The following is a 72,089-nucleotide window of genomic DNA, read 5'->3' as shown; positions in this document are numbered from 1 at the left end:
GTCAAAGAAGAAATTGCTAGAGAAATTAGCAAATACCTCGAGGTGAATGAAAATGAAAACACAACATATCAAAACTTATGGGACGCAGCAAAGGCAGTGCTAAGAGGGAAATTTATTGCTCTAAATGCCTATATCAGAAAAGAAGAAAAGGCAAAAATTCAGGAATTAACTATCCATTTGGAAGAACTGGAGAAAGAACAGCAAGCTAACCCCAAAGCAAGCAAAAGGAAAGAAATAACAAAGATTAGAGCAGAAATAAATGAAATTGAAAACATGAAAACAACAGAGAAAATCAATAAGGCCAGAAGTTGGTTCTATGAGAAAATCAATAAGATTAATGGGCCCTTAGCAAGATTGACAAAAAGAAGAAGAGAGAGGATGCAAATAAATAAGATCAGAAATGGAAGAGGAGACATAACTACTGACCTCACAGAAATAAAGGAGGTAATAACAGGATACTATGAACAACTTTACACTAATAAATACAACAATTTAGAGGAAATGGACGGGTTCCTGGAAAGACATGAACAACCAGCTTTGACTCAAGAAGACATAGATAACCTCAACAAACCAATCACAAGTAAAGAAATTGAATCAGTCATTCAAAAGCTTCGTAAAAAGAAAAGTCCAGGACCAGACGGCTTCACATGTGATTTCTACCAAACATTCCAGAAAGAATTAGTACCAACTCTCCTCAAACTCTTCAAAAAAATTGAAGTGGAGGGAAAACTACCTAATTCATTCTATGAAGCCAACATTACCCTAATACCAAAACCAGGCAAAGATATTACAAGAAAAGAAAACTACAGGCCAATCTCTCTAATGAATATAGATGCAAAAATCCTCAATAAAATTCTAGCAAATCGTATCCAACAACACATTAAAAGAATTATACATCATGACCAAGTAGGATTCATCCCAGGTATGCGAGGATGGTTCAACATAAGAAAATCAATTAATGTAATACACCATATCAACAAATCAAAGCAGAAAAATCACATGATCAGCTCAATTGATGCAGAGAAGGCATTTGACAAGATTCAACATCCTTTCCTGTTGAAAACACTTCAAAGGATAGGAATACAAGGGAACTTCCTTAAAATGATAGAGGGAATATATGAAAAACCCACAGTTAATATCATCCTCAATGGGGAAAAATTGAAAACTTTCCCCCTAAGATCAGGAACAAGACAAGGATGTCCATTATCACCACTATTATTCAACATCCTGTTGGAGGTTCTAGCCAGAGCAATTAGACAAGAAAAAGAAATACAAGGCATCAAAATTGGAAAGGAAGAAGTAAAACTATCACTGTTTGCAGACGATATGATACTATACGTCGAAAACCTGGAAAAATCCACAACAAAACTACTAGAGCTAATAAATGAGTACAGCAAAGTAGCAGGTTACAAGGTCAACATTCAAAAATCTGTAGCATTTCTATACACTAGCAATGAACAAGCGGAGGGGGAAATCAAGAAACGAATCCCATTTACAATTGGAACTAAAAGAATAAAATACCTAGGAATAAATTTAACTAAAGAGACAAAAAACCTATATAAAGAAAACTACAAAAAACTGCTAAAAGAAATCACAGAAGACCTAAACAGATGGAAGGGCATACCGTGTTCATGGATTGGAAGACTAAATATAGTTAAGATGTCAATCCTACCTAAATTGATTTACAGAGTCAATGCAATACCAATCAAAATCCCAACAACTTATTTTTCAGAAACAGAAAAACCAGTAAGCAAATTTATCTGGAAGGGCAGGGTGCCCCGAATAGCTAAAAACATCTTGAGGAAAAAAAACGAAGCTGGAGGTCTTGCACTGCCTGACTTTAAGGCATATTATGAAGCCACAGTGGTCAAAACAGCATGGTATTGGCATAAAGATAGATATATCGACCAATGGAATCGAATAGAGTGCTCAAATATAGACCCTTTCATCTATGGACATTTGATCTTTGATAAGGCAGTCAAGCCAACTCACCTGGGGCAGAACAGTCTCTTCAATAAATGGTGCCTAGAGAACTGGATATCCATATGCAAAAGAATGAAAGAAGACCCATATCTCACACCCTACACAAAAGTTAACTCAAAATAGATCAAAGATCTAAACATTAGGTCTAAGACCATAGAACAGTTAGAGGAAAATGTAGGGAGATATCTTATGAATCTTACAATTGGAGGCAGTTTTATGGACCTTAAACCTAAAGCAAGAGCACTGAAGAAATAAATAAATCAATGGGAGCTCCTCAAAATTAAACACTTTTGTGCATCAAAGAACTTCATCAAGAAACTAGAAAGACAGCCTACACAATGGGAATCAATATTTGGAAACGACATATCAGATAAAGGTCTAGTATCCAGAATTTATAATGAGATTGTTCAACTCAACAACAAAAAGATAGCCAACCCAATTACAAAATGGGAAAAAGACTTGAATAGACACCTCTCAGAGGAGGAAATACAAATGGCCAAAAGACACATTAAGAGATGCTCAATGTCCCTGGCCATTAGAGAAATGCAAATCCAAACCACAATGAGATATCATCTCACACCCACCAGAATGGCCATTATCAACAAAACAGAAAATGACAAGTGCTGGAGAGGATGCGGTGAAAGAGGCACACTTATCCACTGCTGGTGGGAATGTCAAATGGTGCAACCACTGTGGAAGGCAGTTTGGCGGTTCCTCAAAAAACTGAATATAGAATTGCCATACGACCCAGGAATACCATTGCTGGGAATCTACTCAAAGGAATTAAGGGCAAAAACTCAAACGGACATTTGCACACCAATGTTTATAGCAGCGTTGTTTACAATTGCAAAGAGATGGAAACAGCAAAAATGTCCATCAACAGACGAGTGGCTAAACAAACTGTGGTATATACATACGATGGAATATTATGCAGCTTTAAGGCAGGATAAACTTATGAAGCATGTAATAACATGGATGGACCTAGAGAACATTATGCTGAGTGAGTCTAGCCAAAAACTAAAAGACAAATACTGTATGGTCCCAATGATGTGAATCGACACTCGAGAATAAACTTGGAATATGTCATTGGTAACAGAGTTCAGCAGGAGTTAGAAACAGGGTAAGATAATGGGTAATTGGAGCTGATGAGATACAGACTGTGCAATAGGACTAGATGCAAAAGCTCAAAAATGGACAGCACAATAATTCCTAATTGTAAAGTAATCATGTTAAAACACTGAATGAAGCTGCATCCGAGCTATAGGTTTTTGTTTTGTTTTGTTTTGTTTTTTTTTGTTTTGTTCTTACTATTATTACTTTTATTTTTTTCTCTATATTAACATTCTATATCTTTTTCGGTTGTATTGCTAGTTCTTCTAAACCGATGCAAATGTACTAAGAAACGATGATCATGCATCTATGTGATGATGTTAAGAATTACTGATTGCGTATGTAGAATGGTATGATTTCTAAAAAAAAAAATGGACAGCACAATACTACCTAATTGTAATGTAATTATGTTAAAACACTGAATGAAGCTGCATCTGAGCTATAGTTTTTTTTTCTTATATATTTTTGTATTTTTTATTTTTATTTTTTCTCTATATTATCATTTTATTTCTTTTTCTGTTGTCTTGCTATTTCTTTTTCTAAATTGATGCATATGTACTTAGAAATGATGATCATACATCTATGTGATGATATTAAGAATTACTGATTGCATATGTAGAATGGAATGATTTCTAAATGTTGTGCTAGTTAATTTTTTTAATTAATTAAAAAATTAAAACAAAGAATTATATGGGGCAAATGCAATTTACTTTAGAAAACATGCTTTGTGTCAGACAATTAAGTGTATTCCGCATGAGGAATCAGAGCTATAAGTCATACCACAGAAAGGAATTATGCATGTATTTAAATCTGTTCTGCTCATTCAGCTGATGAAATTGTGAAATGCTATTTTGCTTCATGGTTATAGGCAGATCCGGGGTCAAGGGCTGTCTGGAAAGCTCTGTATAAAATTACTTATTCTTCCTATTCAATTTTCATATTACAGATACACATTTTAAAAGACATTGTACCTAAGCAAAAATGGTTAAAAGAGTAGGACTTGGAAAATAAGCTTGCTTCCCCTAACCAGGCAATACTGGAATGCGTATATGAATAGAATGAAATAATTATTTCACATCTCTGAAATAATTATACATTCACATCTTCATCGAGAGTCAATTCATATGAACTTTTAGTTCAACACCTGGTATTTAGGATGGCTGAATAATCTTTACTGTCACAAGTGGGCTTTCCAGTTACAGTTTTAGGATTTACTTTTCCATAATAGAGACCATCTTGTTTTCTAGTATTAATCCCCTTATTTCTTAAAGTTGAATCCTGGGCAGAATTAACAGGCAGGATACATTTCCAATAGTAAATATCTTTCATCTGTAAAAGACTATGAAAATAAAGTAACTGGACATTGCATTTTCAGTTTAGTTTTGCTACACCTTTCTCAACTTCTCGGGTTGAAAAGAAAGCAAGTATTATTTTATGACTGGGAGTCATAATTTCCAACTCTTTCTTTTCCCCCCGTTTAGAGCAACTGAGGAAGCACTATTGAAATCTTTAGCAGTGCTGTGAGTGCCTGTTTCACAGTGACTAATAACAGCCTTGTGGCAGAGCCTGATGGGAGATCCAGGAGAATGCAGAGTGCACAGTGGACCCATACCTGGTGGCAACTGCAGCTTCCTTTTCTGACCAGCTGTGAGCAGTGTGACTTTTTATATTTTTCATTGCTAAACAAAACTGGTTTCAAATTTCAGACTTTAAACTTGATGCTTTGAATAGTCATCTGAATTATGTGATTTTATCAACCAATATTTGTGTGAAGAATATATATGTAAGGGCAAGTCTACTGGTGTATGCACAACCTGAGACAAAGGCCATATCATATTTTGAGTGTGTAGTTTGCACAAGAGTGAACTTCCTGCATCATACGGTCCAAGCTTCTAATGTCAAGATATAAACTATAAATACTCGATGTATAGGAATGAAGACTTCCTTTGTAACATATACAAGCAATAAGGAGGGTGAAGAGGTCCTTTTAACTGTTTGAAGGTGAACATTGCTGGCACTTGTCCACAAAAGTTTATATCTGGAAAACAAAGAGGAAAATGGGACCATGTAAATATGTGGCTGGTGTTTCCTTTCATTCTCTACCTGAAAGGAGCAGTGGGCAGTAAATATGAGTGTGGCCTGAGGAGGCTGCCCTGCTCCTGCCTTGGAGGCTGAAGGTGAATGGATGGGAGTGTTTGAATAAAAGTAGGGCAGTTCTGGCCAGTGTCCTGCCATCTGCCAAGTTAAGGATTTTTGGGAAACACACCATGTGGCTTTTAATTTTACTGAACTGAGGTTACCTGGGGTAGTGACAGAGAAGGCATCCTGAGAAGAGCTTTTGGAAATGAACATCCAGTTAGCAGAAATGATTTTGTCCTCCACTGTACTGTCTGGCTCCAAGCTGGCCATGAAGAGAGCACAGAGTAAACTTTCACTCATCAATTGGTCCCTTGACTAGAAATGATTTGGGAATTTAGGAGACCCAAGTTCAGGTCCTTTAATCTAGAATAGGAGAAAGTGGTGTGCTAGTGAGCTCATCAGTGGCTTGGAAAGCACAACGTGAGTAAGGGTTTTTTCAAGAAGTCTTAAAAAAACATGCAGAAAGAAGTAATGATGGTTAAGCATCTCATAGGGAGAGGTGTGAGCAAATGAATGCAACTCTGCCCAATGCAAGCAAAAAGAAATTTTATTGGCAGGTGATGGAGGGGTTTGTGGCATCCAGAGGGCAGGCTGTTTTGTAGCTTGACTGTCTTCACTGTCACAAGCTGACTGTGGCAGTCTCTAGAACTTAGGTGTGAGATACCATTGTACAGAACTGGGAAATCTCAGTTATAGGGGAGCGTGACATCAATGTCCACTTCCTGCTGGTGACAGACTACTTGAGTTAGGCCAGATTCTGTGCTGAGGGACCCTGGATGAAGGGTGTGCAGATCACACTGCAATGTACTTTGCAACTGCATATGGATGTGTAATTATTCAGAATAGGACCTTCCTTTTCAGAACACGAGGTGGAAACAGTCTAGCATCTGAGCAGCTCTGAGAGGCCCTGGTTTCAAGAACTATGTTCAGACATTTCCATGGTTTCCCACCTCTCCTTATAAATGAAGTAAAAATGCTGAATGTGGCCCTTCAGGCTCACTGTGAGTGAGCTTTGCCTCTCATTCTGTTTTCATTTTAGTCTACTGAGGCAGTTACGCACAGATGGCCCAGCTTCAAATCCCAGCCCTTTTTCTTACTAACCATGTGATTTTGGTGATGTTAACCTTTCTGACTCTCAGAATCCAACTCTATTCAATAAGAATAATAGCAATATCTACTTCAAATGGTTGTCACAAGACGGAATAAAATAGATATTAAGTAGTAATCCATTAAGTTCTTATTGCACTTCATCATCGTATCCACTGTCTTTCTGCTTGTCTAGCCATGTGGACTTCCTTCAACTCTTCTAATCCACCACATTCAATTAAAGTTCCTCTTTATGCTCTCCAGAATCCTCATATCCTGCCTCATTTACTGTCTCATGATGCATTTCTACATGTATCATGTAGAAATAGAGAGATGAGTACACCCAATATCTGTTTTCAACAATCATCATCTAACTGGCCAATTTTCATTGGCATTTTAAAGGATCTCATAATTAGCACATACTTTACTTGGAAACAGTACCAGCAGCACTGGAAATTGAGACAAGTCGGCTCAATCCAACTTGCCCTATACATGTTGGTTACCTACCTAAAGAGGAAGGACATGCGTTTGGGACCTTCCACAAGTGTTAATACAAGTAACAAAGTTGTGCCTGAGGCCAACACAATCCAAATCAGATAGAATGAAAACATTGGTGTCTATAAGCAGATCCTGCATGTGGCACATTGAGCTATTAGGAAGGAACATTCTCTGCATACTGGATTGTCTAGATGGGCTTTACCAAGGAGGCAGGGCCACATCATCCCCCAAAACTGTTGCTTTACACTGAATTCTAAAAAGTTGTAAAACAAGTACATGACTACTTAGTAGCACAGGACCTGAGTATACTCCTTAGGTTCATAGAAGCTTTAGCATTAGTTTCATGGCCCCACCTTTCCCCAAACTGATCCAGCCACATGGTCCCCCCTGTTCATGCAATAAGTAAGCTATAAATGGAAAATCCAACAAAATGGACATGGGAAATGATCCCGTATTCAAGGGGAACAGGGGAGAAGATTTCCCTCATGCTCAAAGTGGCAACTTCCTATGAGTATCATTTCAAGTTAACTGATAAATGGTTTTAAGGAAGTATCCTTACAGTGTAAAATGGGCTTCACTAGCAGTGACACCATGGATCAAAGCCAAAAGCTCCATTACTCATAATGATGCTTGAAAAGCACAGATGTTTCCAGATAAAAGAAAATTCTAAAGTGAACAGAGATGAACAAAGTGAATTGTAACTGGGTGACTCATGGGATTAAGATTATAAATATGTACATACGAAGATGTATCTATCTGTATGCATCCTATATTTATTGAGGGGACAGGAAGATCCATAGTTTGAAGCAAGAATATAATAAGAATGGGGAACCTGAACCCCAAATGATTTTCTGCATTCTTTGATTCCATGCATAATAACTGGCTGGAAACAGCTTTCCTGATATTGATTCTAGATATTGATCCATACCAAGTGGTCCTGCAATGCACAAAGACTTGACCTTCTCTCTCTGATCAAGGCAGATCACTCAATCAACCTTTCTATTTACTTGTTGCAACAGATAATTCTTAAGCCAGTTTCAAAGCTCAAAGTCTAACAGATCAAATGCAAAGTTTGACAATAAAATTCCTACACAATGTTCTAGTGTCTGGAGCACTTTCTGGGTTATACTACTGTACATTATGGGGTAATGCATTCAAACCATCCTTTAGAAAGAATCACACCTACTGTCAGCAGAGGGAAACTGTTGTCAAGGGCACAACAGAACAGTTCATATTTTTAGAAATGTAAGAAATCAAGCATGCATGTTAGATAAAACAACTTTAGGTGATCATCTGTTGTTCATCTCAAAGAGAAAGAAAACAGAAAACCAGAAGTCAAGGTAAACTTCAGATAGATTTGGAGTTAATTTTCTTGCTAGTATACTCTGTTATGTGTCCATTCTGAAAAGAAGAACAAGCTGAAATCAAAACAAATGCTTGGTGTAACACTCAAATGGCAGCTTGGGATAAGAAATAGACAGTAGGGCCTTGTGTTCTACATCAGGATATTCTTGGCACATAGCATAGATGTCACACCTCATCAGATAAAATGATGAATAAGGTGCAAATGAAAAAGCAGGTTATTCTTTAAAAAGCTCCAAGGCAATGAAATCTAATCCTAGATCTTCCCCTCACTGCCTGACCTTGGAAAGCACAACTTCATCTGTCTTAGTTGTTGTATAAACCTCTAATCATGGGAGTCTGACCTGTGTGTTCAATGATACCTTGGTTTTCCATCATCATGATTATGCTCTGCAACATAGGGGATCTATGTCTCACGTCATGACTGTGGACTCTACATGGGCTAGAGGGACAGATCAAGACTCAATCCTAAATGATCTGGAACAGAAAGGATCACTTTGACTTAGAGGAGGAACAGATTTGGGGTTGAAAAATACTGACTCTGACATGCAAATGGACAGTGGAGCTTTCCAAACTTAAAAGCATTTTTTGAGAGGTAAAGTCAACTGGAGATAATTGCCTACCTCAGCAGCTTTCATTTTCTCTCCCAGATTTGTTACTGCTTTGGTTTTCATGCCTACCTAGTTGTAACATCTGGAGATTTCCATATCTTCCTTGTGGGATTTGCTAGGCATTTTGGAGAAATGATCTTCAATACAGTATCTCTAGGTGTTTACAAGTGGGTGTTTTTTTTTTATTGTTTTACTGTGCCATGCTGCCTAGCCAGAAGGCAGTTATTGTCTTTATACTTATTCTGTATCACCTGTTTATGCTCCACCTGCCTAGTACCTTCAGTTACTGAAGACTATCTCTACCTCCCTGACCGGACAGTCTCTTTTTTGTTCCCTCTGCCTTTGTCAGTCAAGAAGGTCTCATGTTCTTTTCTACAAGAGCACCCTTGCCATATTTATGTCTAGGAGAATTGTTTTTCAGTCCACTGGGCAATTAAGCACAGGGATATTTCATTTTCTTATCAATACAAAAATCTATTTAACCCAGGGATTCTGATCAGCTTTGCCAAGTAAACTGTATAACATTGCTATTTGTTAGGACTCTGGGTTTCTGCATGAGATAGTTGCTGCATAGGAAGAATTTAAAGAGTTTTGCTGGTTTTGGAAGGTTATTTTTTCTTCCATCCCACACACTCTTCTTACAATGTGATTCTGAGAGTGCTCCTACTGAGAGACAGGGTCTGTTTTCTCTTTCCTTAAATCTGAACAGGTCTATGATTCAGCAGAAGTGATGCTGTGTGTCTCCGATGACTAGGCTATAAAAAAACTTCCTCCTGTTTCCTTTAGCACTCACCAGCCACCCAGTTACCATGCTGCAAGGAAGCCCAGGGAGCCTGTGGCAAGCCCCAGGCAGAAAAAAGGAGATCCAGCCCACAGCCCTGGCTGAGCTGCCAGCTGCAAGCCAGCACTGACTTGCCAACTTTGTGAGTCAACCATGGTGAAAGCTAAAAGTTGATCCTCCAGTTCCAAGGTGAGCAACCTCAGCTGATGCAGCAGAGAACAGAGCTAAGTTGTCCCTGCCAAGCCTTGATCAAACTCCAGATGTGGAAATAAAATAAATGATTATTGTTTTAAGCTCTTAAATATGAGGGCAGTGGTATACATGGCCATAGATGACCTGAGCACTGGGTTGTTATTTTTTTGCCCCAGGGAGTTACTATTTCTTTAAATGCAATGAAAATGTTAAAAACTAGACCTATTTTTCTCAATTAAACTGCAATAACCTTGTAGATAATGAAGATTCCTTCCAGATTTAGATGGTCCATCATTTATATAGGGACATAGGATATTTTTGTTTATGCCTGTCTTTTACTTTCTCCTGTTCATGAATATTTTAGAGGAAAGCAGGTCATGTTTATCCCAGAGTCAATGGCCAGACACTATATGACAGAAGTTTCTAAACAGCTGCAGGTGGGAGGCAGCCTGGGGAAGTGACTGTGACTACAGTAGCTGGGACCAAGGCCATAGTCAACTCATGTCTGACACATACCACTGTTTGACTCTCTGGAGATTCCCTAACCACTTTATCTTATATGCAAAATGAGATGAACAGCAACACCTATTTCACAGGGCTATGATGATGATAAAATAAGTTACAGCGTAATTGTATGATAAGAGGGTCTCAGTGTTTGATAAATAATGACAGTGGCTATAAAGCTCTCCCATAGTAAAAAAGGTACTATGGTCAGAGGTCAGAGTCAGAGGTCCTCATTTGGGCCTTGGTATCTCTGCACACACTCTTAGCTCCAGTTCTCTTCATATATTGTAGCATGTTCTAAGTAAGTAAGTCAAAATACTACATGTAGAAAGAGCACGATCTGAAAAAGTTAAATGTAAACCAAAGTGAGAAAAGTGTGTGTGACCCAGTGGATGTAATCCAGACTGTCAGTTCATTGCTGGGTTTAAATTCTTGTTGGAAAATGAAGGTGGGAGGGTGCAGAGTTTAGAACCAAGACTTGTCATCCATAAAGGCAGCCCTGCAAGGAAGTGGGAGGAACAAACCCACCACCCAGTAACTGAACCCTCCACGCTCTAATTTCCTAACACCTCAAAATTATTGGCTTTCTTTTATTCCAGAGTTAACCCTCAATTTTTCCTATTCTCCATATCACTCCAAAAATTCTTTGTGATCTTCAAGACAAGGAGAACTTTTATATATCAGAAAACTCACCTTGAAATAAAAATTTAATATGCATTTGAAAAGAGGTCAGTATATTCCTTAAAAAGAGACCAAATATACCTTTGAAAACAAAGGGAGTCCAAGGGTTAGTTCAGAAGAACCAAAGGGAGTGCAACTTTGAAGATCTGTGAGGGGGTCATGACAGCTATTTGAAGGAGAAAAGGAAACATTAAGAGTATTTCTATTGACTGGATTTTAAAATCAGTTGAAAGGAATTTCTTTTGCTAGTAGAAACTGTGGTCTCATTATTGCCAGTGAATAATAATTGAATGTTTGCTAATACTTTTAAGCGATAAGCATTCAATACTTGCATCAACCTGTGGCATGTGGAGGACTGCTTATTATCAAGCATCTACAAAATGAGCTGACTGTTGCATAAGGAGGGCAAATAACCTAACCAAAGACTCATGGTGAGTAGAGGGTAATGCTGGGATGTGAACCCAGGCAGCCTAACCTCATACTCTAAGACCTGAATCACACTGGACTCAATGTCTGGAGGTGAGAGAAGGAGGGAAAAAAAGCAGGAACAAGGAAGGGAAGAAGCGAAAAAGGAAGGATCATTGTGAGTCCCTTAGGGACTCTGTGTCTTCTCTGGGGCACGTTCAGAAAAATATCTGGATGAGCAGCCTCAATGTAGCAGAACGAGGAATAAATGAGAAGACAATAGGTCCAGGGGAGGTCTCCATGAAAGCCAGAGAGAGGTGACAACAGGGGTGAAACAGCTGGGAAGGCTGATGTTGGGGCAGCAGATGGAGGAGGCCCTGCCTGATGTTCACTGTTTTTCTAATCATTAAGAGTTGGGTGGTCTCCTGAGAGCAGGAAAGGCAGGACTGGTTTGGGGCTGGAAGAAGGACCTGGAGAAGAAGCTGCCTGGATATATGTTAAAGCAATGTTGGACAGGAGACCACAAATTAGCAGAGAATCCAAAGCCACTCACCCAAGAGAGTCTCCTGAGGGTCTGGGTGCAGACCTGGTCCATGTGGGTGTCCGTTTTCATCAGGAGGCCAGAAGTGTCTGGGAAGTTGACACAGAAGAGCAAGGAATCCAAACTGCTGGTTGATGGTCTCTGCACAATGACGATTCAGAGAATTGGCCAAGAGAGCCATGTTGGGTAGGATGTTCAGCAAGAACCACGTCAAGGTAGAGCTTGAAAGAGGGACAGAGGTTAAGAGAGATCAAAGTGTGGGCATCAAAGAGAGGATGCAAGAGAGATACTGTGGCCTATGGAGAATGGAATTGAAGGTGGAGATTCACCCCTACAATGTCACAGTTGGCAGGGGGGTGGGATTTAAGTCCAACCCATGAGAACAACCTACTGAAATGCAGCCAGGAAGCTTCTGCAGGCTGCCTGGGGCTACCCCAGGCTGGGATGAGGCTGCTGTGGTTGACCTGTTATCCCATAACAAGCAAGGGGCTCACTGTCCTTCTCCCTCAAGCTTCAGAGGGACAGCTGAATGTGTAGGGAAGTGCCATGTAGCCAGTGAAAATAAAAGTACCAGAAACTGCAAGATTACTTTGGAATTATTCAAGCTTTGAATCATGCCATTTCTTTAGGAATGAATCTCTCATATGAAATACATTCTCCTACATATTTACACATTTTAAATATTTGATTTTATATGGATGCAATCATATAAACTGTTGTCTAAACTGTGATTTTATTACTCTGTGTTCAATTGTCTGTAAAATAAGGATCATGATAATACCCCAATGTAGGGATGACATAAAAACAAATCGAGATCACATTTGTTTAAAAATGGACTCATCTGGGTGGGCCATGGTGGCTCAGCAGGCAAGAATGCTTGCCTGCCATGCCAGAGGACCTGGGTTCGATTCCCTGTGCCTGCCCATGTAAAAAAAAAAAATGGACTCATTTATCACACCCCTTTTGCCTTGGTTCCGAACCCAGGTTCTGATGTCAGGATGGATTGTGCTGAAAATGACTGCTGTTTTTGTTTTCCTCACTAAGTTGGGACCATCATGTAGCAATATCATTAACTACATTTAAAATCAGTTCAGTCAACTCACTCTGAAATAATGATTCTTGACAATTTATTTTTGTTAAGTTATATCTCATATTTCCAATGTTCAAATGCAGTCATAGAGCATTAATGTTTTATATCATATGGTGGTAAATATCACAGCATATCACACACTTGGTGTGTTTCAATTTGAATAAAATGTAACTTCAACATATATCTGCAGAAAAGAATTTTTGCTCCTTTATCAGATCACGAGGCCTCATCTGTTAGAAAGATTAGTCTTTATTAGCCTCCTTGATCTGGGGGAACCTCTGGACAACCAGATACTGGCTGATTCAGGAAAGGAAAGATGGGCCTCAACATGTGAGGTATGGTAAAGAGCCAATCTCTCCTGGGAGAAGGGAGAGTAGAGACCGTTGATGTGAGAAACAGCAAAGGACATAGTAACATGATGGCATGTGGATAAGAGCCAGTAGGATGGCAGGAGACTGTGCCTTCTGACCCTAAAACCTTCACATACCTCAAGGGAAATTCTATCCACTGGCAAAGACAGTGAAATGATCCATTCAGGCCCTTCCCCCATGCAGTCAAGAAAGCATCTGGGTAGTTGTGCCTGAATAAATATTCCACATCTGTATAAAATCTGGACTCACCCAAGCATGTCCCAATTACTGAAGAAATTCTGCTGTTCCAAGAACCCTGGGCCAGCTGTGCCACAAGTCAGTTCACCAATCTGGTGGTTTGGTTCAATTTTTAAATCTTCCTTTCATGTGGCCAACACACACCAGTGGGTGAGGGAGTCTCCCCACTTAGGAAAGTCATTTGGGAAAAAAACACACTTAAAAGAGCCTATTGAGGAGAACATAGAGTGTGTTTTTTAGAAAATAACTCTGATTCTAAGTAGTATTTACAATGCATTCACTTATGGATACTTAATAGTCCATCAGTGTAAAGAGTTTACAGTAGAGATTTTCTAGTTATGGCACATACCAGAATTATAAACCCTCATGGATGGGTGGAAGAAAAACAGAAGACGTGGTGAGGTCAAAATGGGCAGCTGCTCTCTGTGCATCAGAGCTCTGGAAACCTCTGGCCTGTCCACTTTGAGAACCCAAGATGTCCGCTGGTGATGCCAAGCAGTGGAGTCCAGGCACACGGGAAGGGAGGCTGTCATCTTCCTTTCACCACATTAGTGTAGCGCAGTCTCACCACTTCCTGAGTGGAGCTGGATGAGTCCACGGAGAACCATGGTCAGGAATGTATCCATAGAAGTGGGCCCAGAGTTTATTCCATTCTAAGAGTTACATTAATTTAAAGAAAATGTTCATTTAAAAAATAGCCTGCATAGGAAAAAGATGTGGCAAAAATTGTGAAATGTGTATACTTTGGTGACACTGCACTATGTCACTTTAGCAAAGGTAAAACTACATTTTCCGGGCCCAAGCTCCTGGGTTCCAGTGACCACAGAAGAAATATCTGAGCCATTCAGAAGGTAGCAGTGACACCCAGTCACGGGTGTACTCTGAGTGACAGCGTGGTGTTGGCACTGCTATGGCTCATGCGGCAGGCACTAACCCACTGTCTGCCATATTGGTGTGTGGCCCCAGACAGGCCCATAGTTCCTCCTGCTCCCTCTGTGTCCCCTCCACTGTTTGCTGTCCTCCATCCAAGTGTGCTGCAGCCCCACAGTGAGGCCACCAGCTTATTCTGCAGGTCACAGGCAGCATGGAGACTGGAGGCAGCAAAGGCAGGAGCAGGTGTTTGCCCTTGCTCTTCCCAACTTCATGTTCATCTTCCCTTCCCAATAGCCAGCTCTGCTGATTTCAGGGCAAACCCAAACAAGAGAGGCAGAATTCTTACTCAGGCTGGCTGGCAGGATTCATGTGGTCTGGTCCCAATGGGCACCCTCATGGTTTATACTATTCGTGGTGGTTCCTCTTCCCTGAGGAAACCCTGACAGAGACACAGGTGCATGGACTTAGAACCACTGAGGACAGTGTGCTGGGCAGGTCACTGGGCCAAAAAATAAATATTAAAGTTAGAAACCTAAGTCAATTTAAAGCAAAAACAAGGTGAATAATAGAAGAGAGATTTCTCCTATAGGACAAACACTGAGGCTGATTCTAGTGTGGGAAATTGAGTCACAGGAACTAAATGCCTTCCACAGAAATTATCTTGCTGAAGAATTCAGTTTCTCTCTTTTCCTTGTGAGGTGATATTATCCAATGATGAGTCTCTTCTGAATGAAGATAAATGGTATATGCCCCTGTAGTATACTACAGAAAGTACTAGAAAAATCCATCTCCAGGTTTAGGGAGATGTGCTTGAGCAGGTGAATCTCAGCAGGACAGAACTTCCCAGAAAAGTTATAGCTCACACAGCTGGCCACTGGCCCTAGAAAGGCCCTGAGTCTGCCTTCTCCAGTGTAGGAGCTCAGGCACAAGTTCAGGCTTAACAGGGAATTCTATTTTTCCTTACTGTTTATTGTATTATGTAGCAACATGAACCAATATTATTTGGGCAGACTCTTAATAACCTTGTAAAACTGCTGAGAAAAATCTCTGGAGCAGAGACCTTGTCAACAAGATCATGGAAATCATACTTCTACATGATTGATTCCATCTGAATGGATGGAAAATAAGTACATTATGAAACTCCCCTCTGAGGTAGGGATCTCCAAGTTACAAGATGTATAACAGGCAGTGGTTCTTTAAATAATCTGGCAAGTAATTATTTTAAATAATTTGGATGATGTCACTTTTGGGCTCAACATTCAACAGGAACATTGGGGGTTGTTTCAAGTGGCCTAACCCATTTAGAATAATATCCAAATCCATACAGAAGCATAAAGGACCCTCATGGTTTCCAGCTCTCTCTGCAATGCTGTTTCCAACCGCAGTTCTCTGGGTTCGGGCCATGAGGGCCTATTTCTTTGCACAGAACCCCAGAAAACGTCTCTGCTGCAGGTCTTCTCACCTGCTCCTCTCTCTGCCTGGAAGGCAATTTTCCCAGATCTTTGCATGATACCCTCACTCTCTTCATGCTGCTGTTCAAACACTACCCCTCTGAGGCACCACTCACCTCCTATCTGGAAAAGCACCTTTGGCCATCCTTTTTCCCCTTCCTCTGCTTTACTGTCATATATGTCATCCCCTACCCCCAAAAATTATTATATAGACATTCACTTATTTGCTTATTGTCACATCAGTCCTCAAAAAGAGCTGCATTCAAATAATTTTACATATACTATGCAATAAGACCTACTTTTTTTATGATTTCTTTGTATATACAGGAAATCAAACCTTTGACCAATACATGATTTCCAAATATTTCCTCCCATTGAGGTGTCTGCCTCTTCACCTTTTTGACAAAGTCTTTTGAGGTGCAGAAGCATTTGATTTTAAGGAGTTTCCCTTTATCTATTTTTTTCTTTTGTTGCTTGTGTCTTGGGCATAAAGTTTAGAAAACTATTTCCTATTACTAGGTCTTGAAGTTGTTTCCCTACATTTTCTTCTAGAAGCTTTATGGTGCTAGTTCATATATTTAGGTGTTTGATCCAATTTGACTTAATTTTTGTGTAGGGTGTAAGATAGGGGTCCTCTTTCATTCTCTTGGCTATTGATATCCAGTTCTTCCATGCCCAATTACATTGAAAAGACTATTTTGTCCCAGTTCTGAGGATTTGGGGGCCTTGTCAAAAATCAGTTGAACATAGATTTGGTGGTCTATTTCTGCACTCTCCATTAGATTACATTGGTCAATGCTTCTCTCTTTGTGCCAGTACCATGCTGTTTTGATCACTTTATAATAGGCTTTAAAATCATGGAGTGTTAATCCTCCCACTTTGTTCTTCTTTTTTAGGATGCATTTAGCTATTTGGGGTCTCTTTCCCTTCCAGATGAATTTGGTAGTTAGCTTTTCCAAATCTTCAAAGCAGGTTGTTGGAATTTTGATTGGTACTGTATGGAATCTATAGATAAATTTGGGGAGAATTGAAATCTTAACTATATTTAGCCTTCCTACCCATGAGCAGGGAATGTCTTTCTACTTATTTAGATCTCCTTTGATTTCTTCTAGAAATTTATGTAGTTTTCATTGTACAAGTCCTTTACATCCCAAGTTAAGTTCATTTCTAAGTATTTGATTCTTTTAGTTGCTATTTTGAATGGAATTTTTTCCTTAACTAACTCCTCAGCTAGGTCATTGCTTGTGTATAGAAATGTTACCGATTTTTGCATGTTAATTTTGTATCCAGTTACCTTGCTGAATTTGTTTGTTAGCACAAGTAACTTTGTTGTAGATTTATCAGGATCTTTCAAGTATAGTATTATATCATCTGTAAATAATGAAAGTTTTACTCTTCCTTTCCAATTTGGATGCCTTTTATTTCTTTGTCCTGCCTGATTGCTCCAGCTAGAACTTCTAGCACAATGTTGAGTATTTGTGGTGACATTAGGCATCCTTGTCTTGTACCTGATCTTAGGGGAAAGACTTTCAGTCTCTCTCCATTGAGTACAATGCTGGCTATCAGTTTTTCATATATTCCCTTCATCATATTGAGGTAGTTACCTTTGATTCCCATATTTTGGAGTGTTTTTATCAGAAAAGATTCTGAATTTGGTCGAATGCTTTTTCAGCATCAATCGAGATGACCATGTGATTTTTCCCTTTCGATTTGTTAATGTGCTATATTACATAAATTGATTTTCTCAAGATCTATTGGTTTATGACTCCATATGTACAGAAATATTTCACAGAAAATATTCACCCATACCACACACATTCTTACTCCAATATATTCTATTCTATTTCAGTATTCTGAACTGTTGCTTCATCCCCCTAACTTAATTTAGTACAGATGGGTTATCAACTGCAGACTGGAAGTACCGCAACAGATGGTAGCTCACTGCAGGCAGGGCTGCCCTGTTTTGTACACTCAGTCTCCCTTGTTTCTGGCCTCTTGCCTGGGATCTTGCAGAAGATGAAGACAGCATGTTGAGCAAATGAATAAATGAATAAAAGAGTCCCAATTACGTGCCTGTCTCTGAGCTAGGTGCTGGGAATACACACTCCATTTCCTTCCTCTATTCTGATCAGAGAGGAAGATAAAAAAGCAAACACATGAAATTACATCAGATTTTTTTTCAGCAAGCACTAGGCCACATGACCCTGCTATTATCTCTAGGTGTGGGAGGCAAAGAGCAAGTGCTTGATGAACAGTGCAAATTGCTGTCCAGGGATTGGCCTTCTTTAGTTACTGGGAAATGAGTGATGTCAGTGCCACATCATTCAAAGACAATCTGCCAGGCCCAGATGTCATGAGACAGTGCCTGGTGTTCACAGCCCAACAGCATAAACAGTCATCTAAGTAATGCCCCTGGTGAGGAGTGTGGACTTTGAACAATGATTCTAAAAAAGTTTCAGATTCTTTGGTGAGAAAATTAAACTACAGAGGAGAAAGCCATCTCTGTGTCACTGAAAATCTATTTGTTCAAATCGCAAGTCACAGAACAATAAAGTGATGCCTGCTTTGTTAAAAAGACAAAAAAAAAAAAAAACAACAACACAAAACAGATGAAAAACCCTGCCTTTGCCATTCACCTGTTATAATGAAAAAATGGGCACACTGGTCACATTGACTGAAGTATCCATTTGGGGAGCTGGCTTCCCTGTTGCTGTGGCTTCCACACACTTTAAGCTTTCAAAGCTAGAACAGACAAATGAGCATCTGCAGCTGAGAAGTACACAATGTTTTAATAATTTGCTTTATTAATCTGTCAGTTAGAACAGAGAGAATCCACGTACACTGGCAGGAAACTTTCAAAGAAGAGGCATTCCTACAAATTCTCCTGGAACTGCTGCTGCATTCCACACACAGCCCTGGTGCTTAGAAGGAGAAATAAAATGTTTGTGTGTTTTCTTCCTTTTAATCATTAGCCCACTCAGGGTTGACAAGGTACAGTTACCAAGGGAACAACCACAAGGTAATTGAGGATGGTGTACTTTACAGACTGCCATGGCGGGAAAAGTGGGCAGTGGGTGGAAATCCTACGGGATGGTGCAGTTGGGAAGGCTGCCGAGGATGGAAACAGAGGGGTCAGTGAAAGCCAAAGGACAGTTTTGCTCTCACTGTCCTGGGTGTCAGCTCAGACTCACTGCTATAATCTGTGACATTCATGAACTGACCCTCTCTCTCATTCATGTTTTCTCCTGGAAAACATGGGAACACTAAGAGAATGTACCCTACAGGACACTCATTCCACAGACATTTAGTGAACCCCCTTCTGCTGTGACTGGCAACAGCTGCTGTTTATCTTCTCAATACTCTTCCCCCCTCTGCTAACTGCACACCACTTTCCCACGAGGCCAAGAGGGTGATGCCCTCACTCCACTGTCTGTCCTTGATCTTCAGGAGAAACTGACTCTACCCCTAGCCACTGGAGGACCTGATCCAATCAGAGCAGAGCAGTTTCTGTCCAATGTGAATGGTCTGTGAGGGAATGTGATCCTGTCAGAGCCAATGAGACACAGGAAGAATTTGGCCGGGATGTCCATGAGGGATTCTCCCTTTATTTCCACAGTGCCTGGCACCTGAGGGGCTAGAAGGGCTTTTCAGAGCACAGAGCTGTGCCCATGGATCCCACCTTGCCCCCTGCCAGGTCTACCTGCTGTGTGCAGGGTGCTAAGCAGGGGAATGACCCTGAAAGCCCCTGGCCCTCATTTCCCTCTTCACTCTTCCTTGCATTCATGCAGAAATGACCCCACTTTTGTGGGGCCTGAAGCTCCTCCAGCACTGGGCCTCTCTAAGGAAAGTCGTTCCAGATCACAAGCGCGGTGTGCGGGAAGGTCTTACCAAGGAGGGGCCCAGAAGTGAACGTGTCAGGCTTCCTGGTGAATGCAGCCTGATCTTGGGGCTCCTGGTTCCCACAACAAGACTCCCCCTCCCACAGGACCTGGGGACACCTGTGCCTGTCCTGAAGGCTCTTCCCTCCCCAGACCTCAGCTCAGGGCTCCCTTCCTTGGGGATGCCTCCTCCCCTCAACCTTCACTGTTTGGGGCCCATCTGTCAGGAGCGTTCAAAGAACAGGGGCACACCCACAGCACTGCTGTTGGGCTGGGACCTCACATCTCTTCCCTGTGACATGCTTCACACCTGGTCCCCCTCTGGCTGTGACCTCCAGGGCAGTTGCACTTCTGCTCCTGTCGGCCCATACTCACAACGCTAAGCACAGCTCTGTGTTTACTTAGCTCTGAAGAGGTATTTGTGGAGAGGCAGGAAGGAGGATGGGAGGAAGGGAAATGGAATGAAGTGAGGGTGGAAGGAAGGGAATTAATGAGGGAGGGAAAAGCAGCAGGGAGGACCTTCAAAGCACCCAGGGGCATTCAGAATCAACAGAAGCATCTGAAGATATTAAATAAGGGAACAGCATGAGGCACAGTTATGGAGGCTGGGCCCTCCCCTCTCATTTTGCCAGTAGTTTCTGGGAGAAAAGTTACCCTGTATCTAAAGATAGTTTTCATTTCTGGATGTATTAGTATTATTGTGGGGGAGGCTTTTGTCAAGAACATTCTTGAGAAACCTCCTTATTCCTTCATTAGCAGAGCCTAACTTGATTTCCTTAGGAGTAATTATATAAATAGATGCAAAGTTCAGTTCTGAGAGGAAAAGCAAGAAGATAAATGGACTTGAATTTACTTCAGAAAGCTCAAGTATGAAATCACATATTGTACATGTTGGTTATTTTTCTTAGCTTTACTTTCAACAGAGTGAATATTTTACATCTTTTAAATAATCTCAAGCAGAGCCCAGACCTTGTGACTTTCTTGTCCATCGGGGTGTTTATCCTAGTCTAAGTCATTAGCACTTATTTTGATTGTTATCTGATGATGGACATCATGTTGCATTTATCTGAATGGAACAAAGTTCTGGAACTTGTTGCATCCAAGGATGAAATCAACTCTTAAGTTTTAATTAAAATGTGTTTATGGAAAGTGGATAAGCAAAAGCAAGAATCTAACAGACTTCCTACATATTTTCTCTCTGTCCATGGTCAAATTGCACCATACCTTTGGGGTCAACACAATCAGGCCTGAGTGACTGGAAATGTAATTTTACCTATTGACACGTATCACGCCAGAAAAAATTGAGATTGTTATTTCTAGAAGTCAATTTGATATGCAACATCTTGGGAACCATAAAACAGAGCATACACCAGGCAGATTGCACCTGAAATACACTGAAGGTAAAGAGATGAGTTTCCATGGGCTCTGGTGAGGCATGAATCACTGGATGTGAGGTATGTGGTATAAACTCTGGGGCTCTGGGTTGAAATCCTCACTTTAATTTTTACTAGTTGTGAGACCTTGAATAAGTTAACACCATGGACCTTCATCTTCCTCATTTCTAAAATATAGATGATAGTTATATATTTAGCATAGGCTATGGAATTAAACATGATTACCCATGAAATTTAGTTGACAAAGAGTCTTTCACATGATACTCATGGAACGCTAGTAATATTTCACTGTTATCCATCTTTAAACACCCTTTCAAAAGCTGTAAAACCACCATGTAGATTCTACCTTTTGGATGCAGATCTGCATTATAAAGGACAGTTTTTTCCCTGAAAGTGTTTTGTAAAAACATTTTGCATTGCTTATGCCAATGACACTGACAACATTCTATCTAATTTTTACTCACAGCAGAAAACTTGACATTTTCCAAAAAACTTGGCCCCATTGAGGCTTTCAGGGTGGCCCCTATGAATGGCTGACTTTCCTAAAGTTTTTGGAGGCCAACTGATCTCAGATAAGTTCTTAATCAACATTTTGTTATTATTCCTTTAGGTATGAAGAGGCTTGGGCCTACCTCAAGACACATACTAATTAAATTATCAGGTGTTGAAGAGAAACAGAAAGTCCTGAAAGCAGCATAAGAAAAGCAGTCTGCTACATATGAGGGAAAATGCATAAGACTGATTTCAGACCACTCAATAGGCACCATGGAAGCAAGAAGCCAATGGTATGATATATTAAGATCCTGAACAAGAAAGGCTTTCAGCCAAGAATTGTTTATCCAGCCAAGTCATCTTCAAAATTGAGGGAGAGATTAAAATCAAACAAAAATTCAAAGAATTCATCAACAAAAGATCTACCCTACAAGAAATACTAAAGGGAGTCCTATTAGCTGAAAAAAAAAGATATGAGAGGGAGGTTAGGAGGAGAGCACAGAACTGAATATGAGTAACCATAATTTAAAAGACAGAAAGAGAGAGAAGGAAAAGTATATAGATCTGACAAATAAAAACTACAGGACAAGATGGTGGAATCAAGAACTGCCTTTACAATAATTACTTGGAATATTAATAGACTAGATTCATCAATTAAAAGCCAGACTGGCAGAATGGATTAGAAAAAATAATCCTACTATATGCTGTTTACAGGAGATACATCTTAGACTCAAGGACACAGTTAAATTGAAATTGAAAGGATGGAAAAAGATTCTCTATGCAAGCTGTAATCAAAAGAAAGCATGAATAGCTATACTAATATCAGAAAAAATAGATCTTAAATGTAAAGACATCATAAGAGACATAAAAGACATTACATGTCAATAAAAGGGACAATTCACCAAGAAGAAATAAACAAATAAAGGAACTCCAAAGTACATGAGGCAAACATTGGCAAAACTGATGGGAGCTATAGACATTTCAACAGTAATAGTGGGAGCCTTCAATACCCCACTCTCCACTATATATACAAAAACTAACCAGAGGATCAACAAGGAAATAGAGAACCTAAACAATGGGATAAATGAATTAGACCTAATAGATATATATAGATCATTACAGCCCAAATCACCAGGATATAGATAATTCTCTAGCACACATAGAATATTCTCCAATAAATCATATGCTGGGACACAAACTAAGTCTTAATAAACTTAATAATATTGAAATTATCCAAAGAACTTTCTCTGGTGGCAACAGAAAGAAGCAGGAAATTAATAATCACCAAAGAACCCGAACTTTTATGAGTATATGGAGATTAAACAATATACTCTTATATAGTCAGAGGTTCAAGGAAGAAATTGCTACAGAAATCAGTCAACATCTGGGAATAAATGTGTGCTGGTTTGGAAGGATGTATGCCCCCTAGAAAAGCCATGTTTTCATCTAACTCTCATTTCTTAAAGGCAGAATAATCCCTCTGCAATACGGTATGTTTGAAATAGTAATCAGATCATCTCCCTGGAGATGTGATTTAATCAAGAGTGGTTGTTAAACTGGATTAAGTGACAACATGTCTCCACCCATTTGGGTGGGTCTTGATAAGTTTCTGGAGTCCTATAAAAGAGGAAACAGTTTGGAGAATGAAGGAGATTCAGAGAGAGCAGAGAATGCTGCAGCACCACAAAGCAGAGAGTCCATAAGCCCTTGGAGATGAAGAAGGAAAGCACCTCCCAGGGAACTTCATGAAACAGGAAGCCAGGAGAGAAAGCTAGCAGATGATAACATGTTCAACATGTGCCCTTCCAGATGAGAGAGGAACCCTGACTGTGTTTGCCATGTGCCTTTCCATATAAGGAAGGAACCCTAACTGGGTTCACCATGTGCCTTCTCACTTGAGAGAGAAATTCTGAACTTCATAAGCCTTCTTGAACCAAGGTATCTTTCCCTGGATGGATGCCTTTGGTTGGACATTTCTATAGACTTGCTTTAACTGGGACATTTTCTCAGCCTTAGAACTGTAAACTAGCAACTTATTAAATTCCCCTTTTTAAAAGCCACTCCATTTCTGGTATATTACATTCTGGCAGCTAGCAAACTAGAACAAAATGATAATGAGAATATAACATATCAAAACTTATGGGATGTGGCAAAGGCAGTGCTGAGAGGGAAATTTATTGCCCTAAATGCCTATATTAAAAAGAAAAGAATAAAAAATATTTGAGGCTTTAACTGCTCACCTGGAGAATTTGGGGAAGGAATAGCAAAATAACTCCAAAGCAAATAAAAGAAGAGAAATAATAAAGATTAAAGCAGAAATAAACAAACTGGAGAACAATGAAACAGTAGAAGGAATCAACAAAACCAAAAGTTGGATCTTTGAGAAAATCAATAAACTGATGGATCTCTAGCTAGACTAACAAAAAAGAGAGGGTACAAATAAACAAAATCTGAAATAAGAGGTGGGTTATTACCATAGATAATGAAGAAATTTAACAAATCATTAGAATATTATGAAGAACTTTATGCCAACAAACTAGACAATTTAAATGAAACAGACAAATTCCAAGATAAACAGGAACTACCTATACTGACTTGAGAAGAAATGGAAGATCTCAACAAACCAATTACATGTAAAGAGATTCAGTCAGTTATTAAAAATCTTTCCATAAAGAAATGCCCAGGAGCAGTGGCTTCACAAGAGAAAGTTATTAAACATTACAAAAAGAACTAACATCAGTCTTGCTCAAACTCTCCCCAAAAAAACTGAGGAAAAAGGAATGCTACCTAAATTATTTTATGGAGCTAACATCACTCTAATACCAAAATCAGATAAAGATGCTACGAGAAAGGAAAAAAACTACAGACAAATCTCCCTAATGAACATACATGCAAAAATTCTTAAGAAAATACTAGCAAATTGAAACCAACAACACATTAAAAGAATTATATACATCATGAACAAGTGGGATTCACATCAGGAATGCAAGGGTGTTTCAACATGAGAAAAGCAATCAATGTAAACAGCACATTAAAAATCAAAAGAGAAAAAACACATGATCTTATCAATTGATGCTGAAAAAAACATTCAACAAAATTCAGCATCCTTTCCCAATAAAAATACTTCAAAAGTTAGGAATCAAACAAAATTTTCTCAATATCATACAGGGCATATATGAAAAACTCATAGCCAGCACCATACTTAATGGTGAAAAACTGAAACCATCCCCCATAAGTTTGTCTCTCCCCACCAATTAGTTGCACCTGGTAGTGGCGCCCACCATCACCACTATTATTCAACATTTTATTAGACATCCTAATTGTAATGATTAGACAGGAGAAAGAAATAAAAGGCATCCACAAAGGAAAGGAAGAAGTAAAATTTTCATTATTTTCAGATGATATGATCCCATACTCAGAAACCCTGAGGAATATATGGCAAAGCTACTTGAGCCAATAAACTAATTCAGTAAAGTGGCAGGATATAAGATTAATGTACAGAAATCAGTAAAGCTTCTATACAGAAGCAATGAGCTATCTGAGAAGAGAATTAAGGAAAAAATTCCATTCAAAATAGTGATCATAAGAATCATATATCTAAGAATAAGTCTAACCAGGGATGTCAAGAACTTGTACACAGAAAATTATAAATACCACTAAAAGAAAATTTAAAATAATCCAAATAGATGGAAAGACATTCCATGCTCATGGATAGGAAATTTGAATGTCTTTAAGATGGCAGTTCTATCCAAACTAATTCAATGCAATATCAATCAAAATCCCAACAACCAAAAAAAAAAAAAATCCCAACAACCTACTTTGAAGACTTGGAAAATTTAGTTATCAAATTTACATGGAATGGAGAAAGACCCATCCTAAAAAAGACAAATGCAGTGGGAGGACATCACTTCCTGATCTTAAAGCTTACTATAAAGCCACAATGGTCAAAACAGCATGGTACTGGCACAAAGATAGAAATACTGACCAATGGAATAGAATCGACAGTGCAGAGATAGCCCGCCAAATTTATGGACATTTGATCTCTGATAAAGCCCTCAAATCCACTGAATGGGGACAGAATAACCTGGTCAATAAATGGGTATGGGAAAATGGTGTCAATAGCAAAAGGAAGAAAGAGGACCCCTATCTTACACCCAGTGCAAAAATCAATTCAAAATGGATTAAAGACCTAAATGTAAGAACCAGTACCATAAAATGTATAGAAGAAAATGTAGAAAAAAAATCTTCAAGATCTAGCAATAGGAGGTTGCTTCTTAAATGTTACACCTAAAGCACAGGCAGAGAATGAAAAAATGACAAATGGAAACTCCTTAAGATCAAAAGCTTCTCAGCAAAGTCCTCACAGGACTTTGTTAAAAAGGTGAAGAGGCAGCCAATACAATGGGAGAAAATATTTGGAAACCACCTATCAGACAAAGGCTTGATATCCTGTGTACATAAAGAAATTATACAGCTCAAAAACAAAAAAACAAATGACCCAGTTATAGAATGGGCAGAGGATGTGAATAGACATTTTTCTGGAGAGTAAATACATTTCTTAAAAAGCACATGAAGAAATGCTTCCTTTCGTTAGCTATGAGGGAAATATAAATCAAAGCCCATCTCACAACTATAAGAATGGCTGCTTTTAAACAGACAACTACAAATATTGGAGTGGATGTGCAGAAACAGGAACACTTATTCACTGATGGTGAGGATGTATAATGGTACAGCTGCTGTGGAAGACAGTTTGGCAATTTTCAGAAAACTAAATACTGAGTTGCAATATGACCCAGCAATACCAATGCTCAGTATATACCCAGAAGAGCTGAAAGGATTGACATGAACAGACCTTTGCACATCAATGTTCATAGCAGCACTATTCACAATTGCCATGAGATGGAAACAACCCAAGTGCCCATCAACAGACAAGTGGATAAACAAATTGTGGTATATACATATGATGGAATATTATACACTGCTATGATGAAAGGATGTCCTGAAATGTAACAATGTGGATGAATCTTGAGGACACGATGCTGAGTGAAATACATCAGTCACAATATGACAGATACTGTATGATTTCATGATTATGACTCTGGTGAAGGTAATCTCAGAGGTTAAGCTGTAGAATATAGGAGACCTTGAGGTATGCAAAAGCCAGAGATAGGGGAAAGACCCAAAGATGTTGAGTCTAAATGCAAGGGAATGGATAGAAGGGATGATAACTAATCAGTCAGCTTATAAGTAACACTGCTATACTGAAGGTGAATATGACTGAAAGGGGATGTATAGAACCATGTATCCCAGTGATTAAATTTACATTTAAGTTTTCACATGGTTATATAGTGGACAGGGACTCAATGGCAGAGAGATGGGGGGGAAACTAAAAGTGCATGCTATGGCCAACAGTTAACAGGGAGACATCAAAAGTACAGCACTACCGAGGGCAACTAATTGGTGGGGAGGGACAAGTGATGAGGGATAGCTTGATTCAATGGTTGGTGATGTTGTTTGCCAGTTCTTTCTCATTATGGACTGCCTAAATGAAAACTGCCTAAAATTAAGAGGACTGCTGATTGTACAACCAAACAAAGATATTGTAAGACATGGTTTACTCTGGATATTATCCATGATGCCCAATAGATGGAGGGAGCTGAAGGATAAAATGACTGTAGAAGCATAATTTCAAATGGTGATATATTTATAGAATGGAATTTGGTGTGACTACAAAATGGAGGGATGTTGAGAGACACACAACAAACTGAATAAACCTTGGGGAGAATGTGTTGTGCAGAATAGGCCAGAAACAAACAAACAGAAACAAATATGCTAAGGTGTCTCCCTTAAGTACTTATAAAAAAATGGGAGCCAGAACTGTGGGTTTTTCTAGCATTCACATTTGGTTTGAAGTTGCAGATGTATTTCTGGATTCTGAGACACTGAGCTATAGGTGTGTCACCTGATATTTCTCTGGAACTCTGAGTAGCTCTGTGACACCTGGTTCCCAGAAATGAAGTGCTGCAGACCCGAAAGTTAGCATAGCTACATGCAATAACAGTTAAAAACCAAGAAGAGATCAAACCCAATTAGAGTTTAAAACAAAGCAAATTTGGCTGGATCTAAGATAAATTAGAATGCAGGGTAAAAGATGATAGTATATGTACTTTAGACCTTCAGCTGCTGTATGAGATGAAAGGCAGAGAGGGCTATTATTTTAGAACCTAAATTTTCTGTAACATAGTCATAATCAGCCTCTCTGGATAGCTCATTTAGATAGCACAGCCTCCAGGAGTCCAGATCCAGAACGAGGCCTTGTAATTCCCTATGGCTTGATGTAGGGTCAGGATACATCTTAGACTATAGGTTGATAATTAAACAGTATTAGTAGAGTCCCCTGAAGATCTGAAGGGGGGGATATATATATGGAACTTTAAATTCTCCTATCTAGGAAATCCCAGGTACCCTCTCAACCACTGGGGACTCCCAATAAAATAGGCCAGGCTTGTTCTTCTGAAACTTATTTCTGTAGGGCAGAAGCTAAAACTATTCATAACGAGACCTAAGAGTTGCTTGGATAAAGACTCTTCGTTGCTCAGAGGTGGTCCCTCTCTCTCTAAGCCCAACTCTGCAAGGAAAATCATTGCCCTACTTCCTACATGGTACAAGTCATTCAGGGATGAAAATCTCCCTGACAACATAGGGTATGACTCCCAGGGATGAGTCAAGCTCTGGCACCAAGTGACCAACAATGTCTTCCTGACCAAAAGAGGGGGTGAAAAAGTGTAATAACATGAGGCAAACAAACCAAATGCCCATCAGCAGACAAGTACATCAACAAAATGTGGTATGTACACACAATGGAATACAATGCAGCAGTAAGACGAAATGACATCCTGAAGCACAGGACAAGATGGAGGAGCCTTTAGGACATAATATTGAATGAAATAAGCCAGACACAGAAGAATATGTACTGTGTAATTCCACTTTAATGACCATGTAAAGGTAAAATCAGAGGCTTATAATATAGAATATAGAGGACTTAGATATATACAGAAGCTAGAGATGAGTGAACAGTTAGCTAATGAGGTTGAACTCCAAAGTAAGGGAATAAATAAAAGTGAAGGCAGTTCTCTGGTGGGTCTATAATATTACCATATTGAAGGTGAACAAGATTGAAAGGAGTTGTATAGACCTAAGTATCCCACTGATTAACACTAGAAATATAAATTAGTTCTTGCAAGAATTACTTCAAAGGTATCATTCACAAACAGTATTTAATTCCAGGGTACAGGGGGGAAACCGCTATTGCATGCTATGGGCTATGTTGAAAAGGAAACCATCAACACTACCACAGCAACAGCAGAGGTAAAAAATGGGGGGAGGGACAAGAGTTAAGAGGACGTTTAGATTTCCTATTTGGTGAGGGTGTGTTTATTGGTTTTCTTTCTCTTGGGAACAATGAAATTATTTAAAATTGAGAGTGCTGATGGACTGTGGACTTTGAGCACTACACATGATGTCCAATGAATGCAGGTGGCTGAAGGATGCACTGACTGAGAAGTAGATTGGTGAATGATGGTGCATTCTTAGGAACAAATGTTGTGCTGCTATAAAAAGGAACGAAGTTGTGAGACATGCAATGATACCAATGGACATGTGGGACATTTGCTGAGGCAAAACAAGCCAGAAACAAAAGAACAACAATGGAATGGTCTCCTATAGAGAATGCTTATAAGGAAATAGGGGTCTAGATTGTAAGCTTTTACAGCAGACACATTAAGTCCTATGATAATTATTTTTTCTGGATTTTGAGAGTTTGTTTATATATATATATATATATATCTCCTATTTCCTAGATAGGAGAATTTAAAGTTCCATATATATATCCCCCCCTTCAGATCTTCAGGGGACTCTACTAATACTGTTTAATTATCAACCTATAGTCTAAGATGTATCCTGACCCTACATCAAACCATAGGGAATTAAAAGGCCTCGTTCTGGATCTGGACTCCTGGAGGCTGTGCTATCTAAATGAGCTATCCAGAGAGGCTGATTATGACTATGTTACAGAAAATTTAGGTTCTAAAATAATAGCCCTCTCTGCCTTTCATCTCATACAGCAGCTGAAGGTCTAAAGTACATATACTGTCATCTTTTACCCTGCATTCTAATTTACCTTAGATCCAGCCAAATTTGCTTTGTTTTAAATTCTAAAACAATGTATATATCCTGATATTTAAAGATAAGAACAAAGCCAGTCAGTTTGGGGTTAAAGTAATTCAGAACAGAGAGGTAAAGCAGACATTGTCTATACTTTAGAACCACACATACTCTTTTATTTCCTTTTATATGGGCAGGCACTGGGAAATGAACCCGGGTCTCTGGCATGGTAGGCAAGAACTCTACCACTGAGCCACCACGGTCAATCCCACACATACTCTTTTGAGACCAAAGGAGGAAAGGCTTATTTGGTCTGGAACTGAAATTTTCTGTATAGCTCATTTGAACAACCGAAACAAAGGGAGCCCAGCCTAAGAAAGAGGTCCTTTAATCCTATATAGATTAATATAATGCCTGGATACATACTAGAGCATACTAAACAAATAATCAAAAAGTATTGACAAACTCCCTTGAGGGATGGAAGAAAAACTATAGAACCATTAAACCTTACCACCAGGGAATCTCTGATACTGTATCAAACTTTAGGAACACCCAAATCAATAAGCCATGCCCTTGAACTTGAGTCTTACTCATGTGAAACTCACGTAGGTATTGGAGAAGTTTAGCCCACCTATAGGTATGCCAAAGAGTTACTCCTGAAGGACCTCTTTTGTTGTTCAGATGCGGCCCCACTCTCTTTAAGCCCAACTCTGCAAATGAAATTGTTGCCATCCCCCTACACGGGACATGACATCAAGGGGTGAAAGTCTCCTTGGTGGCATGGGAGATGACCCCAGGGATGAACCTGGCCCTGACACCAAGGGATTAACTATTTCATCCTGACCAGAAAGGGGAAAAGAAGTATAACTAATAAAGTATCAGTGGCAGAGAGAGTTCAAATAGAATCCAGAGGCTACTCTGGAGATTGTTCTTATGCAAGATTCGGTTAGGCATTGCTACATATCCTAACCTGCCAAAGCTCAACCAGAACCATTCCAGCCAATCCTAAAGAACACCTAGGGCAGTATGTAAGATTCCACAAGGGTTCTAGGCACTAGAGTAACTGTCCAGAAACCTACAACCTCCAGATGGTTACCTGGACCAGGTAAGTCCTGAAACCTAGAGGGCCCAGCCTCTCTAGAACATCAGATAGTTCCACTCTCTATCCCAAATTATTGACAGACACTTCCAACATGAAAAAGTTAGAATAGCCATAGCCCAAAGGCCCCTAAAGAGAGGGACAGAAAGAACAAAGATGATGGAATTATATCTAGAAGATAGGATTTAACAAATGAATATGAATGTTGAATCATTAAATTGATATCTGTTTTAGTCTCCAGTATCTTATAGCAGCTAGAAGGAAAAACCTAAAATTGTGAAATTGTAACCCATGTCAAACTCTGAAATATGTCCTACAACTAATTCCAATGCTGTGTTTGAAAGCTATTGCTTTTTGTATATGTTATTTTTCACAAAAAAGAAAAAAAGTTTTTTGTGATGATAAAAAAATAGTTATGCCTTCTAGCCTCCTATATTCTGAAGCAGCTAGAAGGAAATATCTGAGAGGATCATATGGTAGCCCATGACAAACTCTGGGTCTGTCCTGTAACTATTTGTTGAGGGGCCCTTTGGGAACAATTGCTTTTTTATTTCTTTGCTTTGTATATAAGACATATTGTACAATTAAAAAGTTATAAAAATAATAAGGCATTAATGGCCAAGAGAGATCAAATGGAATTAAGAGGTTATTCTGGAGATTGCTCTTATACAAGCTTTAACTGGATATTGCTAATTACTATGCTTTTCCAATCCCAAACCAGCACCATTCCTGTTAGTCCTAAAGAACACCTAGGGCTCAATCTGAGCTTCTACAAAACTTGCACATTCTAAGATTACTCTCCAGATATCTATAACCTCCATATGGGTTCCTAGGACAGACAGGTCCTAAAACCCAGAGGGCCCAGCCTCTCCAGAACATCAGCTAGTTCTATCACCCTATCCATATCACTGACAACTCTTTCCAACATGAAACTGTTAGAATGGGTACAGCAGAATTACCCCTAAAGATTGGGAGAAGGATCAAAGGAGAAGAAGGAGTTATAACAGAGAAGAGTATATGACTGCTGAATCATTACACTGATATTTCTTTTATTCTCCTGTGACTTGGAGCAGCTAGAAGAAAAGCCTAAAATTGTGGAACAATAATCCATACTGAAATCTGTCCTATAACCACTTGTTACAATGTACTTTGAAATTAATTGTTTTGTATAATTTTATATTTATAATAAGAACTGTTTTTAAAAAAGAAATTGTGCCAATAATAGAATCCAGAGCTTCAATTTAAATTCCTGGTCAGTGGAAAATGCATTTTAAAATAGATCAGGGCAAATCTTTGGGAGCAGGTAAGTGATAGAAAAGTGCGCTTAAGCTTAAAAAACAAGTGCAGCTTCCAAACAGGGAAGAAAATATTTTCCTTCTGATTCCATCATTCTAGCCTACCTGTGGGCAGGAAAGAAGCAGTAGGGTATGTGTTTCTCCAAGTCCTTATAGTCTCTGGTTTTCAGCTGTGCATATCTTTCTCCCTGCCTGCATGTGGTGCCACCATTAATCATTCATTCAAAAAATGTTTACTGGGTGCCCATCCTAAAATACAGGAAAAGAAAAAAACAACAGTATTACAACAGATGTGACATTTGAGCTAGGCTTATGCCAAAAATGCCAAATGGATTTTATCTGGCAAGTCAGACTTGGGTGTATGAAGGGCAGCTGAAGTTGGGAAGGATTGCAAGGTCAGGCTATGGGGCTGGAACACTGTGTTCTTGACTAGTGATGTCTGCTGTGGAACAAAGAGTGTCAGCGGGACACAAGGGGGTGTATCCTACTCCATATTTAGCACCTGGTCTGGAAAATATCAATATTCTTTGTTTTTGGTGGTTCTAAATTACCCAGAACACTCTCCCTCAGCACTGCCTCATCAGTATCAGTGTAGTTCTCAAAATTCTTTATCCTCTTCCTGTCTTCCATACATAAAAAAGACCAGGAAAGTTCAGTATGTTATTAGGGGTTGCAAACTGGTCCACTGGCTCAATATGGGTATACTGTGGCCTACAAAGGTTTTCTTTATTTTTCCACGTATGGCAAGGGATGGCTTTGATATAAAATTCAGAGTTCTGGCTTTTCTTAGCAAATCAGATGACTTAGCAACATAGAGACCTCATTCTACATGGTAAATATTGGCTTGGAATGACGTCTACAGAGAACACATTTCTTAGGAGGTAACATACAATTTAAGCCCTCTGATTTTTGCTTTTAAACTCAATCACACAAAGATCTAGAGCAGAAGTCAGCAAACATTTTCTGTAAAGGACCAGGTAGTAAACATTTTAGGTTTTGCAGGTCACAAAGTGGCTGGTTATAGTGTGAAAGCTGCTATAGACAATGTGTAAACAAATGAATGTGGCTGTGTGCCAATAAAACTTTATTTATTAAAAATGCTAGCAGATTGGATTTGGCCTGCGGATTGTAGTTTGCCAACCCTTGATCTAGAGGAGGAGTCACCCAAGTACAGGGGCCAGAAAATGCTAAGGCCCTGAGGTCTTAATAAATTTAGTAAGCTTACATAAGGGAAACAAAGTCAGCATATTAAGAAAGAAACAAAGTGAGAGACTATATAATATAATATAATATAATATAATATAATATAATATAATATAATATAAGGTAAATCATCTTATGATTTGGAATATTTAAGTTAATTCTAATGCATACACAATCATATTTTTAAATTTTATATATATATGTTTTTATTGTGAAAAATAACATATACAAAAGCAATAAATTTCAGTGCACACTGCAACAACTAGTTGTAGAACAGATTTCACAGTTTGGTATGGGTTACAATTCTTCAATCTTAGGTTTTTACTTCTAACTGTCCAAGACACTAGAGACTTAAAGAAATATGAATATACTGATTCAGCAATCATACTTATTTGTTAAACCCTACCTTCTCTGTATTACTGCACCATCTCCTTTGATTTCTCCCCCAATCTTTAGGGTTATTTGGGATATGCCCATTCTAACTTTTACATGTTGAAATGGGCTGTCAATAATATGGGGTAAGGAGATGGAATTTGTTCATGTTCTGGAAAGGTTGGTCCCTCCGTGTTTCAGGATTTATCCTACCTAGGAATCCATGTGGATATTGTAAGTTTCTGCAAAGTAACATTAGTGCATGGAATCTTTGTAGAATTCCAGCTCAATAAAGCCTTAGGTGTTCATTAGGGTTGGTAGAAATGGTTTTGGTTGAGGTTTGGCAAACTATGATAGGTAGCAATGTCTAACTGAAGGTTACATAAGAGTAGCCTCCAGAGTAGCTTCCTGACTGTATTTGCAATTTCTCAGCCAATGATACCTTATTTATTACAATTCTTTTCCCCATTTTGGTCAGGAACATTGTTGATCCCATGGTGCCAGGACCAGGATCATTCCTGGGAATTATGTCCCACATTGCTAGGGAGACTTTCACTCCTGGATGTCATGTCCCAGGTAGTGGGGAGGGCAATAATTTCACCTGCAGCATTGGGCTTAGAAAGAGAAAGGCCACATCTGAGCAACAAAAGAGGTCCTCTAGAAGTAACTCTTAAGCATAACTATAGGTAGGTTAAGCTTCTCCGTTATACAAGCTTTACAACAGCAATCTTCGAGATCAAGGGTTTGATCTATTGGCTTGGGAGTCCCTAATGTTTGAGATAGTATCACAGATTTCCTAGGTGGTAAAGTTTGATAGTTTCATATTTTTTCATGTATCTGTCAAGGGACTTTGCCAATACTTTTTGGTTATCTGCTTAGCATACTCTGGGATGCATCCAGGCATTGCATTAAGCTATCCATGATTACCAGCCCTTATTCCCGTCCTAGGGTCCTTGTCTTTGGGTTGTTTAAATGATCTATCCTGACATGCTGAGTTAGATAATATGCTACAAAAAAATTAGGTTCTGGAGAAAATAAACCTTTCTTCCTTTGGTCTCATAGAGTACATGAAGCTCTAAAATACAGACATAGTCTTCCTTGCCCCTGTATTCTGAATTATCTTAATCCTGACCTATCTGCTTCATTCTTACCTCTAATTAGGAAGCCTGATATCTTTTTCACTTTCTTTAACCTGGACACCTGGCTAACATCTAAGATATAGAGTAAGAGTTCTGCAGTTCTGAAGATCAGCATTGCCACTTACATATCTTTTTAAAACTTAATTGGTTCAGCCCTAGTGCTCATAAATGTCTGGGGAATTAATGAATAATTGAATCAAATAACAAAGTTGTGTTATTATAGATTCCATTGAATGTAACCCATCAATTATAAACATCTACCATACAATCATCTTTGATGTCTCCAAGGCAATGCAAAAATGACTAAAATTATTTCTGGATTATAGAAGGAAAAAATCAATATGGCTTTAACAGGACATGCCCCATACAAGTGGAAAATAATAAATATCATTGACTAATAGCATATTTTTATGAAATGTAATTCTCAGGAAAGTATTAATACACGCTTGGGAACCTTTGCAATTCTTGCCATATGTTAACTGGAACATTTCAATCAGTGATAGTTTAATGTGGAAAGTGTTATCTCACTACAAATATTTTTAACTGTGATAGCAGAGGGCAAGGAATATATGATGGAACTTAGAAATCATGGATGCCAGCATTTACCAAATCAAGAAAATATTGAGAAGCTCTGGGAATATATGGATATGGACATGGCATTATATACCATCAATGAAATGGTGAAAATGCTATTGACTTTTTCTTTTTTATTATTATTTTTATTATTGTGAAAAAAATTATTTTTAATTAGTTTAAGTGTTGTGAAAAAATTTTTCCTGTGGAAAAAAATTCAGTTTCATATATGCATGCTTATATTGATATCTCTTTAACATTTGCTTATGCCCTTTTTTGCAAAGAGAAAGCAGACCTCAGGCTCCTGCCTTTGGCCAGCAGTGGAATCCACTGGTTTGTTTTTCAATGATATTGGTTGATCTTTATATCTTTCACAGTTACCTTCTGCACAGGGAACCTTCTGTTAGCCTTCCCTTGCCTCCACAGCCATCTGCATTCTGCCCTCCCCCCTGGGAGACGGGCCTGAGTGGACAGCAGGATGGGCTCTGTACTCTATTCCTGTTGCGCTCAGCCAGTGGCATACCCAGTGGTAAACTGGAGGAAGGCAGGAGAATGAGGTCAAGTGATTTTCCCCTCACCCGCTCCCCACGAGGCTGCCTTGGGCTGGCCCTGTGCCTTAGGTGGCTGACTGACAGACTTCCTCTCTTTCCCCAGTCTAGTAAACACTAAGGGTCAAGGGAAGGAGTTGCCTCTCTGCCACAAGCTCTGAGAGCACCTGCAGTTCTCCATCCAACACCGTGGCATGTAAACCAACCTTCTCAAATGCTTACTTTCTAACGTCATCTGTTTCCTGCTGGAATCCTGAAGAACACACCTTCTAGTTATGTCAACTTAGGTCCCTTAACTATTTATATAAATGATATAAATGTCCCTTTTAAAGCAAATATCTAAGATTTTTATGTGATCCTCTTTAAATATAAATATCAAACAAACACAAATACTAGTGGTACAGAAATAAATCCAGAAAATTATGAAGGTGGATTGTAGCTGATTGAATTCGTAAAACACTAGCTGAGTCTAGATTGTATTTTGTGGTTGTTATTATTATTATTTAATGGAAGTGGTGACAGGAAGGATATATCTAAAGTCACCTGGAAAACAATTGGGCAGTAAGGCTGCATTAGAACCCAAATCTCTAATTTTTTCTAGCCATGATTCCCTTCAACATACTATGCTGCTTTAATTTCAGCATTAACAGAGGTAAATAGTAAGGCAAAATCACCAAGTAAGAGTTTCTACACATCAGCCTTTGATGGTGTTTATAGATTATAGCCCCATTATATGTAGGTTTTCCAAGGCTGAATGGACTCCATATGTTTTGGATGGATTAAACAAACCTCTGTCATATTCCCCAGGTAGAGAGGTATTTGTCTGGGACAAAAAGCTGTCACATTTCCTGGGTACACTCAAGGAGACACAGAGAGACCAGGAAACCAGCTAAGTCACACTTCCTTGGAACACATGGCAAGAACTAAAAGTCAAGGCAGTCTCAGAGAACAAGAAAAGTAAATGAAATACCTGGATTTATCCATGGAAGAGAACCCACACATAATTCAGAGCAAAAATAAATACTTCAAATACTAATTAGCTGTGTCAAATATCAAAGCTATCTGGAATATAGTGAATTTCTGTGTCCCTTGTCAACTACTTCACGATCCTGCAAACACAGGCTTCCTTTCTTCAAGTCTTAAGGAAAGAAAGCCATCTGCCTTAAGGCAATGTAGAGGTTATCCATAGTCTGTATTCAATCAGTGGGCTTTTTAATTAGTTATGAAAATTCAAAAACAGAAGATTTCATATAAAAGTCTAGATTTCATAATTTTCTTGAAATGAGAAGACTGGGTGCCTCAGAGTCCACATTCTCACCTGACCACTATTGACCAGAGCTGGGAAGTAACCAGCCCCTGCCCCACCAATGGCACAGGCTTTTTCTGGTTGACACCCTTCACCTGGCTTCACATTCATACTTTGAGTCTGGACCCTTTAAACATTTGAGCTTGACCCTCCAGAGGAAAGGGAATATATGAACCATCCTGTTTCAGACATTTTGTCTCTCATATTCTGGAAGCTCCTACAGTTCAGTCCACTTAATTCATCAGCAGGGTAACATGGCATCTCTTGGATGTTCTAGTTTGGGACTGTATGGTGTGCTTCCCTGTTGGTGGCATTTTGCCAGATTAATACTCTCTGGAATCCCATTACCTAGAATTTTATCATTTTTCTTAATAACCACTTTTGTTTATGCTACCTGGGCAAACCTAATGCAATTTCCCTGTACATGCCTCAACTTAGTCCATTTGCTGTCACTTTATATTTTGAGTCAAGACCAATACATCTACCAATCTTTAATGCATAGCCTGAGTTTCATTAAATCATATGGGACTAAAAGGCAGGCTTTATTTTTATTCCAAGATGTATTTGATGAAAACTACTTAATACCACATTTGTTCAGTGAGTTGAATAAATCTAGCTGCTCCGTTCACTGTCAGGGTTATTAAATATACTCACCCTTTTAATCCTGTTAGTTCTTCTCAAATTTTGCTGAAAAAACTTCTCTTCTGTCAAAAGGTAATATTTAGGCCACTTACTTAAGTAATCTTTACCCTGGAAGCTTAACTGCCAAATGATTCAAATTTTCTTTTATGCCATTAAAAGATTATGTGGTTAAAAAAAATGGTCCTGTCCCCACAATCAAGTGAAGACCAGACAAAAGGAATTATAATTATCATTATTGCTACTGAGCAGTAGGTATCACATCATGAGACATCTGTTTCCCCAAATGTGATCCATTTTATGAACAAATTACTCCTTTTATAAAGAACTGAGTTTCAATGATGGACTGCAGCAGGCTGAGGTTTAGATGTTTTAACGAGAATGTTTCTTTGCAATCTAATACTGAGGGATCTAAAGCCTGTGCATTTCCCTAGTTACAGGATATTATTTCTAACCAGTTAATTAACTCACAGAACAAGTTTTTTACCAGGGCAATCAGGTCCCTCTGCCCTTCTGCATGTATCTACTTTCCCTCGGACTATGAGGGTTTTTTCTTTATTTGTCCTCTAAATGGCAGTAGAGGAAAGGAAGGCAGCATAAAGCAGGTGGAGCAGGGGTGGGAGGTGTGGAGGAAGACAGCAGGTGTTAAAGAATTGCAGAATCACATGTATAGGCTTCATCCGGGGAGTCAATAAAGACATGTTCAAATGTTATTCTATATCTGTGGGTGTGAATTTATTTACAAAAAGAAATTTCGAAGATGGTATTTTTAGTTAAGGTGTGACCACATTAAGTCAGGAAGGGTCTGAATCCCTACAATTGGAGGCCTTAAAAGGAGGAATCTGACACAGAAAAGCCAAAAGACCTAGAAGCCAGAAGTCAGAGAAAGCCAGGAGAGGAGAGAAACGAGCAAACTCCATGCAACAGAGGACTACCAGCACTGGAATGCTACCAACATTACAGAAAACATGGCCTTGCTGACACCTTGGCCATGTATGCCAGGTCTTCAAAACTGAGAGCAGAGCTTCCAAAATGGAGGACTAGGGAGGGAACAGCAGAATCTACTTCTTGCCCAAACACAGCGAGCAACTGGGCAGAAACAATCCAAATAAACTGTTTGGGGATCTGGGCACCAGGAAAGGTCAATCCAACACCCAGAGAAGTACAGGAGGAAGAGGCTGAGAAACTGTGGTCAGAGACTGAGTACTTCCCTCTGTGTCACCTGTGTCCACCTCCCACCCTCCAGGGACACAGCAGGGGTGACCTGATCCTTGCCTATGCACTGGGATGGCCACAGGAGCCCTCTACCCCAAATGCAGAGGGGGACACACCCAACGCTGAGCCAGACATTGGCTGGCAAAGTGAGAACATGGGATCCCACAAATTCAGCCCCTCTCAGTCACATTCTACCAGGTGCCATTGTTTTGACTGCTTGAGGTGGATTTAGAAAAAATCCATACAATCCTGCCTTCATAGGACTGAGGGGAACATGTAGCCAAAGAGTGTCATCTGATAGGGTGGCCAGAATGTGCAGGGGGAAAAATGGGCCTTTTGAAGTCTTTCTAGTCAGAGCCCACTGGATCTGGTCTATGCCCCCTGTATTTGGCTGGGAAATACTGATGACCCAAATGTCAAAGAAAAACCTTAATACAACCCAATCAATAGCAAAATCCTGCACAAGAAAAACCAACGTCAGGACAAACCCATGAAGATAATCAGATGACCAGATATCAGCAAAAAATCACAAGGCATACCAACACCCAGGGAGATATGGCCCAGTCAAAGGAAGAAATTAAAAAGTCAGAGGAGACACAGAGTCTGGAAGAACTAATCAAAGATGTTCAAAGAAATTTCCTAAACAAATTCAATGAGATGGCTAAAGACATAAAGCATGTCAAGAAGACATTGGGTAAGAATAAATAATTTGAAAGAATACATAGAAGAAAACCAATTTATGGAAATGAAAGGCACTATAGATGAAATTTAAAATATACTAGAGAAACACAACAGCAGATTAGAAGAGGCAGAAGAAATGATCAGGGAACTAGAAGACAGAGCATCTGAATTCAAACAGGCAAAGAAAAAATGGAAAAATTTGAGCAGAGTCTCAGAAAAATTACTGACAACATGAAGAACATAAGCATATGCATCATGGGTGCCCCAGAAGGAGAAAAGAGAAATCAGGAAAAATATCTGAGTAAATAATGGCCCAAATTTCCCAACCCTTACAAAAAACATAAATAAATATGCAAATTCAAGCCCAACATACTCCAAATAGAATAAATTCAAATAGACCCACACCAAGATACATACTAATCAGACTATCAAATGCCAAAGAGAAAAAGAATTCTGAAAGCAGCAAAAGAAGTGTGATTCACCACATACCACAGAAGCCAAATATGACTAAGTCCTGATTTCTCATTAGAAACCATTGAGGCAATGGAAAAGGCAGTGATATAATACATTTTAAGATATTAAAAGAGGAAAATTGCCAGTAAAGAATTCTTTATCTGGCAAACCTGCCCTTCAAAATTTAGGGAAAGTTTAAAATATTCACAAACAGAAGAAAAAGAGTCCATTAACAAGAGACTAGTCCTACAAGAAATACTAAAAGAAGTTCTGCCAGCTGAAAAGAAAAGACAGGAAAGAGAGGCATGGAGGAGAGTATAAATACAAAGATTAGCATTAAAGGTAACTAAAAGGATAAAAAGAGAAAAAAAATAGGTCTGACAAATAAAAATCAAAGGATAACCTAGTTGAAGTAAGTGCTTCTTTTACAGTAACAACATTGAATATTAATCGTTTCAACTTCCCAGTCAAAAGTCACAGACTGGCAGAATGGATAAGAAAATATGACCCATCTATCTATATGCTGTTTACAAGAGACTCATTTTAGACCCAAAAATACAAATAGATTGAAAGTGAAACACTGGGAAAAGATATCCCATGCAAGCAGTAACAAAAAGATGAAATATTCTTTAAGTGTAAAAATGCTACAAAAGACAAAGATATTAATAAGAGGGGCAATTCATCAAGAAGAAATAAGTCATAAATATCCAGGCACCTAAATGTACATGAGGCAAAGACTGTACCCAAAGGAGTAATAGATATCTCTACAATAATTGTGGGAGACTTCAACAAACCATTCTCTTCAATAGATATAATATCTAACAAACAAGCAATAAGGAAACTTAGAGCCTAAATAATATGACAAATGAACTATACCTAACAGATTACACAGAATATTCCATACCAAAACAGCAGGATATACATTCTTCTCAAGTGCTCCTGGAACATTCTTCAGGATAGAACACATGCTGGGCACAAAATGCATCCTAATAAATTTTAAAAGACTGAAATTGTACAAAGCACTTTCTCTGATCACAACAGAATGAAGCCAGATAACAGTAACAGCCAGAGAACTGGAAAATTCACAAATACATGTTGGTTAAAGAACATGCTCTTAAAAGATCAGTGGGTCAAAGAAGAAACTGCCAGAGAAATAAATATCTCAAAATGAATGTAAAAGCACAATAGATCAAAATTTATGGGGGAAAGTGCAACAGTGGTTCAGTGGCAGAATTCTTGCCTGCCATACTGGAGACCTGGGTTCACTTCCCAGTGCCTGCCCATCTGGGAAAAAAATATATGGGATGCAGTGAAGACAGTGCAGACAGGGAAATTTGTAGCCCAAAGTGCCTACATTAACAAGGAAGAAAGAGCTAAAATCAAAGACCTACCTAAAAAAATGGAGAAATTAGAGAGTAAACAGAAAATTAAGTCTAAAGCAAACAAAAGGAAAGAAATAACAAAGACTAGAGCAGAAATAAATGAAAACAAGGGCAAAAAACAAGAGAGATTTAATGAAATCAAAAGTTGGTTCTGGGCGGGCCACGGTGGCTCAGCAGGCAAGAATGTTTGCCTGCCATGCCAGAGGACCTGGGTTCGATTCCCGGTGCCTGCCCGTGTAAAAAAAAAAAGTTGGTTCTTTGAGAAAATAAAATTGATAAAGCCTTAGCTAGACTGCAAAACAGAAAAATAGAGAAAATGCAAATAAAATCAGTAATGAGAGTGCTTCATTATCCCAGACCCCACAGAAATACAAAAGATTACAAGAATATATTATGAACAACTGTTTGCCAACAAACTAGACAACTTACATGAAATGGACAGTTTCCTAGAAACTCATGAAAAACCTACACTGACTTGATTAGAAATAGAAGACTTCAACAAATCAATCACACAGAAAGAGTCTAAATCAGTTATCACAAACTTCCCAACAAAGAAAAACTCAGGACTAGATGACTCCACAGGTAAATTTTACAATTTACCAATACGAGAAAAACAATATCAATCTTGCTTAAACTCTTCCAAAAATCTGAAGAATAAGAATCTCTACCTAATTCACAGTATGAAGTCAACATAACCCTAATACCAAAACCTGATAAAGATGCTATAGGAAAAGAAAATGACAGACCTGTCTCTCTAGTGAATATAGATGCAGAAATCCTCAAAAAAATACTTGTAAGTTGAATCCAACAAAATATTAAAAGAATTATACACCATTACCAAGTGAGTTTCATCTCAGGTATGCAAGGATGGTTGGGTGAACACAAGAAAATCAATTAATGCAATATACCACATTAACAAATTGAAAGGAATAAACCACATGATCAAATAGATTGATGCAGAAAAGGCATTTGACAAAATTCAACATTCTTTTTTGATAAAACGCTTTGAAAGGTAGAAATCAAAGGAAACTTTCCAAACATGATAAAAGGCCTAAATGAAAAACCCACAATTAACATCATATGATGAGAAGCTGAGCACCTTCCCTGTAAGACTGGGAACAAGACAAGGATGTCCACTGTCACCACTGTTATTTAACACTGTGTTCAAAGTTCTGGTATAGCAATTAGCAAGAGAAATTTTAAAAATCATCAAAATTGGATAGGAAGATATAAAATACTATTTGCATGGTTCATTTCCCAGTGCCTACCCATGCAAAAAACAAACAAACAAACAAAAAACACTATTTGCAGACAACATGATTCTATATTTAGAAAGTCATGAAAAACTATGACAAAGCTACTAGAGCTAATAAAGGAGTTCAACAAATTAGTAGGATATAACATCAACATGCAAAAATCAGTAGTGTTTCTACAGACTAGTAGTGAGCTATCCAAGGAGGTAACAAAGAAAAAAATTGTTTACAACAGCAACCAAAAGAATCAAGTATCTAGGAATAAAGTTAACCAAGGATGTAAAGGAGCTAAATTCAGAAAACTATAAACAGTTTCTAAAGAGATCAAAGAAGACCTAACTAAATGGAGGAGCATTCCCTGTTCACGGATCGAAAAGCTAAATGTCATTAAGATGTCAAGTCTATCCAATCTGATGTATAGATTCATCGTGGTATCAAAATTCCAACAGCCTACTTTTCAGAAACAGAAAAGCTAATTATCAAATTTACTTGGAAAGGCAAGGGGCCTCAAATAGCCACAAATATCTTGAAAAAGAAGAAGCAAGTGGGAGGACTCATGCTTCCTGACTTTAAAGCATATTATAAAGCCATATTGGCCACAACAGCATAGTACTGGCATAAAGACAGACATATTGATCAATGGAATAAAATTTAAAGTTCAGAAACAGACTCTCACATCTACCATCAATTGATTTTTCACAAGTTCTCAAGTCTACTCAATGGAGACAGAACAGACTCCTCAATAAATGGTGTTGAGGGAACTGGCTATCCATATCCAAAAGAATGAAAGAGGAACCCTTATCTCATACTCTGTACAAAAATTAACAGAAAGTGAATCACAGACCTAAATACAAGATCCAGGAACATAAAACTCCTAGAAGCAAGTGTAGGGGAGCATCTTCAAGATCTAATGATAGGTGGTGGTTTCTTAGACCTTACATCCAAAGCACAAGCAATGAAAGAAAAATAGATAAATAGGACCTCCTTAAAACTGAATGCTTCTGTGCTCCAAAGGACTTGTCAAAAGGTGAAAAGGTAGCCAACTCAATGATGAAAATGGACTGATAAATATTTGATAACAAGAATGTATAAAGAAATGCTACAATTCAACAATAAGAAGACAAACAACTATCCAAAATATAACAAAATTTTTGTTACATTTTGTTATTTTGTCAACAATAAAAAATGTACCACACCAATGTTGGGAAACAATAGTAGGGGGGATAAGGGGTATGGGATATTTTGGGTTTTCATTTGTTGGAATAAAAAAGATATTCTAAAATTGATTGTGGTAATTGATAAATATGTGATAATACTCTGAGCCACTGACTGTATACTTTGGATGTATTGTGTGGTATGTGAATATATCTCAATAAAATTTCATTAAAAAGAAAAAAACAAGAGTGAGGGACAGATATGTTTAAACAATTTGCAATCTTGCCCTGTGTTTGCATGTCCTCAAGCAACGGAAAACCACTGCACCTGTCTGTTTGGCTGAAAATAGCTCAAGATGTTTGTCTGCTCTGATGTGTCATTTACACATCCCTGTGCTTCACTTATCTGTGACATTTGCTTATCTGGAACATATCCTCCTACTCATGGGAAAATTTCTGCTTTGTTCTTAAAATTAAAGATACCTCCTCAAGGCAAATGGGAACTTCTCCTGGTGTTCAATGGATAGCTCTACTGCAAATGGCCTCTTTACCTGATAAATATCAAGCAAAAAATAAACTTGGGGCTCTGGCTCTTTCTTCAGTCAAAGACTTCCTTGCTTTCTGACTTTGTGTCACAGGTTTTTCTTTCTGTGCCAATTCTTTGCTGGACAAAGAATAATAGGTGGTGTCACCCACGCTACAGGTAATAAATTCTTGTCCATTAAACCATTCATTATGTGGTCTTCATCATAGCAGCAGTGGCAAACTAAGACACTGACCTTATCTTCTTTTGTTTCTGGCCCAAGGTGTAAGCAGCGAGGTACAGCCTGCATGCACCTCGGCAGCAAGATTCAGTACCCCGTGTCCTATCTTCACAGCTCACCACTGTACCTCTCACAGGAGAAGACTTCACTGTCTTCAGCAAATCCAAGTTTCCTAATGCTCAGTGTCACATAACTGTCACTGCTGATGAATCAGACTTCTCTTTAAACTAGGCAATTTAAGTCTCTTGAACCAGGGAAAATAGATAGGGCAGTCCTAAGTGTCTATACCTGGAGCTATTGTGTTTATGATTTAATGTGCAGCAAGGAGCATATTGCATAGAGGTTAAGAATGTAACTATTATATGCAAGTGTTTTGGGACATCTCTGTGTATATTATGAGTAGGAATACAGAACCAGGCTACAGAGGTCTAGTATCACCTCTGCCACCCAGTAATGTAGGGCAAATACTTAAACCATTTCACCTCAGTTGCCTCTTTTACTAAACAGAAATAATAAGAGGATTCACAGCACAAAGACATTGTAAGGATCTAAAGTAATACATGTAAAGCATTTAGAATAAGGGCCTGCTATGTGGTATATGTTTAATTCCTGCTGATGGTAATGAGTGTTATTATAGTCATTGATGATATCTCATTTAGAAGAAATGCTTTGCTTTTGGAAATCTCTGACTCACTTTTCTCATCTTTAAATGGAGATTACTTTAAGAAGCCCACATCATAGACTTATTACTAGGCTTGTGTGAGCTAATATACAACAAATGCTTAGAAAGACATGGTAGCACACTGATACAGACCATCTCAGTGGCCGACATGGCTCCAGGTATCCAATATCTGTATGACCTTTGTCATGTCACTTGACCTGACTATGCAGTAGTATCCTCAGCTATAAAACAGAAATCATATTAATACCTACTTCATCAGCACACAATAATGTTCAAATGCCTTTAAGACAAGTAGAGATTTCAAGGCAGAGAACTGCTATTCACCTCATTTCCAACCTCCATCCCCAACTTCCCACCATCTTCCACTGCAGAACTGGGCTGTCTGTTATGGGCCATGCGGAGCAGTGGTTACTCTGGGGGGGTCCCTTCTTAGCTGCCCTGTGTCACTATCATTTTCCTCAAGGCTGCCAAAGAGGGTCTTTGCTGTTCTGGAAACTAGAAAATGCGAAGAAAGTAAATTTAGATCTCATCTCAGGGCAGTTCAGGATTTTGCATATGATCAAGCGGAATATTCAACTTCAAAGTAATGGGTTCATTGTATTTTCACAAAAGCATAATTGGGTAATACCATTTTACCCTGGCAAAGGACATGACTACTGGCAAGGCAACAGAGAAGCTCCCCAGGGGGACTCTGGAATCAGAGCATCTGAGTTTGAATCTCATCATGCAATAGCTGTGTCTTTGGGGATGTTCTTTCACCCCTGAAATCCCCACCTCCTCACCTGTGAAACACAGACAATAAAAGTACAGATCTCAAAGTGATTTTGTGAAGGCAAAAAGCATATATACTTAGATAGGTGCCCAGGAGGTAGTTTATATGCTCGATGAAACAACAGCAAAATTCCTGGACAAAAAAGCTAAATGTTTAGTAGACATTGTATACATACAAACTTAACTTGGTGTCTTCTGTCTTGTTTGGTTTTGTGTTTTTTTTAAATATAAGGGGTTGAAATTAGAGAAACCAAATTATTTGAAATCTTAACTAAAGCTCAGCCGAGTTCCCAATCCATTTCATCTTCCTGAATAACTACAGAGTTAAAAGTACCTACTGCTTGCCCAGTACTATTCTAAATATTCTAAAGGTTTTAGCTCCACCTTCACAACATCCTTGAGGCAGATCTCATCACCATTATGCCCAGTTGGCAGAGGTAGAAACTGAGGAAGAAAGAAGAAAGACCTTACTCAAGTGAGTGAGCAACAGGGTTGGAGTTTAAATCACGCAGTTTCGTTGCTGAAGAGCATCTAATGATAAATGTTCTATTTTAAAAAATTGCAATTTATAACATTTCTCTAGGGCTTTGTCTAAGATACAAAACAGTAATGCAGGCCCTCAGCAGGTTGTGTAAAAATAAAGAGAAAGAAACATGACATATGTGCTGGTTTGAATCTGCGGTGGACCCCAGAAAAGCCATGCCTTTTAATCCTCATTCAATATTGCTGGGTGGGAACATTTTGATTGTTTCTATGAAGATGTGACCCACCCAATTGTGGGTGGTAACTTTTGATTAGATGATTTCCATGGAGGTGTGTCTCCACCCACTGAAGCTGGAGTTGCTTACTGGAATTCTTTTAAAAAGGAAACATTTTGGAGAGAGTCCCTTTTTTGGTAGGGCCACAAGAAAGCCAGCACATGCCACCATGTTTGCCATATGCCCTTCCAGCTGAGAGAGAAACATTAAACAGTGTTGGCCTTTTTAAACCAAGGAACCTTTCCCCGGATGCCTTAAATTGGACATTTCTATAGACTTGTTTCAATTGGGACATTTTCTCAGCCTTAGAACTGTACACTAGCAACTCATTAAATTCCCCTTTTGAAAAGCCATTCAATTTCTGGTATATTGCATGCTGGCAGCTAGCAAACTAGAACAACATAAAACCTGGGTTATCCTATGCCATTGATCCATCTATGTTCAGTTTATGCTTATTCATTATTTCAACCAGTATTATTTTTGTCTCTTTCCTCTCCACATGTTGTACTAGAGTACATTTTTCTTTGAACTCTGAGAGCTCATCATGGTGGTCCTCTTTATTTGTGTGTTCAGTCCCATCTTGTATTTGCCCATCTCTGCTCCCCAGCAATGTCCTCTCAGAGACATTCCCATGCCCAGGAAGTGTGGACCCTCACTGTGGACTCTCTGTGCCACTCAATCACTGTCTCTTTAGGAGTCCAGGTTTTCTAAAGGCCATAACAGAGGACTTTGTTGGTTTTCTACCACATAGATTTATTTCTGCTTCAAATCCAATTCCAAATTGGACTGGGGGTCATGGAGGGTCTGCCCCATACTGTTTGTTGGGGAAAGAGCTTCCTCCCAGATTAAAGCCCCAAACACATCTTCTACCATCACTTTGGAATGGGAAGAGAACATGGAAATTTGCTTCCAGGAGTTTTATGCCCAGAACTCTATCATATGCTCCCAATCTAATGACCAGAGAGGCTGGGAAATGTAGTTTGACCATGGGTGGAAGGGGTTCATGAATTCATTTTATGATCTCTGCCACCCCTCAGACTGAAGGCCTTGGACATGTTTGTTCTGGACACTCAGTAATTACAGTGCTTTCCTTGGTGCAACTAAGTAGCTGGTCCACTGCAAGGTCAGAGGTGTCCATTTAGACAGATCATTGCCTCTAGCCCACTCCAAATGCCAGGAAAGTCTGACTTCTATCTGCTGGGCTACAGCTTACCCTGGAGAAAAGTTTGAAATGAAAAGAAATGGAAATAAAAGTGCCTCCTGCAGGAATTCAGCCTTATCAATCTCTAGCATTTCTGAATGTGCTGGCAGACAGGGGAAAGTTGTGGCACCAACTGCTTAACTTAATGTTCACAGAGCTGAGCTTTTGTCCCCACCCGAATGGAAAAAAGCAGCAGCACTATGTAAACATAATTTAACATTCAGACACACATCCCAATTTGCAATCTCCCACACTCTTCTTACAATCATTAGCTCCTAATAACTGGACAGGTACAAGAAAGAAATTACACTTAGAAGTGCAGTTACCCAGAAATGTTACCTTCCTCTGAGCTGGATGATTCTGAATGATTTGGATCCCAAAGACTTCTGCACCCCCAACAGGGAAGCAGAATCTGTGGTCCTGCTGTAAATGGAATCAGAGGTAAATCATATACTAGCAGGAGTTTTAGTTTCTTGCATTTCACCTTTTGGAATTCAGGTAGCACAGCATCTTACCTACTTCCCATTGGAGACCCCATTACTATAACAGGCTTATGCTCAGAAGTCTCTTAGAATTTTTTTCCCTTTTCCTTATCTCAGTTTCCAGTACCTCCCCTGCACTGACCCATTTCCAATGCATATCTTAAATTCACACAGTGGGATTACACTGCACAGCAGTGTTCTTGGTTTTCTTTATTCATACCATATTTTGAAGAATTCTCAGGCAGCTACTGCCTCTGAGGGTTTCAGATCATGAGCTCTGTCTAAGGCCTCCCACTCCCAGATACACTCTCCAAAGTGGCCTGCATGCACTGCCTTCATTTAACTCAGTAGTACACTGGGTAACTGAAAAGTTGCATTTAAAGCAGCTTTTCTGCAGATAAACACCATCATTAGCTACTTGTATTTTTTATAATTGATAGCTCAATTTATTTAAAATAAACATTCAAAAACCAATTTTTCCCCTAAATTTTAGGGTTCAACTTATAAATTTTAATGTTTTACTTCAAGAATCATAGAAAATTAACATTTAAACTGTTTTATTTCTTTAAATATTTTAAACTGCATTTATGAATTTAATACATGTTTTATTTTAAAGCAATTCAAATGCTACATTAACAAACAAAACTGTGCACTTAATCTGATCACGGTATATCTCATCAATCAAACCTTGAAAAAGAGTGATCTCCATTTCTCTTGAGCATTCTAATAATTCTTAAAAACAAAGATGCATTTTCTTAAGGCTTTTAACTTGAAATCATATGCCAAATATTAATGTTAATAACAGGGAAAACAGTGTGCATGAGATGGGGATATATGGGGACTCTGTACTTCCTATGTGATGTTTCTGAAAAACTACAATTTCTCTAATAAAAACAAATTTTTTAAAAAGCACACAAACTGCACTAATCTAATTTGTTCCTTTTCATGTCCATAAACAAGGCAAACAAAACATTATTTTCTTGGAGTCTTTACAACAAGCTTGCTTATACTGTTTTATTTTGTCTCCCTTTTTGCCCACCTAAGCCCCTATTTCTTTCCATTGGTTTTCTTTAATATCCAGAGCCCCTAAAAAAAGGAAAAAATTTATCTGCCCTGTATCCCTCCTTCCACCTCACCTGAGCCCTTCTCATATGTGGGAGCCAGGCCCTTTTGCATCTTGTCATGTAGGAGGGGCTATTATAGCAGAGAGACAAGAGCCTTGACTTTTTTAATTTCTGGAAAAAAATGGTAGGGACTAAAGTCAGAAACAAAAATGGTAATGAAGCTAAGTTTTCAGTCCCAAAGACTAGTAGAGGATTTCCTCCCTCAGTTTGGGAATATATATGAGAGAAAGACTAATAAGGCCTGAGTCTAAAGAAATTCTACCATAAGAATCCCAAATGGTGGCTTTCTTCTTGCATAATTATCAGAATTACCAGATAAGCAAGACTCCACAAAGATGGCTTCCCCATCCTAAGTGCTAAATTGCTGTGGCTGGAGACCTGCCTCTCCTATGAGCACTGTACATGCACCCACATTGCCTAGTGCCCAGTAAGGGAACTTGACTGAGGACTGCCAACTCCAGTGAAATTTCCCTTCTCTATTCCAAAGAGTTTGTTCATCACTGAACACCTCGCCACTAATACAATTCCTAGTATATAGTAGAGTTAAAATAAACATCTATTGAATGAAGGAGCAGGTAAGAGATCCTTCCTTCCTTTCCTGCTTAGCCCAAACAATGGAATTCAGGAACTACTCATGCTGCAGCATGCTCTAGGTCAATTTGCCAAGAGGCCAATTTCAATAAGTCCAAGTCACTGAATGATCAAGTTGTTTTAAAATCAGTTGTCTGATTGAATAGTTATTCTTGCTTACTTGCTTTTTATTTAATTTTAATTGGGCTGTTTTTAGAACAGCATTTTGAAAAATGTCTAATTGGCTCTTGTACTTGTTTGAAACTGTTATGTACCCTAGAATATCCAACTTCTTTTTCCTAATCCAATCTATGGAGGCAGACCTTCATTTAGGGTGGGACCTTTTGATTCAGTGGTTTCCATGGAGATGCATTTCTGCCCATTCAAAGTGAGTCTTAATTCACTTACTGGAATCCTTTCAGAGGGAGCCATTTTGGAAAAAGCTGACAGGCAACACAGGCAGAGACATCTGGAGATGCAGGAAGAAAATGCCTCCAGGGAAGCTGTTTGAAACCAGAAGCCAAAGGACCAGAAGATGCCAGCCACATGCTTTCCCATATGATGGACATCGGCCTTTCTTGAGTCAAGTTATCTCTACCAGAATGCCTTAGCTTGGACATTTTTACAGCCTAGGATGGTAAACTTGTAACTTAATAAATCCCCTTTATAAAAGCCAACCCATTTTTGGTATAATTCATTCCAGCAGCATTAGCAAACTAAAATAGTTCTGTCCCTGTTCCCTGCATTGGTGAAAGGGCCAGCAGGCTCTTGATGATGAGGAATCTTTGTTATCATCTGACAGTTCTGACCCTTCACTTCAATCCCTTGTTGTATAATGAATGGCCTGGATTTGCCCAATTTTATTATCTTCTAATAACACAGAATGAAAGCTCAATAATCACACCCAAGTGCTTAATGGAAGCAAATAAGAACACAACTGGCCATTCAGCATACTGGCCTGCCTCTCCTCAGCAGGCTTGGAAATTTACTTTCACTTTTTAATTGGCTGAGGTGGCAGGTTTTGGTTTTGGATATGTGATATTTATTTTAGCTGGAAAATTACTGGGATTACCTCAAACTCAGGGGCACCTAGAGGTCCAAAAAGTCAGTGGAATATTGTCCGCATTTCTTCTATGATTATACTTGTGTGTATGTGTTATAACATATATTCATTCACTCCAGTAGACAATAGTAGGGAGAAGTCATAAAAATGTTGGTTCTCCTCTCACAGTTAAGTGGCTTGCACTGACCAATTTGAGCTTTAAGAGTTAGGAAGCTTTAAGAACGGATGTTTAGTGCAAAATGTCCCACTTTCCTCAGTTCTTAGAAATGTATTCATATGACAGCTTTGTTACAATCCATGAAACAATGCTATTATAATTGGTATTAATTTTAGTGTATTGTTTACATTGTTTTGTACAGCTCTGTGTATGTGTATGTATGTGTTCGTGTGTGTGTGTGTGTGTGGTTACATATATACAACCTAAAATTTCCCTTTTATTCCTTTTGGAATATACAATTCAGTGGTGTTAATCATATCCAAAAAGTCGTGCCTCCATCCCATTCATCCATTACCAAAACTCTTCCATCATCCCAAAAAGAAACTCTGTACCAATTAAACATTAACTCTCATTCCCCTCCCCAACCTAGCCCCTGGTAGCCTGGATTCTAGTCTCTGGTTTCATAAATTTGCATACTCTGTGTATTTCATATAAGTGCAGTCATTCAGCATTTGTCCCTTTGTGTCTGGCTTAATTCACTCAACATGTTGTCTTTAAGGTTCACCAGTGTTGGAAAATGCATTAGAACTTCATTCCTTTTTATTGTCAAATAATGTGCCCTTGCATGTATGTATCACATGTTGTTTATCCATTCACCTGTTGATGGACACTTGGGTTGCTTCCACCTTTGGGTAATTGTGAATAATGCGCTATGAACATCAGTGTGCCAATATCTGTTCAAGTCCCTGCTTTCAATTCTTTGGGGAATATACTGAGAAGTAAAACTGTCAGATCAAGTGGTAATTAATTCTATATTTAATCTTTTAGGAACTGCCAAACTATCTTTCACAGTGGCTGTACCATTTTACATTCCCACCAACAATGTACAAATGTTCCTATTTTTCCACATCCTCACCAGCACATTGTTTTCCATTTTTTCAAACAGCAGCCATTCTGTAAAAAGGAATTTTTATAAAGCTTAGCAGTAGCTAATTTTTCCTGCTTAATTTAGCTATTTACATATATTCTAGCTTCTGAATAACAGAAATATCCAGAAAAAACATTTGTGTCATCTTATATTCACTGCTATACATTTGGTGTGAGTTGAAAAGAAAAGAGTTATGGGCCCCATCAGGCTGATGATAAACAATCCTGGCGCCAAGATTACTTGTTGTAAAACTGTTAAGAAATGCTTGTTGTAAAACTGTTTGTTATCTGCTTTTTTTGCAAAACAGCACCTGTAACCCATGCTCAACCCCCACCCCCCTCATCTTACCCCTTAAAAAGCTTTTGCAAACTCAGGCTCGGGGCTCTCTGTTCCTGCATGTTCAGTGAGCCCCACGCATGTGTGGTAAATAAACCCCTTGCGTGTTGCATGAGAGAATGTTTCTTGGAGTCCTCCTTTGTGTGGCAAAACTCTCGAATTCTCAAATTCTTACAATTCTAGCAGGTGGTCATGTAATCCAAGGAGCTACAGTGAGACGTTTGCTGAGATACATTCCCTGCCTGATAAAACTAAGGTGAATTTTTGCCTTTCCACTTCCTTCTTGTCTGATTCAGAGGTACTGAGAAGTTGCACATTGAAATTTTTCAGCCATCCTGTCATCTTGAGACGGTAGCCATCAGAATGAAAAGCCACCCAGGCATGTTAGTTTTGCAAGCTGCCAGAATACGATATACCAGAAGTGTAATGGCTTTCTTTTTTTAGCATGGGCAGGCTCCAGGAATCTAACCTGGGTCTCCAGCATGGCAGGCAAGAATCTGTCACTGAGCCACAGTTGCACTTCCCTGGAATGGCTTTTTTAAAGGGAAATATAATAAATTACAAGTTTGTAGTTCTAAGGAAATGAAAGTGTCCAAACCAAGGCACTAACAAGAAGTTACCTTCACTCAAGAAAGGCAAATGGTTCAGGAACACCTCTGTCAGCTGAGAAATCATGTACATGGCTGGCATTTTCTGGTGCCTTGTTCTTGGGCTCTATTGCCTTCAGCCTCTGTTACTGTGGGGGTTCCTCACTTTCCTTCTCTGGGTCTGACTTTCATGGTCAACCTCTCATGGTCAACCAAGCCAGATATCTGCTGTTGGAGATCCAACCATCTCCAAACATCTGTGTTTCTGTTCTCCAAGTGTTGGCATCTGTATCAGCTCTGCTCTGAACTTCTATCAGTGCTGTTGTTTCTGCTGGCTCTCTCCAAAATATTTCTTCTTTTAAAGGTTTCCAATAAACTAATCATGACCCACCTGTAATGGGTAGAATTATATCTCCATCTATTCAAAAGATCACACCTACAATTGGGTGTGTCACAGCTCTATGGAGATAATCTAATCAAAAGTTTCCAACCTATAGTATTGAATTAGGATTAAAACATGGCTTTTCTGGGGAACATAATGTTGTCAAACCAGCACAACAAGTAAGACAGGGAAGAGAGACAGAAACAGGCCAAGTGGCATCAGAGAGCCTGAAATCATAACAAGGAGACCACCACTCTCCAGCCTTCCTGTGCTTGGAATTTTCCATTATTATAACTTGTAACAATAAATGACATAGATGGGATTTTCCTCCACTTTTCTTTTAACAGTGGAGTTATCGTTTCGTTCTCAATAAAGAAAAACAAGGAAGTTTAAAAAGAGAGCACACATCCATAATCTCATGATTATAAGGCTTTTCATGTTTTTAAACCTGTTTTTTTACATCTCCCTAATTCTCTTTCACAGAGCTTAGGCAAGAAATACATGTAGTGTTTAGTCTCTCTCCTCAGTCTTCCTGTTATCCTCCAAATTCCAAATGAGAAAAACTGTAATGTTAAATAAATGCAAAAGCTTTTTTTTCAAGTCCTCTTTCAGTGAATCCCCTTCTGCACAAGCCCATTGTCCTGCAGTCCCAGACATGTAGAAAGCATCAAATAGTGCTTTCCAGGATAAATAAGCAGGAAATTGGCTGGAACTTGCTTATTTACATTTACAGAAATGCCTTCTGCTTGCCTTCTCTTGGCTTAGAATACAATCACTTTGGAGGATTGGCATGTAAAGTGACTGTGGTTTAACAATGAGATAAATCAGTCACAATGACTAGGGAATCTTCAGGAAAACAAAAAACACAGTTCAAACTAAGATTTGGTTCTGAATAACAACTGATGAACAAGGAGACTTCAGTGACTCTTGAATAGACTTGATGCTGATAAGGGGGTGCCCTCAGGTCCATGAGGATTATAACGAACTGACTTTGTTAGAAAGTTTGTATGTTTACTGATGCAGTTTTGAATATTTGAGATTAAAAGAATAAATGTTTACACTACCTTTAGGACTAATTTTAATCTCAAACACTTGAGAACACATTGCTAAAATCAGCAACACAAACCATTATTTTATGGTACCTTTCTAAAAATGTAACTGGGCTTGACAAAAGCTTGAACAATACTTCTGGGATTTCAATATTTATGCATGTGCATTGCTGAATTTTTAGGTATGCAAATCTAGACTCCTTAAGGATGAGGCTTCTTATTCAACAAGTGCCTGACAGGGCATTAATGTAGTTAAGAATGTAAAGATGTACATTTGGCAAGGCTGCAGCTACATCAGAGTAGAAATGGCTTCATCTCTTGAGTTTGTGATGTAGATATTCTATATCTTGATTTTCATCTCTCGAGTTGATAGGGTCACAACAGTCAAAGTTAATAATGGACACATCACCCTCTTCAAAACAGATGATTCTTGTGAAGTCTTAATTAGCTCATTATTTCATTACAAGCAATGCAGCTCTTAGTAATAACATTTATTTTGCATATTCTAATTATTAAGCAGCAAGCTTATTATGCCCTATTATTCCTGAGTGATAGCCTGAATGTGAATAGCTGCAATGTTCAATTCTGCTTACTTCACGGAGTTAACCAAGTTGAGGAGTACAACAGTCAGCATGGGCTAGCCCACACAGAAGGAGCAAATAACCCTAATACCTCAGGGACCTAACACACACTAGGAAGTTTCTACTTCTCATTTAACGTGGGTGTTCCTCTATCTAACTCCAATTCTAGGGCTTTAATATTCAGGACATTCTAAAAGGGTTCTAACTCAGAGGCAGCAGCAGTCAGATGTTATGGGTCTAGTCTCTTTCTAAAGAGTTTGCCCAACTCCTGAATGAAGCTGGCATGTTCCTCTGAGTATGAAGAGGACCTTCACTTGTGAGGGTGAGTGCACAGATATGAATCACTGACCAACGTGTACAGGGAACAGAACCTCCTGCATTTCCTACAATTTGATTGATCTATTTTCTACTTTAAGTCTTCACCATACCAGCCTGGTAGAAGGGAAGCTTCAGTCCTGCCCTGGCCCAGGTATGCTGAGGATACAGAAATTGAAATGCTTGGGCAGGCCTTGGTGGCACAGAAGGCAAGAATGCTTGCCTGCCATGCCAGAGGACCCGGGTTTGATTCCCAGTGCCTGCCCATGAAAAAAAAAATGAAATTGAAATGCTTCTGCTTTTCCGTTCTCTATTTTCCCAGGTTCCTATTGGATCTTCACATCTCTTCAATTGGAAGCTATGTTTAAGGTACAGGAATCTTTTGTGAGGTGCCTGATAGTCTCTCTCCTTAGTTGTTTTCAACTCTGATTACACATTAGAATGGCCTGGCAAACTTAAAAACCTGCAGATGCCTGGGCCCTATGCCAGACAAGTCAAAGTAGGCTCTCCAAGTGCTGACTCAGGCTTGCACACTTTGGAACAGCCCCCCCAAGTTGTTCTAAGCTACAGGCAGGATCAGGGCCAGAGCCAGGCTTTGGGGACCTAAAGCTTATACCACCTTGGTGACAAATTATCAATTAAAATTAGATATGAACATGAATGTTTTAGGATGAGACAAAAAAACAAATTACATAATTTGAGAAGCTGAGAAATGCCATTAAATGTCACAAAGTTCAGATAATGACTGCAATATTGACAAATGCCTGACATACCTATATAATATTATTTTTGTTATATTCTGTCATATATATGTATGTGTTTATACATATATTCATGTGCATGCAAATATATATGTAGTTTTATTTATAGGGGCATAATCTGTATACAGTAAAGTTCATACTTTTTAGGAGTACAGTTTGTTGGGATTTTACAAATGTAACCACCACGAAAATCAAAATATAGAATATCTACATCACAAAAAAATTCCCTTTTGCTTTTTCTTAAGCAGTGCCCTCCCTTCATGCTGGCTCTATGTTGGCTCTGAGGGCTTTCTCTCTCTGACTTCTACTTCTAAGTCCCAAGCTGGTTAAAGTGACATAAAACATTTTTATCTTTTGTATAATCACATTGATTTAAAGGCTTCTGAATTTGGGTCCATATAGAAGAACATGCCAATTTCAAGTTTCATTTCATACTTATAAATTTCATGTCTAATATTTGAAATTTTTGGTCAATCTGAGTTTGATTTTGGTAGAAGGACTCAGGCAATGAGCTAGCTTCATTTCCTTCTCCACTATCTAGTTTGTAGTTTAAGAATAATCTGCTCTTCTCCCAGTGATTTAAAATAACATTTCAAAATTTTAATTTCAATATACAGTTGAGGCTGCAGTTTGAGCATACTCTATATTACTGACCTATTTATGAATCTCTACCATATTGTTTGAATTACTACAAATGCTTCCAGGGGTGGATCCCTTCATTATTCTTGCTTTAGAACTTTCTGATAATTTTCTAACTTTTTAATTTCATGCAAGATATACTTTTGAATTTGTGCACCAACTTAAAAATATCCTTTTTTGTTATTAGGAGTGCACAGAAAATACAGATGAAGTTAGGAGGAGATGGCTGAATAAGTTCTTTATATTGTTGAATCATACTGTGTAGTGAAAATTTAGAACTTGTCATTTATGCAGATCTGAAAGTAGTTTTACAATTTTATCTCTATAATTTTCAAACATGCAGTTTATTCTCATTGGTTTATTGTTATATATTTATGAGTTTTGTTTATATTTTGATTGAAATATTTTGACACTCTAACTAAACAACATAAAACATGAATATTTGAACCAAGGAGGAAAAATATTTGCAGATGTTATGATTAGATACCTACAAAATGCAAGAAAATCTGCTGAAAAATTTTAGAAACAATATGACAATTTAGGAAACAGCAATTAAAAAAACAAATATATGAAAATTACCAGTTTTTTTCTAAAACAACTTATGGCTGGGAAACAAGTATTTTTCACATGCGAGAAGATGTTTGCAATCTTTACACAAAGGCATACTGTAAATTATAATTTTTATGTTTCTTAATTTTCCTTCTAGATCTGGCAGCCTTGGAATCTGTAAATTTTAATATATTCCATTAACATGTCATTTACTTAATTAGGATCTCACTGTGTCTTAGTTTAAATTATAATCATACCCAGGAAGCCACAAAGCTACATTTATTTAAAAATAGATACATATAAAATTGATATGTATATATAAAGGAACATGCCTCAATTTCACTGCTAATTAACACCCATCCCAGACCCATAAGTTATTCCAACAACAAAAGGTTTTAGTGAGAGTTAGGCAGCTAAATATCATGAAACCAAAATTCCTCAGAATCAGGATTGATTTGAAATTACCCGGGTACTAAGAGAGCCTGGGTGTTTTCTTTTCCATTTTAATTTCTGTCCTTATTAGACCAGCCTTTTACTCACTCACTCCCTGCTCCTCCCTTGGCTTCCCCTTAGTCCATTCTTTCCATTGCTCAGGCCAACTCCTCCCCAGACACACACACTGCATCCAGGCTCAGAGGAGACACTGTGGGCTCCGTCCTTTGAGTGCTTCCTGAATCCAGCCAGTTCTCATCCCTACCATGCTAACCTGGGGGTCCAGGTCACCAGCATATTTCTTGGATAAGCAATCACTTCACTTCTCTCAGATTTTAGACTCTGCCCCCTACAATGCATTACCTCAAAACAGAAGCCAGACAGATCCTTAAAACAGTGGTCCTCAAACTTCAGTGGACTGGAGAGTCATCTTGAGGAGTTATTCAAATGCAGGTTCTGGCCCCCACCCCCAGTTTCCCATTTCTTACAAGTTCCCAGGTGCTACTGAGGCTACTGGTCAGGAGACCATATGTGAGAACCACTGCCCCAAACTCAGGTCAGCTCAGAATTCTCCTCTGCTCACACCCTCCTCTGACCACAGACCACTCAGAGGAAGAGTCGAAGTACTCGTAGTGGCCTAGGAGGCCCACACAACAAAGCCTCCAGTTACTTGTCTGACACCCACCTCCACAATGTGCCCTGTCACTCCCTCAGCCCCACTAACATTCTCGCTGTTGCTCTTCATACTGGCCTACTTGCTCCTGCCAGGTCATTCTTTCTGGAATGCTCCTCTCTGTCTCCCAAACAGAGCACCTAGCCACTCTCTGCTTTATCATTCCTCTATAGCACTGACTGTTCTTTAACATGTTATGCATTTGATCATTTATCTTGTTTATTGCACGTCTCCTCAGTCACAGCTGGGCCATCACCTTCTCTTTCCCAGAAATAAGGAAGGAGATGTAGAGTCAACCCTGATGGTGCCTGTGCAATGGGTAATTATTAGGTACCTCTGGGCCACCTGCTTTCCATCAGATGCCCAGGTAGACAGGGAAGACCAGAGCCCAGGAAAAGCTGTGTGCCTGTCCTAGGTGCCCCCAAAATGGTGCCTTATAAGAAAATTTCACTTTGGCTTAAGCCATCTTGATCTGGGTTCTGTTACTTTCAACCCAAGAAATCTTTCTGAGCAATACAGGTATCCTCTTGAAAAATTCTATCCTTGAAGTGCTGGAAGGCCAATTTAATTCTGGTCTCTTCATAAACTAAGTAAAATGCCTTTTCACTTTCTTTCATTTTTCTGCACAAAGAGCTTTTTGCAGGATTCTCTGTTCCCAAGTATCCCCCACTTTGTTTGGAAAGATGTGAAGCAATGGCTGCTTATGAGAATCTCTGGGTGATAAAACCAGCATTTCTCAGGAAAAACCCTGTCATCAGAATTTTTTAAAAGTTCTAAGTTTGAATGCAGAAATTCCTCAAGCCAGATGAATACAGAGGAGCCCCAAGATTCTAACACTGAGAGTAGGCCATGGAATGGGAAGATCAGTGGGGTCAAGGGTGTCTTCTTACCCTTTCCTGTGGGCAAGGGGTTGGCCAAGTTCAAAGGATCTTCCCCTGCATGTACAGACACAGGCTGTTGGTACTTTTGACCATTCGTTCAGAAGGACAGAGGGCCCATTTTCTTAAGAATGTCCCCAAATGGAAAACTAAGTTATCTGTAAACTAGACTAGATATAATAATAACAGCTAACATTTATTGAGCCCTTGTCACACACCCAGTAGTTTTTCAAGTGCCTAACGTGTATTAGGTTGTTTAGCTCACAAAGCTTTTCTATGAAGTGCTGTGCTCATTGTAGATACAAATAGACCAAACCCAGAGAGGTTAGACTACTTGGATGTATCACACCTAATAAGTGGCAGGGCTGGAGTTCATACCCAGGCAACTGAACAGAGACCCTATCATCTTTTAAAAACAACTTTATGAAGGTATATTTTACATAGCATTCAATTCATGCATCTCACAAAAATAAAAAAAGAAATAAACAAAATAATAATTATAACCAAAAAAATTTCACCCATTTCAATGATTTTTAGAAACTTTACCAAGCAGTGCAACCATCGCCTAAATCAGTTTTATAACATACTTACATTGTTCATTCCCCTAGCTCCTGGCAACCACTAATCAACTTTTGGTGTCTATGGATTTGTATATTTTGGACATTTTATGTAAACTGTATAACACAACATGTGGTCTTATTCACTTAGGAAAGTATCTTTGAGGCTCATCCATGTTGCAGCACATTAGTTGTTTTTTATGTTGCTGATGATTATCCCCTTGCATGGAGAGGCCACATTTTGTCAGGCCAGTCACCAGCTGATGGCCATATAGGCTGTTCACAGTTTGGGCTTTTATGACTAATACTGCTATGAACCTCCCTGCACATGTTTATGTAAGGGCATGTGTTTTCCACCATTTTTGGTAGACAATTAGCAGTGAAACTGCTGGTTCATGTGATAATTTTTTCTTTAACTTTTTGAGAAATTGCCAAAAGTTTTCCAAAGCATCTGCACAATTTTAAATTCCTACCAATGATGTAGGACGGTTTTCATTTCTACACACACACCAACATTTGTTTTGTCTGTCTTATTTATTCTACTGGGTAGCAAATGGTATTTCAATCAATGAGGCTACATTTTGCATACACTTAATGGCTATTAATTCTGAACATTTATATATGCATATTAGCTATTCATATATTATCTTTGGTGAGATTTTTTTCTCACCAAAAACTGCTCATTTTTTTAACTGTATTTTCTGTCTTCTTAAAATTACTGAGTTCAAAGAATTTTTTTTTTGTAAATTCTGAATACAAGTTCTTTAGTGGCTCTGTGCTTTGCAAATACTGTCTCCTGTATGGTGCTTGTTTCTATCATTTCTTTTTTTTGTTTTTTTTATTAATTAAAAAAATTAACAAAACATTTAGAAATCATTCCATTCTACATGTACAATCAGTAATTCTTAATATCATCACATAGTTGCATATTCATCATTTCTTAGTACATTTGCATCGATTTAGAAAAAGAAATAAAAAGACAACAGAATAAGAATTAAAACGATAATAGAGAGAAAAAAAAAACCTATACCTCACATGCAGCTTCATTCAATGTTTTAACATAATTGCATTACAATTAGGTAGTATTGTGCTGTCCATTTCTGAGTTTTTATATCCAGTCCTGTTGCACAGTCTGTATCCCTTCAGCTCCAATTACCCCTTCTCTTTTTTTTTTTAATTAACGGAAAAAAAGAAATTAACCCAACATTCAGAAATCATACCAATCTACATATGCAATCAGTAATTCTTATAATCATCACATAGATGCATGATCCATCATTTCTTAGTACATTTGCATCGGTTTAGAAGAACTAGCAACACAACCAAAAAAGATAAAGAATGTTAATATAGAGAAAAAAATAAAAGTAATAATAGTAAAAACAAAACAAAACAAAACGAAACAAAACCAAAACCTATAGCTCAGATGGAGCTTCATTCAGTGTTTTAACATGATTACTTTACAATTAGGTATTATTGTGCTGTCCATTTTTGAGTTTTTGTATCTAGTCCTGTTGCACAGTCTGTATCCCTTCAGCTCCAATTGCCCATTATCTTACCCTGTTTCTACCTCCTGCTGGACTCTGTTACCAATGACATATTCCAAATTTATTCTCGAATGTCCATTCACATCAGTGGGACCATACAGTATTTGCCCTTTAGTTTTTGGCTAGACTCACTCAGCATAATGTTCTCTAGGTCCATCCATGTTATTACATGCTTCATAAGTTTATCCTGTCTTAAAGCTGCATAATATTCCATCGTATGTATATACCACAGTTTGTTTAGCCACTTGTCTGTTGATGGACATTTTGGCTGTTTCCATCTCTTTGCAATTGTAAATAATGCTGCTATAAACATTGGTGTGCAAATGTCCGTTTGTGTCTTTGCCCTTAAGTCCTTTGAGTAGATTCCCAGCAATGGTATTGCTGGGTCGTGTGGCAATTCTATATTCAGCTTTTTGAGGAACCGGCAAACTGCCTTCCACAGTGGTTGCACCATTTGACATTCCCACCAACAGTGGATAAGTGTGCCTCTTTCTCCGCATCCTCTCCAGCACTTGTCATTTTCTGTTTTGTTGATAATGGCCATTCTGGTGGGTGTGAGATGATATCTCATTGTGGTTTTGATTTGCATTTCTCTAATGGCCAGAGACATTGAGCATCTCTTCATGTGCCTTTTGGCCATTTGTATTTCCTCTTCTGATAGGTGTCTGTTCAAGTCTTTTTCCCATTTGTAATTGGGTTGGCTGTCTTTTTGTTGTTGAGTTGAACAATCTCTTTATAAATTCTGGATACAAGACCTTTATCTGATATGTCATTTCCAAATATTATCTCCCATTGTGTAGGCTGTCTTTCTACTTTCTTGATGAAGTTCTTTGATGCATAAAAGTGTTTAATTTTGAGGAGCTCCCATTTATTTATTTCCTTCTTCAGTATTCTTGCTTTAGGTTTAAGGTCCATAAAACCGCCTCCAGTTGTAAGATTCATAAGATATCTCCCAAAATTTTCCTCTAACTGTTTTATGGTCTTAGACCTAATGTTTAGATCTTTGATCCATTTTGAGTTAACTTTTGTATAGGGTGTGAGACATGGGTCTTCTTTCATTCTTTTGCATATGGATATCCAGTTCTCTAGGCACCATTTATTGAAGAGACTGCTCTGTCCCAGGTGAGTTGGCTTGACTGCCTTATCAAAGATCAAATATCCATAGATGAGAGGGTCTATATCTGAGCACTCTATTCAATTCCATTGGTCGATATATCTATCTTTATACCAATACCATGGTGTTTTGACCACTGTGGCTTCATTATATGCCTTAAAGGCAGGCAGCACAAGACCTCCAGCTTCGTTTTTTTTCCTCAAGATGTTTTTAGCAATTCGGGGCACCCTGCCCTTCCAGATAAATTTGCTTATTGGTTTTTCTATTTCTGAAAAATAAGTTGTTGGGATTTTGATTGGTATTGCATTAAATCTGTAAATCAATTTAGGTAGGATTGACATCTTAACTATATTTAGTCTTCCAATCCATGAACACGGTATGCCCTTCCATCTATTTAGGTCTTCTGTGATTTCTTTTAGCAGTTTTTTGTAGTTTTCTTTATATAGGCTTTTTGTCTCCTTAGTTAAATTTATTCCTAGGTATTTTACTCTTTTAGTTGCAATTGTAAATGGGATTCGTTTCTTGATTTCCCCCTCCGCTTGTTCATTGCTAGTGTATAGAAATGCTACAGATTTTTGAATGTTGATCTTGTAACCTGCTACTTTGCTGTACTCATTTATTAGCTCTAGTAGTTTTGTTGTGGATTTTTCCGGGTTTTCGACGTATAGTATCATATCGTCTGCAAACAGTGATAGTTTTACTTCTTCCTTTCCAGTTTTGATGCCTTGTATTTCTTTTTCTTGTCTAATTGCTCTGGCTAGAACCTCCAACACAATGTTGAATAATAGTGGTGATGGTGGACATCCTTGTCTTGTTCCTGATCTTAGGGGGAAAGTTTTCAATTTTTCCCCATTGAGGATGATATTAGCTGTGGGTTTTTCATATATTCCCTCTATCATTTTAAGGAAGTTCCCTGGTATTCCTACCTTTTGAAGTGTTTTCAACAGGAAAGGATGTTGAATCTTGTCAAATGCCTTCTCTGCATCAATTGAGATGATCATGTGATTTTTCTGCTTTGATTTGTTGATATGGTGTATTACATTAATTGATTTTCTTATGTTGAACCATCCTTGCATACCTGGGATGAATCCTACTTGGTCATGATGTATAATTCTTTTAATGTGTTGTTGGATACGATTTGCTAGAATTTTATTGAGGATTTTTGCATCTGTATTCATTAGAGAGATTGGTCTGTAGTTTTCTTTTTTTGTAATATCTTTGCCTGGTTTTGGTATGAGGGTGATGTTGGCTTCATAGAATGAATTAGGTAGTTTTCCCTCCACTTCGATTTTTTTGAAGAGTTTGAGCAGAGTTGGTACTAATTCTTTCTGGAATGTTTGGTAGAATTCACATGTGAAGCCATCTGGTCCGGGACTTTTCTTTTTAGGATGCTTTTGAATGACTAATTCAATTTCTTTACTTGTGATTGGTTTATTGAGGTCATCTATGTCTTCTTGAGTCAAAGTTGGTTGTTCATGTCTTTCCAGGAACCCGTCCATTTCATCTAAATTGTTGTATTTATTAGCATAAAGTTGTTCATAGTATCCTGTTATTACCTCCTTTATTTCTGTGAGGTCAGTAGTTATGTCTCCTCTTCCATTTCTGATCTTATTTATTTGCATCCTCTCTCTTCTTCTTTTTGTCAATCTTGCTAAGGGCCCATCAATCTTATTGATTTTCTCATAGAACCAACATCTGGCCTTATTGATTTTCTCTATTGTTTTCATGTTTTCAATTTCATTTATTTCTGCTCTGATCTTTGTTATTTCTTTCCTTTTGCTTGCTTTGGGATTAGTTTGCTGTTCTTTCTCCAGTTCTTCCAAGTGAACAGTTAATTCCTGCATTTTTGCCTTTTCTTCTTTTCTGATATAGGCATTTAGGGCAATAAATTTCCCTCTTAGCACTGCCTTTGCTGCATCCCATAAGTTTTGATATGTTGTGTTTTCATTTTCATTTGCCTCGAGGTATTTACTAATTTCACTTGCAATTTCTTCTTTGACCCACTCATTGTATAGTGTGCTGTTCAGCCTCCACGTATTTGTGAATTTTCTGGCACTCTGCCTATTATTGATTTCCAACTCCATTCCTTTATGATCCAAGAAAGTGTTGTGCATGATTTCAATCTTTTTAAATTTGTTAAGACTTTCTTTGTGGCCCAGCATATGGTCTATCTTTGAGAATGATCCATGAGCACTTGAGAAAAAGGTGTATCCTGCTGTTGTGGGATGTAATGTCCTATAAATATCTGTTAAGTCTAGCTCATTTATAGTAATATTCAGATTCTCTATTTCTTTATTGATCCTCTGTCTAGATGTTCTGTCCATTGATGAGAGTGGGGAATTGAAGTCTGCAACTATTATGGTATATGAGTCTATTTCCCTTTTCAGTGTTTGCAGTGCATTCCTCACGTATTTTGGGGTATTCTGGTTCGGTGTGTAAATATTTATGATTGTTTTGTCTTCTTGTTTAATTGTTCCTTTTATTAGTAGATAGTGTCCTTCTTTGTCTCTTTTAACTGTTTTACATTTGAAGTCTAACTTGTTGGATATTCGTATAGCCACTCCTGCTATTTTCTGGTTGTTATTTGCATGAAATATCTTTTCCCAACCTTTCACTTTCAACCTATGTTTATCTTTGGGTCTAAGATGTGTTTCCTGTAGACAGCATATAGAAGGATCCTGTTTTTTAATCCATTCTGCCAGTCTATGTCTTTTGATTGGGAAATTCAGTCCATTAACATTTAGTGTTATTACTGTTTGGATAATATTTTCCTCTAACATTTTGCCTTTTGTATTATATATATCATATCTGATTTTCCTTCTTTCTACACTTTACTCCATACCTCTCTCTTCTGTCTTTTCATTTCTGACTCTAGTGCTCCCTTTAGTATTTCTTGCAGAGCTGGTCTCTTGGTCACAAATTCTCTCAGTGACTTTTGTCTGAGAATGTTTTAATTTCTCCCTCATTTTTGAAGGACAATTTTGCTGGATATAGGAGTCTTGGTTGGCAGTTTTTCTCTTTTAGTAATTTAAATATATCATCCCACTGTCTTCTAGCTTCCATGGTTTCTGCTGAGAAATCTACACATAGTAGTATTGGGTTTCCCTTGTATGTGACGGATTGTTTTTCTCTTGCTGCTTTCAAGATCCTCTCTTTCTCTTTGACCTCTGACATTCTAACTAGTAAGTGTCTTGGAGAACGCCTATTTGGGTCTATTCTCTTTGGGGTGCACTGCACTTCTTGGATCTGTAATTTTAGGTCTTTCATAAGAGTTGGGAAATTTTCAGTGATAATTTCTTCCATTAGTTTTTCTCCTCCTTTTCCCTTCTCTTCTCCTTCTGGGACACCCACAACACGTATATTTGTGCGCTTCATATTGTCCTTGAGTTCCCTGATACCCTGTTCAAATTTTTCCATTCTTTTCCCGATAGTTTCTATTTCTTTTTGGAATTCAGATGTTCCGTCCTCCAAATCACTAATTCTATCTTCTGTCTCTTTAAATCTATCATTGTAGGTATCCATTTTTTTTCCATCTTTTCTACTTTATCCTTCACTTCCATAAGTTCTGTGATTTGTTTTTTCAGTTTTTCTATTTCTTCTTTATGTTCAGCCCATGTCTTCTTCATGTCCTCCCTCAATTTATCAATTTCATTTTTGAAGAGGTTTTCCATTTCTGTTTGTATATTCAGCATTAGTTGTCTCAGCTCCTGTATCTCATTTGAACTATTGGTTTGTTCTTTTGACTGGACCATATTTTCAATTTTTTGAGCATGATCCGTTATCTTCTGCTGGTGTCTGCACATTTAGACAGATTTACCTGGGTGTTGGATCCAAAAGTTTGGAAGATTTTTCTGTGAAATCTCTGGGTTCTGTTTTTCTTATCCTTCCCAGTAGGTGGTGCTCGTGGCACACGTTTGTCTGCAGGTCCCACCAGTAAAAGGTGCTGTGGGTCCTTTAAGTTTGGAAAACTCTTGCCGTCCGGGAGTTTCGCTAGCCGAAGCGGCTTGGAAGAGTGCTAGCCAGCCCGGGGTCCGAACCCAGGGAGGGTCGCTGGCCGCCGCAGCCCGGGAAAACACCCGTCCGAATTTCCTAGTCAGCCCGGGGAACCAAGCGTGGCGGGAGGGTGTCAGCCGCAGCGGCCTGCCCGGGAGAGTACACCGTTCCCGGGGAGTCACGGGTTTGGAAGGGCGCCCCCCGTCACCGCTCTCCGCGGCCTGGGGATTTCCGATCCAATTCTCTCAGTCGGTCTGGGGGGCCGCACGTGGTGTGGGTGCCAGCCACCACGGTTTGAGGGGACCTCCTGTCCAATTCTTCCAGCCGACCCGGGAAGGGGGAAGGGAGTTACTCCGGCCGCTTGCCGCCCCGCCCGGTGAAGCCCGCGCCCCTCGGCAATCTCACCAGAGCGGGTTCTCTCAGCCAGCCAGCCGTTCCAGGATGGGGTACGCTGTCTTTTTTATCTCTGTCATGGCTTTGGGAGCTGTTCTGTATCGTTTCTACTCCCCAGTAGCTGTTCTGGAGGAGAAACTAAGATCTGCACGTCTTACTAAGCCGCCATCTTCTCCGGAAGTCTCTATCATTTCTTAATGGTGTCCTTTGAAATGCATTAAGTTATGAATTTTGATGAGACCGTATTTATCAAATTTTTTGAGAACTTGTAAATTTTCAGAATAATCATGCATAAAACATGGGTTCCCATACACCACCCCACACCACCTTGCATTGGTGTGGAATATTTGCTACATACCTCTCAAAATAACTCATTGTTTCCCAAATTTATTAGTTTTCCCCAGCAGCCAGATCAACTCCAACTGATAGTTCTTCATGAACACATTTAGAATAATCAGAATGAATATTGTTTCAAGAACATTCTGATGATAAATTCTGCCAAAGTCCCTGGGATAGCTGGAGACCACAGCAGGAAATAAAAAGGGAATGGGAGGTTCTAGTCTCTTATTATCTTGGACCTGGGACAAGATAGTGTGGGACCTCAAAAATCTAAGATCCCCCAAATGTAGTGGGTAATTCACCAAGGCCAGTTATATTTAACAACATGAGGTAGAAAAAAATCACCATCAAAAACAGAGAGCAAGAAGATGGCGGCTTAGTAAGACGCGCGGGTCTTAGTTCCTCCTCCAGAAAAGCAACTAAAGAAACAAAAACAATACGAAACAGCTCCCGGAGTCACGACAGAGACCAAAAAGACAGCGTACCCCATTCTGGAACAGCTGAACGGGCAGGGAGAATCTGCTGCGGTGAGATACCCAAGGGGCGCGCGTTTTCCCGGCCGGGGTGGCTGGCGACTGGGGTCCCCTCCACGCATGTGGCTCCCCGGTCTGACTGGGAACTTTGGATAGCGGGGCCCTCCCGTCACGCTTGGCATTTCGGGCCAGCTGGGCAATTAGGACCGGCACTCTCCCAAACCGCGGCGGCCAGCGACCCCCGCCTCCACACGCGGTTTCCCGGGCCGACTGTCGTGCAGAAAGACGAGCGCCACGAGCGCCACCTACTGGGCAGGAAAAGAAAAACAGAGCCCAGAGATTTCACAGAAAAAGCTTTCAACCAGCTGGGTCCCACACCCAGGGAAATCTGATCAAATGCCCAGACACCAGCAGAAAATAATGGATGACGCTCGGAAAATTGAAGAGATGGCCCAGTCAAAGGAACAAACCAATAGTTCAAATGAGATACAGGAGCTGAGACAACTAATGCTGAATATACGAACAGAAATGGAAAAACTCTTCAAAAACCAAATCAATAAATTGAGGGAGGACATGAAGAAGACATGGGCTGAACAAAAAGAAGAAATAGAAAATCTGAAAAAACAAATCACAGAACTTATGGGAGTGAAGGACAAAGAAGAAAAAATGGAAAAAACAATGGATACCTACAATGGTAGATCTAAAGAGACAGAAGCTACAATTAGTGAACTGGAGGATGGAACATCTGAATTCCAAAAAGAAACAGAAACTATAGGGAAAAGAATGGAAAAACTTGAGCAGGGGATCAGGGAACTGAATGACAATATGAAGCGCACAAATATACGTGTTGTGGGTGTCCCAGAAGGAGAAGAGAAGGGAAAAGGAGGAGAAAAACTAATGGAAGAAATTATCACTGAAAATTTCCCAACTCTTATGAAAGACCTAAATTTGCAGATCCAAGAAGTGCAGCGCACCCCAAAAAGAATAGACCCAAATAGGCGTTCTCCAAGACACTTACTAGTTAGAATGTCAGAGATCAAAGAGAAAGAGAGGATCTTGAAAGCAGCAAGAGAAAAACAATCCATCACATACAAGGGAAACCCAATAAGACTATGTGTAGATTTCTCAGCAGAAACCATGGAAGTTAGAAGACAGTGGGATGATATATTTAAATTACTAAAAGAGAAAAACTGCCAACCAAGACTCCTATATCCAGCAAAATTGTCCTTCAAAAATGAGGGAGAAATTAAAACATTCTCAGACAAAAGTCATTGAGAGAATTTGTGACCAAGAGACCAGCTCTGCAAGAAATACTAAAGGGAGCACTAGAGTCAGATACGAAAAGACAGAAGAGAGAGGTATGGAGTAAAGTGTAGAAAGAAGGAAAATCAGATATGATATATATAATACAAAAGCCAAAATGGTAGAGGAAAATATTATCCAAACAGTAATAATACTAAAAGTTAATGGACTGAATTTCCCAATCAAAAGACATAGAATGGCAGAGTGGATTACGACCCAGCAATACCACTGCTAGGTATCTACTCAAGGGACTTAAGGGCAAAGACACAGACGGACATTTGCACACCAGTGTTTATAGCAGCATTATCTACAATTGCAAAGAGATGGAAACAGCCAAAAGGTTCATCAACAGACGAGTGGCTAAACAAACTGTGGCGTATACCTACGATGGAATATTATGCAGCTTTAAGACAGACTAAACTTATGAAGCATGTAATAACATGGATGGACCTAGAGAACATTATGCTGAGTGAGTCTAGCCCAAAACTAAAGGACAAATACTGTAAGGTCCCACTGATGTGAACCGACATTCGAGAATCAGCTTGGAATATATCATTGGTAACAGAGACCAGCAGGAGTTAGAAACAGGGTAAGATAATGGGTAATTGGAGCTGAAGGGATACAGACTGTGCAACAGGACTAGATACAAAAACTCAAAAATGGACAGCACAATAATACCTAAGTGTAATGTAACTAGGTTGGAACACTGAATGAAGCTGCACCTGAAATATGGTTTTTTGTTTGTTTGTTTGTGTGTTTGTATCTTTTGTTTTTGTTTTTTTTCTTTTTCCTTTTTATATATATATATATTATTAGTATTATCATTTTAATTCTCTTCTCTATATTAACATTCTATATCTTTTTCTGCTGTTTTGCTAGTTCTTTTCCTAAATCGATGCAAATGTACTAAGAAATGATGATCATACATCTATGTGATGATACTAAGAATTACTGAGTGCATTTGTAGAATGGAATGATTTCTAAATGTTGTGTTAATTTCTTTTCTTTTTTTTGATTAATAAAAAATTAAAAAAAAAAAAAAACAGAGAGCTTCAAAGACATGCTCAGTGTCATGGAGATAAATGTAACATTCATATTTTCCTGCTCTGAACCAACAAGACACAGTTCCATGTCAAGGAAGATCATGTACATGCTGGATGGACACCACATGTTACCCTCCAACTCATTACAACGCCTTGATGTCTGCCCAGAAGCAGCATCCCCCTATGGGTTTAAAAATTAATACTGGTAATGAAAGATTTCCTCCTAATTTCAACATATGTCTGCACAGGTAAGAGAGCCAGTGCAACTTCTTTATTTCTCAAAAAAACGTATGCAATCACACTCTCTGAAACCTCTGTATCTCTACATGAAAAGTAGGCAATTTAGGATCAGACCCAGCACTGTGATTATGTCCTGGGTCGGCCACTTTCATGTGGGTATTTCATTTCCTATATGTCTCAGAGGCAAAATGTGGTATATCCAAACAACAGGGGATTCAGGCTGGAGACTTAATGTCTCTAGGCCTTAGTTCCTTGATTGATAAAACAAGGATTAAAATTAGCTACATTGCAGTACTTCTTGGTGGGTGAAATGAAATAATGTATGTAAAGCACTTAACACAATACCCAGGTTTTCCATTATTTGTCATTATTATTGCTACTGTTGACAGCATTATCATAAGAATCCTTATAACCAGGAACTAGCATTGGAAATTTGGCCAAACACTGCATGTAGGTGATGTCCCTATTTCAAAAGGCTTAGGATAACTGGTACACTCTCCCTCTCCCCTCTGCCATGTGAACTGGGGTGCACACTGATTGATTTGTTAATCTGGGTGACAAGTGATTTGGTAAAGCTGTGGGCCAGAGTTTAAAACTGACAGCCCCAAACAAAAAGGAGCAGTAGACAAAATTCCAAGAATCTGAGTGTGAATGGGTACAGTTTAGTAATTGATGTGATGTTTCCAAAGATCCTTTAAGAGACTGTGTTTCTGTCTTAGGATTTTTAACACTTCCCTAGAAGTGCAGAAGCTTAGGTTTCAGGATTTGGAGTTATACAGGATCAGGATAGAATCCCAGCTTTGCGACTGACTAGCTGTGTGGCCTTGAATGTTATTTAACCTCAAGCCACTCAATTTCTCTGTGCTTCAGTATCCTCACATATAAAACAGAAATAAGAGAAGCACCTAGCTCTTTGGATGGCTGTGATGACTGAGAGGAAGCTTGTGCAGGACTCAGCATCAAGTCAGAGGCATTGAGACAGCCCAATCAGCCCTACTGAGGCCCACCCCAAACACTATGCACAACTCAATATCTGCAGAAGCCACATTCTCCAAGATCCTTCAGCCTTGGCTGTCAAATGGAAACACAACCTGGTTCTCCTATAACAATGCTAATAAAGTTCTTTCAAATTAATGTGGTACTTTAGTGTAATGCCTTGAACATGGCCAGGGTACTGGATGAATTTTCACACTCAAAAATGTCAATTTTATGCCCTTCACTAAATTTAGGCCTACTTTAAATTCATAACCTATAG

This window comes from Tamandua tetradactyla, chromosome 3 (genome assembly GCF_023851605.1).
Source record: "Tamandua tetradactyla isolate mTamTet1 chromosome 3, mTamTet1.pri, whole genome shotgun sequence".
Taxonomy (NCBI): Eukaryota; Metazoa; Chordata; class Mammalia; order Pilosa; family Myrmecophagidae; genus Tamandua; species Tamandua tetradactyla.
This window is presented reverse-complemented; position numbering follows the sequence as displayed.